The sequence below is a fragment of the Phaseolus vulgaris genome, chromosome 8 (assembly GCF_051622355.1).
Source record: "Phaseolus vulgaris cultivar YP4 chromosome 8, ASM5162235v1, whole genome shotgun sequence".
Lineage (NCBI taxonomy): Eukaryota > Viridiplantae > Streptophyta > Magnoliopsida > Fabales > Fabaceae > Phaseolus > Phaseolus vulgaris.
The window spans coordinates 55,566,445-55,637,691 of record NC_143505.1 but is presented as its reverse complement, the minus strand read 5'-3'; the positions used below and the strand labels follow the sequence as shown (position 1 = coordinate 55,637,691).

The window sequence follows — 71,247 nt, the reverse complement described above, 5'->3', positions numbered from 1 at the left end:
AGTTAGGAATTTTGCAGAAGAATATTTATTTAGTAAAATATAAAGTTGAATTGTTATGAATGAAAATAGAATACAATTTCAGTTTTAATAAAAAAGTTAGTTCGTAAAAAAAAAAATCTCTCTCTATATATATAGCACTAGTTATTTTGAGATTTTTAATTCGTGACGTCGAGATTAAATAATTAGTTTCAATAACAAGTATTTCAAATAGAGTTTTCAAGATGGTTTTTTTAATGATATATCATTATCAAAATTCCCTCAAACAAATTAGGTCATGTAAAAAAAATTGTGATATAAACTGAATATGTTTTATTTGTTTGACTCATTTAATTTGTGGTCTAAATTGACTTAAATTTTATTTTATAAAATAATAATTATATTTTAGAAAATAAGAGTAATATTATTTTCTTAAAACATATATATTATAAGAAAATGATTTTTAATGGGGTTTATTTTTGGCGCAATTGGCGGTTTTAACCTTCACTAATGTCTTATATGTGATTTGTTTTTTTTTCTATAAGATTTAGCGTCGCTAACTGATTACCGACAATTTTTACTAATTCCTGGAATGACAAATACTTTCCAACGGTTTTCAAATTCCTATTATTTCCAACTATTTCCAAACTCTCGTTATTTCTAACGATTCCCAAACCCACATTATTTTCAGCTGTTCCAAACTTCCATTGTTTTTGGTGATTTTCAAACCTCGTTATTTATGACGATTTTCAACCGTTATTCTCGAGTAAACCCATTTATTTCGTGTGATTTCTGAAATTCGTGACTTTCAATAATCTCATAAAATATCTTCCTTAAAATATATCTCTAAAAGAAATATCAAATTAAATATTTTTTCAAAAATAAACTAAGCCTATAGTGCACAATTTTTAAAATAATTTATTCAATTTTATTCTAAAAAGTAACATTTATTATTTAAATCTTAATCTCATACTTTTTAGTGTTTAAGATATGACACATTATTTTATAATTTTTTAGTGTTTGATATGACACATTATTTTATAACTATTCTAATAAGGAATGACTACTTAAGTATAACTGTTCTTATAAAAAATGAATACTAATATACTTATAAGTTGCCTACAAATTTGGCTAATGCAAATATCTTTCTTTTACAGTATTCCAGTAATCTAAAAACTAAAGCAACTTAAAAAAAAAGTTCACTTATGCATGTGATTTACATGAAATCCTAAAATAAGTTGAATTCAAAGAACTTGGTAATATGAATTTATAACTAATTATTTTAAAATTATATTGTCTTCACGTTTGAGTTGTCTTAGGCTTCCATGCATCTTAATTTTAGTGTGTACATGACATAATTGACTACTATTTAATTGGAAAGGAAAGAAAAACTAAATATACACTTTGCTAGTCTTTCTTCCTAGCCAAAATTACTTACTCATATTTGCTGTTGAAAACATTCACCAGGTGCTTAACAAGAGTAAAAACATTAGGTCAAATTCTAAGCTATGTTAACCCCCAAAGGGTGTATGTGCCAGCAGTCTAGTCGGAGAGAAAATGTGTTTCCAATGTAATGTTATAAACTCAATCACATATTCACAACTCTAAAACTAGGCTGGAAAAACTACAAAGGTTGCCTTGAAATATTCAGCAACTTAAGACAATTTTGGTTGGTGCAAAATTTTACCTAATGGCTCAGTTATGTATACAATTCTACTCATTCCCATGTTTCAGCTTTTTCTTCTGCTTTCTATGCTGATCACGCAAACTTGGAAAAATATGTTAGAGCTTTTAGTTTTTCACTATCGTGAAGCATAAACGTTAACAAGTTAAATTAATTACTAAAATTGTAAGGAAAAGACATTGAAGATTAAAGCTCATGTTTTTCCTCTTTGCTTTCTTTTTAAATTCTCCATATTTCTCTGTTTTCCTACCAAATCCTTGATATCCATTCAAACAAAGATTAGTGACCTTTGCTTATCAGTCATCTTCCTCAAATTTAGTACTTCCTCAATCGGTTTTTTGACCATGATGAGGTTATTTTTTTTTTTGTTTTTATCAAAATGGGGGCCGTTTAAAAAAAATTACAAATTTAGGCAAGTCGTGCCTAATTGGGACGACTTCATATGTAGAAGTCGTCCCTATATGAAGTCGTCCCAATTAGGCACGACTTATGCCATGTCATACTAAAGTCGTGCCAACTTGGTACGACTTCTGTCCTGTCATACTAAAATCGTGCCAACTTGGCACGATTTCTGCCACATCATAATTTTTTATTTTATTTTTAATTTTATTGTTTATATATTGGGTAGTAAGTTATGTAATGTTAAAAATTAATTTCTTCTCATCATTACGTGTTCTGTAAAATCATTACTTCTCAAGCAATTTATTTTGCAAATTCACAACAATAATTCTCTATTTATTTTCCAAATATAATAATTTTTCATTTATCTATTTATTTCCAAATTCAATAACAATTTTCTTCATTTTTTAATTAATCAAATAATCAAGTTATTGTATTATATTACCGTCAAACATGATCCATACACGATTATCCAATTTTTTGTTCCTTAAAACTAACACTCTTAGAAAATTATGTATCAAATTAATTTTTAACATTACATAACTTACTACCCAATATATAAACAATAAAATTTTAAAAAAAACAAAATTTGACGTGTATGACAAGGCAGAAGTCGTGCCAACTTGGCACGACTTCAATATGACGAAGCAAAGTCGTGCCAAGTTGGCACGACTTCAGTATGACATGGCAGAAGTCGTACCAAGTTGGCACGACTTCAATATGACATGGCAGAAGTCGTGCCTAATTGGAATGATTTCTGCATATGAAGTCGTGCCGAATTGACACGACTTGCCTAAATTTGTAATTTTTTTTTAAACGGATCCCATTTTAGTAAAAAAAAAAAAAAAAAAAAAAAAAAAACCTCATCATGGTCAAAAACCTCCTCAATCTCTCCCCCGAATGCCAAAAAGTTGACAAGAGAATTATAAGATTTACTACCAGAAACAAAACATTTGGTCTTTATTTCATAACATAACTTTATGGTATTATTTGTTTTGTCCTGGGAAAACAAGTCGTAAACCAAGCAATCATCTGCGAACGCGTTGGGTTGGCAATCATAAACCACACCTATCCTCAATGAATCATTAACCTGAAGAGATAATACATAACTTTTGATTATAGAATTCAATGGAAAAATATCTAGCTTAATCCCATCATTCACCATTTGCCTAAATAGACGCCTAATTATTTTCATATAGAAATGGTTTATATAGGATTTGTTTCATCTTGTTGAACAAGATATTTTGATGTCTCCAAATTTGTGTGGTTGTTGTCAAAAGGGGAATTGTTGTTGAGGTTAAAATCCAGCATTGCAATGAGAGTTTTTAAGAATCTATTACGGAGATATTTGGAGGAAAGTAAAGTTAGTTAAAAGCGAAGATAGAGGAATGAGCTACGTATCACAGATACGGATACGGATACGGACACTGACACAACACGGATACGGACACAGAGATACGTATAATCTCTAAAATGTAGGATACGGGGACACGAATCTATATATTATATAATTTTGAATTATATAAATTAAAAATAAATATTTATGTGCAAAAGTATGTTTCAGGTTCTTTTGGGAGCAGGAAAATATTTTTCATGACTGGTTCAAAAGAATTTATTCTTATTTTTATAATCATAATAAAAATTTATACAATAAATTTGAGTTTTTAGAAAGTTATTATATTTATACTTTTTAAAATTGTATTAGAACCGTGCTAGAATTTTCAAAAATCCAACAAATATTTTTTTGAATTGAACATTTCACCGATAAGTATCATACGAGTGTCGACACAGATACGTGTATCCGACACGGATACGCCATTTAAGAAAAAGTTACCGAGCCTCATATTATCCTACGGTAACGCCTTCACATCACTGTGAAATAGGGGACTAACCCAACCGTACAACAATAGGAAGGAGTTTCATAAAGAAAAAAAGAGTGAAAAGTGATAAGTTAAGAGAAAAAAATAAAAAGCCTTTAAGAAAATACAATGAGTGTGTAAAAGTATTTTAGAAAAAAAAACCTCCACTTAAAAAAATTAAAATAATAAAATCTTTACTGAGGTTTTTTAGAAATCACTGAAATTTAAACCTCCACTACTATATAGATGTACTTAGATTTCCCTCTTCGACTATTTTCAATTCTTTTTCTATTTTATTCTTATATTAATATTTTATTTTATTTTATCATCATGGGTATTACGTTATTTTTTATTTTTTCTAAAACATTTTGTATATGGTTTTGAATTGAAAAGAGGTGTTTTTTTTTTATATTTCAGTTATTTTTTATTTTATAAATATTTACTAAATAACTAATTATTCTTCTAATTAATTGAAAATTGTTTTTTTTAAACTAATATACTATCAATTCGTAAAAAGCAATTATCAATTTTAAATTTTAGATGTGAAGTGTAAAACACAAAACACAAATTTTTTTAAATGTGGAATTGACGTGGAAACATAATGTTCTTACGCTAGGAAGAATTTTTTTTATATATATTCATCTCTCTTAAAAATATCTCTTCTTATTATTTAGTTTAGTTAACATTTTTTATTTAATTTTTAATATTAAATATAATTATATATAAATGATAAAAATAAAAAAGTGGATGCACACATAAAATTGTGTTAAATATTTGTGTTAAATATTTTAAAGCGGGTTAAAATTGTGTCAGTCAAACTAAAAGATTGATGTTTGTTTATTAAACGTGTTGAGAAGTACCTTAATCCCAAGTAAAAATAATTGATAAAAAAAAATATAATAGTATCTTAATATTTAATGTGAAATATAAAACACTTAATACTGAAATTATTATATTTTAAAAGAGAATCATTATTCTAAACTCGAATTAAATTGATATCACACTACACACACGCAAACGTTTATTTAAAGTATTATTAAAAATCAATTTAATTAATTAACAAGTTGAAATGAACATATGTAAACTTTGAACTAAATTAAAATTGAATATTTTCTATGATGGAATTAATGAGTCATTTGATTATGTATCTTGGCCCAGTTTTGAATGCATTTCCTGATTTGTCCATTGGTTCAATTTATGCTTCCCCTCCAAAATAATATTTTCTTACAAAAGACTCTCATAATTATATTAAGTCTTAATCATAAGGATAGTGATGGATTCCTGCAAATATAAACGTTAGAATCTACAAATCCATGTGCAGTTATATCCCATTGTTGACATTTCCCTGCATATCAATCCATTTCTTTTTCTCAAAAGCTATACTACTTTAAAAGCTTATACTGTTTGGAAATTTTGAATTAAATCTTAAGATTTTCCTGCTCCATTAACTGGTTTAATTTCTAATGCTGTTCTACCATGTATCGATAGAGATGCAAATCAATTTGAAATAAAAAAATATTAAACATTTAACACAATTTTATTTGAAAGAGATATAAACTTATCACAGGAATTTCAAATATCAACACTGTTAGAAATCTCACATCGACTAGAGATAAAAACATTTCATAATATATAAGTGTGTGCAAATATCACCTTATTAATCATTTTATAAGGTTAAGTTAAACTTAAAATTCACTTTTTAGTATCTATTATAGTCATTTAAATCCTATCATAACAAAAGTTTGTTCAACTTATTAAGTCATTCACTATTTGGTTGCTATCAAAACATCCATAATCTCTATCTCCATATATTTCCCCTACACCTCCATATTAATTGTTAAAAGTCAGTTTTAACCTTTTAAAAAAATTTAAATAACCCTACATGAAGTATACCTTCCCTTTTTAAATAACCTCAGATGCATCATTGCACCCTATACCTCCCTTGTAACCAGGACACTTTCATTCTTCTTCAGCGAAAGCATTTGAGAGAGCAATTTCATCATTTGAGCGTGTGTTAAATGGTTGGTGAGAAAACTCATTGTATTCGACATGCGAAGATTTTTTTTTTAGTTTTATACTCAATTTTTGCACATCGCTAGTTTTTCTATATTTTAGTTGTGTGGCTTTCAAAAAATGAAAATAAATAAGCGAACAAAAACACAGTCACCACCAATTAAAACACCACAAAACTTATCTCAACCACCAATATTCACCATCAGCCACCACAAGCAAGCACCACCATTTGAAAATTAAGAAGACACCATACTCTCCACCATATTCAAAAGAATATTCTTGAAATTAAAAAAAAATATGGAGATGCCGACAAAAGGTATGGAGGTGGAAGGAGAATTTACCAATATATAGTCACACACACAAGTTGACAGCCTCAATGTGAGGGGAGTGTGTTGGAGATCCCATATCAACTAAAGAAAAGAATATTTCATAGTATATAAGTGGATGCAAATCACACCTTATAAGTCAATTTTATAAGATTGAGTCAGACTTAAAGTTCACTTTTTAATAAACAATATTTAAGTGAGTTTTAATTACAATTCCCCTTGCAATATTTGAAACTTCTCTATAAAGTAGTCTACAAATTTAAAAATGTGCACATCAATACTTTAACAACATAAAAATAAACCTTTATAAAACAATTTTTTTTTCTAGTATAATTTTCTTTGCTTATTATGATATTACCACAAGTTCTCACCGAATTTTATACATGACTTGATTGTAAGTTGTTCCACTATTTTAATATTTTTTTTATTTAATATAATTCACCAATAGAAAGATATAATAATATATCATAAATATTCATATATTATTGTATCTCTTTTTCATTATATAATGTTTATATGGTTGAAAGGCATACGTCCATATAATATATCTCACAATCCAGTTGATCACGCCTTGACGTACATATACAATTTCATTTCTAATAACTAAATGAAAGTATCATTTAACGTCTTATGTCAGGCTAACACAAGATTAATAATGATAGTCGTACTAATCAGAAACAACACCTCAAAAGTTCAACCACACTCTATAAATAGATTGACCACACTCAAGTCAAGGTATGCATTTAATATCATTAACTATCATCAATCTCTGAATATCGAAATCTAACTTGAACGTCAAATGACCTTTTGTTGGTACCCCTCCTCATGTGCCAACTGTTGAGATCGAAGATTGCCAAAGACTAAAGACTGTAGACCAATGCTTAAAACAGTGAATTAAGGACATATCAAGACCTTCTCGACTTATACAATAACATATAAAAAAACATATCTTCAACATCAAACCCAAGAAGAAAATTAATTTCTTAACTTTATGAAATATAAGATGTTGAAATGTCAATCACATATGAATGTGTAATACATATTTAGAATTTTTTAAAATATTTATATTAAATATGTCTAACTAAAAAGTTAAGATTAACACATGAACCATTAGAAATATTATTCGTAAAAATCAATCTCGATTTCTTATATGAAGGTAGTTATATACAAGAATCTTATTCAACTTCTTACCATCTAAAGTAATACTTATGTGATTAAATCAATAATAAAACACATACAATATCTCATTTTCTTAATGAGTTTCATACTTAATACTAAAACCTTAGGATCCAATATTATGTTAAATATTCTCACCATAATTTATAAAGGGGGTCATATCTATGAAGGATAACATGGAATACAAACATCATAATATATGTTTTTATATATAGTCGGCATCTCTTCATTAATACACTATCAAACATGTATCTTCTACATTAATCATATGTTTGTAAATACATAAAATTAAGTCATCAACATCATCATCGCCATCAGCTAAACAATGCTTAAGCAAACGCATTTCGTTTGAGTGACATTACTTCCTGCAACTAAGGAAGACTTGTTCACTTAAGTAGTGTCATATTGCTCAACAAACGACAAACTCCAAAGAGAAAAATCATTCTTGTCACCCTTACTCACTCCAGACTTGAGTATCCATCGCCTTGAGCATTTTTTAATTCTTGAACAATACACTCATTGTGTCACACACAACAAATTTCAAAAGCATTAAACTCATCGCTTCCTCTTTGAGCAATTACACTATCATTTGATGTTCACATATAGTTGCATGGTCTCACATGTTTTAGAAACTCATGGACCACTACCATAACAATCAAGTTGTCGCTTCTATGTTATCTATTTCGGAGAGAAATTTGTCTCAACCTCTCTCACTCAAACTACAAATTATCACTTAAACATTCATATTATCGTTCAAGTGATAGTGAATGGTATATGTAATCATGACTCACCTCATGGACATCACTTGAACAATATATTATTATTTGAATTATGCCAACCTATATAGGAACATTCAACCAAAGATAATAAAGCATACCAAAATTTTATTCAAAAGTACTAAGTTTAAAAATTTCACTACTACATGAGTTCTTACTTTGAATTCCTCACAATTATACATATAATCACATGTCATCATGTATAATTTCCAAATTATCATATATTCCTTAATTATATATCCTTCACGTAGCCAATATTCTATTAAGTAGACTCATGTAGCCAATATAGTATATTCTTTACTCATGTATCCAATATCCTATTAAGTAGACTCATGTAGCCAATATCCTAGATGTAATAATTATAAGCATAATCTTTTTCCTCAATACTTCCATAAATCTCATCTAAAGATTGATAATATCTAAATGTCAAATCTTACCCCAACATTATCTATCTTTTAAAAATATCCAAAAAAATACATAACCTTTAGTAAACAAATGAACTAATATGATCATTTATCTTTTTACTATTTTTTTTAATTATGACAGCACAACAATATTTTGGTTATTTTCTAAACTTAAAAGAGAATTTAGGCAATGTGATATTTAAAAGGATAAAATTCTAATAAAAAAATATTATAATTTATATAAAGATTTTTTATTTTTATGTTTATTTTTCTTACAAAAATTCACGTCTTATGACTACGTCAATTCATCGAGTTATAGAAAACAATAATTTCAATACTAAAATGATTAAATGTTAAGAGACAAACAGTATTTTTACATACTTAAAGGTGATTCTTTCTTCCACCCATTCTTTTAACTTTGCATCTTCTAAGTAAATGTTGAACGGGTTTATATAAATAAACCTTTTCACAAAGATTTATGAGAGAAAAAAGTTATTTAAAGAAATTAAAATTAACTTATATACAAATTAAGAAATAAAAAATTTAAAATCATAGGGAGAAATTGCTGTAGTATTAAATTCGTTATAGTTAGTTTTAATATAGTATTAAATTCCTTATTGTCAGTTCATATTGTTTAAATTATGATTTTTAAGAATATTTTAATTCTTTGAAAGAAAATGATGTTTTAAAACAAAATACTACATCAATTCCTTATCAGGTACTCAAATTCCAACCTTTTTTTGGTCCATACCATAAGTAATGTTGAGAATTCGACTCTTCCAAAGCTGAATTCTATAACCTAAAAAAAAAAACAGGTCCATTTTAGTAAATATTTTGGAGTAGGTTGGTTTGTGGAATTTTTATTATGAAATTATTTGGAGTGTTAATTTTTAAAAATAAATAAAAGAACAATTTATTCAAATTGATAAAAAAGTCAACAACAATCCCTTGACGTGTCCCTTTTATTCGTCGTCCTCTTTGTCTCCTGAAAGGCTTAAATAAAGGCATGGACAAGATTTATGACAACAATAAACATAACACCTTCTAGTAGCAAATTAGGGTTCATGGCCATTTAAGTAAACATATAATTTCACATTTTAAAATGTTAATAACCTTTTAAAAATGAACTTATATACAAAATTAAGCCTGTTTTTTTCTAATTAGTTTTTCAATAATCTTGTTTATATAGTAAGAATTAGGAGATATTAATTTATTTTGGTGCTTCCACATAAAACTCACACTTTAATTAATGTCTTATTTAATTATTAATTTTTTGAAAGAGAGAAAAAAAGGTTTATTTTATGTCCTTGGTGATTTAGAAGTTTAGTTAGGATAGATGCAGTTGGTGTGTGAGAAGAGAGAAAGCAAGGTGTGGTGCATTTATTGAGTAATGTATACATTAATTGTGTCACCTCTTTTATTGTTGGGTAGCATTTAATTAATACATATAACTTAAGTTGTTCATTCGACGGTTGCAACCACAACATGCTACTGTCTAATTAATACTCTCCTCTCTTCTATCTTCTATTCCACCTCTTTCGGTGGCACTTAGTTGGTGCCGGAATCGCTGAAACATATATAACTTTTATATCATTCATAAAATCAATTTATACTTAAGATTTTTCCTAGTTTATATAACTAACATATAGATCTAACAATTTTCTAAATCATTTGTAAAGTAAGAATTGTCGTTAGCGTGTGTGTGATAACATATTAACAGTCTGATACCATATTAAGAAATGAACTTTAAGTTTAATTCAACCTTGTAAAAGTGACTTATGAGGTGAGGTTTGCACCCACTTATAAAGTATGAAAGACTCTAATCTCTAGTCGATGTGTGATTTCCAACAAATATCAAAATCTATCTTAATGATATTTGTTTATCAACAATGCATGTTAAAAAATTTATATTAACTAAAAGTAAGATTAATTTATAATATATAAATGGAGGTAAAATCTCAGCTTAAAAATTGAATTAGACTTTATCTCACTCTTTAATATATATATATATATATATATATATATATATATAAACTGCCGTCAGATTTAAAGCAAACAGATCAAACGGATGGAGAGCGTATCTGAGAATGTTACATTGATTACTTTATAAGATGGCAAATACACCTATAATTGTGGTATTATTTCATTTTATAAAAAAAATATTTAAAGTGTCATTATACGAGTATGAATACGAGGAACTTATAATTTTTTAAATCAAGTATGACATAAAAATAAATATGTATATATATCTAGATATTAAAACACACTTAATTTATTTTAAAATTTATGTAATTATATTATTTTTATTATTATTTTATATTTAAAACAATATTTTCTTTTGACATTAAATTGTTAATAATATAATATATTTCTTTACTTTTATTTTTATTTTTTGTAAGAAAAGGAGTTTCTTTTTATAAAAGAAAGTGGTTTATTTTTTTTAAAAAGGTACAACTAATATAATTTCTAGTTTTTTAAATAAGGATATATTATTTGAAATTATTATATACGTGATTTAAGCGACTATATTATTTTAAATTTTTCATGTCAGAATATACGTTGTGAAGACAATTTATTTATTAAGAAATTTCATATTTAATCTTGGTCGTAAGTGAAAAAATGAAGTTCATGATAATTATATTGTCATAAATAGAATTAGTTTTTGATTTTGATGAAACTCACGAGGATCGTATAAGATGTTATTCTCTTGTTAATGCAGAAGAAAAAGTATGAAAAGTGGATGGTGTATGGTCATTTGATTTCAGTGATTTGCAAAGAAATGAAGAAACAACTGTGAGAGCCATGACTCAACTCTTTTCATCTAAAATAGTGTGAAAATCCTGGAAAACATATTGGCTCTGGAAAATGTCATCCTTCTCCTTGCATTGTTCAACCCATGCAGGTGAAGTCATTTCCTTATTTGTAGTGAATGGGTGAAGCTACCAATCTATAAAGCATTTCTTACACAACAATTAACACAACATGATGTCGGTTTTGTACATGGAGAAGGTTTTTTTTTATAAGGTGGTTGTCTTAGGTTGCTGGACTGAATGAGGTGTTTTAGTTGTTGACAAAGAGAGGTAAGGCTTACATACTTAGATGGTTGTAGCTTCTTTTTTTTATTTTTTATTTTTTATGAAGTGGTACATAGTTGAATATGAATGTGTGCTTGATTGTCACCATGCATAATCGGAACGTTGAAAAAAATTTATTACGCTTGTTGTCTATGCGGGATGGAGGAAGAGACTAATACTCATCTGTTTTTCGAGTTGGTTATTGCGGAATCATTGTTATGTATGGTTGGGCGTGTTTCATAATATTTCATTGTTAAACTTTTTCCAGCAATGCGTCGACTTCGGTGGATGAGGTTTGGAGAGAGATTTGGATCACAGTAGTTAATGAGGTCTAGAGGCACAAAAATAGGGTTATCTTTAAAGGGGGAGTAGTAGATGTACTAGAGGTTTTTGCATTGGTCCAATTAAAGACTTGGTCTTGGGTTTCATCTAAGTCACGATCTGCGTTTTTTTCCTTTTCTTATTGGTGCATAGACCCGATAATTTGTATTAGAATGATCTTATGAAATATTTACTTAGTATGTCAGTTGACTTTCTCTGAATTAAGTTAGGAGTGTCTTGTATAACCATACATGAGAGTATGTCTACTAGGAGTGATTAAGGTTGTCATTATATATAAGCGTTGAACCACCTCTAAAGTGATTCATATTTATTAATTTTTTTATTGTCGATAAAAAAGAAGTTTAAGGAAACTTAGTGATAATTTATATCATTTTGTTTGATAGAGAAATTATTAATGGTTAAGTATAAGAAAAATGTTGATGCATTAGTTACAAGAAATATGTTGGTTGAGAAGTTATTACATGTGACTAAATGTCAATATGGTATTATTGAAAAATAGATTATGATAATTGAAAAAAAAAAAACTTATGAAGAACAAATGAACACTAGGAGAAGTAACTCAAAGGTTCATTATTCAAAAAATTTGATATGTGAGAATGTTAGTTCTTTACAATATCAACAAATAACACTTCGATATTATATGTTACTTTACAATCATCGATCCCACGTGTAATGTTTTTTTTTCTTCTAACGTCCCTATCTTGATAATTTATTAAAACCTATATAAGTAGAAGTAGTTGTATTTTAGTTTTGAATTTAAGATTTGCAACATGATGTAAAATTTTGATGAAAATTATTCTTAACCCCTCATATTTAAGATTGATTGGTGCTGGTATATAGTTTTTTTAATGTTCATAAAAAAATAAACTATCATTTCACTTGTTTCTTATTTTCTAAAAATTTACTAATTTAATATAAATAAAATTTTATCTTCAGAATTTCTTTCTCGAAATAGAAAAAGATAAAATAAATGATACATTTATAATTATTCGAATACATTAAGCACTATTTATTTTTTATGTAAACCACCATTGACTGAATAAAAAAAAATGATGAATGCTGTTATCTAAGCAATTACGGTTTCCAACCGCGTAGGAGATTCAGTGTTGACTCCTCCCTTTTTTTGCTTTATTATATGTGAATAATATATAATATATGTTATTGTGATATTAAGATATTTATTTTTTATTTGAGACAATGTATTCAATGTATAACAATATTAACTGTCATTTTATTTTTAATTTATATAAATAACTACTCTTACAAAAGAAAATCATTCTAAAAGCAATGGTATTCCTCCTATTTTAGACAAATACTTGTGTATTTTGTTTCTAACTTCTCAAAATGTCACAAATTTTATCATTTTATATCTCTTTTAATAAATTCCAAATATCATATTTTTTAATATTCATGTCAACATCGTTATTTCGAAAATGTTTGGAGTTCAAAGAAACACATAAAAATGTGGTATGTTAACAACATACCATACATACCATTATGTTAACAACTATACTTTTATTAATGATGATTATAAAAAAATAAATGACTTTTTTCATCTGTTTCCTACTTTCCTTTTTCTTCTTTGATAGGAATTCACTAATAATGAAAGAATGAAAATAACAAGATTAAAGTGATTATTTTTATAATTATTGGCAGAAACACATTAACTTTGTATTTTTTTTCCTAAAAAAGAAAGCTAATGTATAATTTACCCCTCTAAAAGTTCTTGAATGCTGGTCACATCACATCCTTAGAACTGTGTTCTTGTCTAAGCAATTATGGTTCCCAACAACTTCTTCACCCAAACACCAAAAGATCAAAGTTCCATTAATAGTCCTAACCAATATTTATTTTATCACAAGTTCACTTCCCTACCACACTCCAAAGTCACCCTATACAACACACACATAATGGAAGGGCATGGAAGAAGAATAACAACATTACTATGCATCCACATTGTGCTCCTTCATTTAGTAGGAGACACTGTTGCCAAGGTGCCGGCCACCATAGTCTTCGGCGACTCTTCCGTTGATGCCGGCAACAACAACTTCATTCCCACCATTGCAAGGAGCAATTTCCAACCATATGGGCGTGACTTTGAAGGTGGAAAAGCCACTGGGAGGTTTTGCAACGGAAGGATACCAACGGATTTTATTTCTGAGGCTTTTGGCCTCAAACCTTATGTACCAGCGTACTTGGATCCTAGGTATAATATTTCAGATTTTGCGAGTGGGGTCACTTTTGCTTCTGCAGCAACTGGTTATGATAATGCAACTTCAGATGTTCTGGTAATTCATGTCTCTTTCAACCTATACATAGTGCAAAGTGCTTTCTTTTCTTTTCAACAAGCTCTCTTTTCTTTTTTCTTTCTAGGCCGTTGTTGGTTTTCTCAAATTTTCTATAATGATTTTTAGACACCCCATTTTCCTGAATCTTATTCTTGGTATTTTCTCATATCATGTCTATCCTTTGATTCCGTTTTATTAGCTAGCTAATATGTTTGAATAATCAATGTATACATATATGCATGTTTAGTTTGATATTGAAGAAATGAATATTGGTTGCAGTCTGTGATACCACTATGGAAGCAATTAGAGTACTACAAGGGATACCAAAAGAATTTGAGTGCCTATCTTGGTGAAAACAAGGCAAAAGAGACCATAACTGATGCATTACACCTTATCAGTCTTGGCACAAATGACTTCCTTGAGAACTACTATACCATGCCTGGTCGAGCATCCCAATTCACACCCGAACAGTACCAAACCTTTCTTGCTGGAATAGCTGAGAACTTCATACGGAGACTCTATGATCTTGGTGCTAGGAAGATATCCCTAGGAGGGTTACCTCCCATGGGATGCTTGCCACTAGAAAGAACCACAAATATTGCTGGTGGGAATGAATGTGTTGCCAGATTCAATAACATAGCTTTGGAGTTCAATGATAAGCTCAAGAATTTGACCACTAAGCTCAACCAAGAGCTTTCTGGAATCAAATTGGTGTTTTCAAATCCGTATTACATTATGTTGAGCATCATAAAAAAGCCTGAACTTTATGGTATGTTGTCACCCCCAAAACCATGTATCTTAAAAGTGACACCTATAACAATATTTTATATAAAATAATTATGATGCACAATAATTAATTCAACTTTTTTCTCTACAGGATTTGAGTCAACCTCAGTGGCATGTTGTGCTACTGGAATGTTTGAGATGGGTTACGCATGCAGCAGGGGCCAAATGTTCAGCTGCACAGATGCTACCAAATATGTGTTTTGGGACTCTTTCCATCCAACTGAGAAGACAAATAGTATCGTTGCAAAGTACATGGTGCTGCGTGTTTTATATCAATTTTTACAATAAATAACTTCTAGAGGAATTTTATTTATGTACTGCCGCCTCTTCATGTTTGCACATTCGCCATAAACTGCCATTTGGCCTTTCTATGAATGACTACATGTCGATGTGTACATATACAAGTATGTCTACTCAGCACATTCACCATATAATGTGCTGATAATTAGAAATAAGTCCTTTTGTTTTCAACAATATATAGTATTTATACTTCTCAGGCACTTTGCTATATTTGGTGTCCTCCATGTATGTTTTCCTTCACATATATATATCATGGCCCTATTGTGTTAATGGGTCTATAGTTTGTAATATCAATATATGGTTTGGAAAATTTTAAACCCCCGAAGTAGAGAACTTCCTGTTCTTTCTTTGGCTGGAATGATTTGTGGTCAAAATCAAATGCTTACCTCATTGCCAAATTCACTTTTGAGAAAGCATCTACTAAAGAAATCAATCCAAACTTGGATTCACAAATGCTTATCATATTAACTCTTGGTGGATAACTTGATATCAGCTCTTTATTAATTATCAGATCTTAATTTGACATCATTTCTAGGACATCTATTGCTTTTGAAAGGTAGATGTTCTTTAAAAACCAGACCGGTGCATGAACATTTCCTGAAAGTCAGTCACTTGTGATTGTCAAATTTATCATGAAATCACACAACTCTTGACTTTTAAGAAGGTACATTAGTACAACCAATACCAAATCATACAACTAATAAAGCCCATTTTTGGCGCTTTCAGAACAAAACTAAATAGAAAACTGCAAGCAAGCAAGTACAAAGGTGTCCTAAGAATAATATGCTGCATCAAGTTAAGTTGCTTCAATTGTGATGGATCATATACATGATTAAAAACTCACCTAGTTGCCTATCCCCCATGACTAACAAATTTGGCTCATAATTTGAATCAAGGAATATTTCTGGTGTGTGTAAACCCTAGGACTGAACTAACCATCCCCCCTCTCTCTCTGGTGCAAAAAAAAGGAATGAAAATGTTGTAACTAGATATCCAAGTATATTTCATATATTTATTAATATGTACACCAACCAAACCAATTTATGTTTCATAAGATAATTGTTTCTCTTTGCCTTAGTTAACAGGATCAATGTCTTGTAAATTCCTATATAATTCAGATATCTATGACTGATACAAAGGGAATAATCTCAATACCTTCGACTATCAATGGCCGGAAGTAAAAGTATATGCATATGATTTATAGTTTCACCTGTTAAACTACACCAAAATATTCTAAGTATTACAAGGAACAAACATAATATTAGGCCTAGAGGAGGACAAAACACGAAATGACATATACCGAGAGGCAGAATGCAAAGCACGTTATACAAAACAAGCAAATCAATTAAAATGACAATGAAGAGAATAATGACAAACGAATAAGTCAGTTCAATTTTTGGCAGCATATACTTCAAGTAGTAAAAGCATTAAAGGTAAGAAAGAAAGATTAAGGAAAATGGCTTGGTTCTGCCCCTGGCGAGCAAGAGTTGCGAGCTAACTTGCTGCATCACACTTTAGACCAAAGCAAATGCTTTTGTAAGAAGAAATCATGTCATGTTATATTGTTTACAGTGCAAGAAACAGACTTTTATGATAAAAGATTCAGTCAATTACTCAACTGTGAATATCATAGATCCATATATAAATAAGAAAGTTGCATTATCTTAAGAAGAAATTTTCTATAAACATTTCAGTATCAAAATATTTTCCCACTAGAGATATTAAAGCTTGTCCTCTTTCACTATTCATGTATTTTGTTTCTTCTTTTGGTTATTCATTTCATCATATATGAAGCTTGTTTTCCATTGATTAGTACAAATAGATTATCCTGGAATTTGGTACTTTTGATTGATACGCAAAAAGTAATATTTGGTACAAGAACTTTTTCATTACAAATAAACCATTTTCTTGGAAATTTCTTTCCCAGAAATCTTATTCCTAGAAGAAAAAAAAAATATAAAATTAGTTTGGTTATTATTTAACTTTCCAAGGAAAAATATATTTACTATCAATGACCAAGGAAAGTTTTAGTAACTTTTACAGTCAATAACCATAGTAAAGTTTTATTCTCACCTGTGAAGGTGGGAAGATTGTATTCTCGCTTATTCGTATATTAGCATCCCTATGAATCTTATATACCCAGGAAATATGTTGATTCTATTCTATTCTACTGAACATGGGAAACTTTTATTCCTAGGCCACATTTCCAGCCGTGATAAAACACTCTTTGCAGAAACATCACATAAAGAAATGGCAAAGAAGCCTTCTTAGAAGGAGATCATCTCAATTACCATGAAAACATTATATAGTTAATATAACAGTTTCTGCTGTCCTGACCAGATTTATCAGACATCTACTGTAAATGGATGCCTTTTTCACTGACACGTTCATTTAATGTTTAGTGATTGTCCAAAATAAATAAAACCAAGTCAAGTGTGGGGAAATTAAGCTATCACGTTCAGGCCTGGTTAGTACTAATATGAATGACCCCAGTCTAACATCAAAGAATAAAAAGAATAAAAATTCTTTATTAAAATATAATTTTATTGTGCATAAAAGAAAAACAGCCTATTCATTTGCAAAGACATTTCCTATATCAAAAGAAAAAAATTATATCGGCTAAAATGATTTAGTAATGAATATATTAACATAAATAGACACTTCACAAAACTTAAGGGAAGAGTTGGCTCTTATCTTTTAGCAATAACTTCTTTAGATCATCCCAGATGATTGGACCTTCAGGATGTGCATTCACAATGTATTTTACAAACTTTTCATCAGAGGATGCGAGGATAGTGCTCAAGGCCATCATAGGTTTTACTGCTTTCCTTTCTGCCACCCAAGCATACATTGAAAATCTGAGCATGATTCTCTCTAAATCATAGCACAAGTATGCTGGAAATGCAACGACGCAATCTAATGGGTAACCTAAAATGTTTCTTAAGAAATCAATCTTCTTTTGAATCACAACTTTGTTCTGGTTTAGAATCATAGGAGCACATTTTATCATTTTGATTGCAATGTTATAGTCCAAACCAGCTTCAACTAGGCAATCAAACCTCTCTTGTAATTGATCACCTCTCCCTCGGAATCTTTTTATTGCTTTTGTCATCTCCTCAGAGTTCTCAGAATATCCCAACTTCAGCAAGAATGTTGTCTTCCCCAAATGCTTACTTTGGTCATCACGCAATAACTGTAAATCAGTATTCTGTTTCAGTTTTGAAGCCAAACTAATTAGCTTCAGTGGATCATCCTTTATGATTTGGTATAGATCAGCTTTTCTAAGTTTTAACTGCAAACAAACAACTTTAGGGCCTTTCAAAGGATGTGAGCTCAGAAGATGCATGTGGTTAGACAAAATACGCGAAATTTCATCTACATCCATTCCAACATAACGCAAAAAGCCAATCACTCCCAAAAGATTTTTTGCACACTTGTTAGTCAAGATATGGGGATATTCTACAAAACAAGAATACATCACGTTCTTATTGAGACCTAACTTAAATGCTAGACCCAAAAATACAAAAAGCTTCTTCTCAAGACCTTCCAGTAATAATGCAGGGTTTTCCTTGAACAAATCGTGCATCTGTTCTTCAGAATAACCCACTTTATGAAGAAATTGCATAGCATCAAGCATTCTTCTTGGGTAATATGTTTTCAAAGAAGACATGTAATTTCCAATCCAATCATGCCCAATGCCAATTTTCTTCAACCAATCCAGAACCATGGCCAATTCAACACTTGTTTCACCAACCAAAAGTGAAGGGCAACAAACAACAAGCTTGATGACCATGGATCTACTCAAACCTAAATGTTCATAACCTCGAAATTTCGACAACAACAATCCATTAGGATACCCAAAAACCTCCTTTGCCTCTCGATAAATTTTCCCTATTCTATTCCTTGGAACTCCATAGTTACTCAAAGCGTGGAAATTGGCAAGCAAAACACGATCATCAGACAAATACATCATTCCACGTGGAAGAAACAAATGCAACTCACGAGAGCTAATCCCCAAACTCTCAAAGAATGGTTCAAACTCATTAATGGGATTGTACCACAACGACTTCCTTAAACACGTGGCAACATCATCATCTTGTCCATGAAACTCTGACACCAAACCTTGAACAAAACATGGTGAGTTTTTGCTAATGAACTCTGCATCCGCGAAGCTGTATCCCCTGCTCGAATGCAAGTAATCTAACAGCACATCCTGCACTTTCCCCTTTACCTGCCGAGATAACCGTTTCACGGAAAAGTGTGAGTGAATGGAATGCACCCTTGAAACTTGAAGAACAGGGATAGCTGTAGAACTAGGAAAGGTTGGAACTTTGGGAGAAAGGGGAAACGGGTTTTGTGTGGATAGGGGTTTTTTATATGAACCATGGAAGAAAAGAAAGGGATGGTTTTGATTGAGGTGGGAAATCATTGGGAAGAAATAACCCTTCGCAATGCAAGATGCTACATTTTATGAAACAACTTATAGTGGCAGCTATGGCTAAGGTCAATGCAATGGAAAGGGGGTGAAGAAGAGGGTAACCCTTGATTAATGGTGACAAATGACCTAATTTTTGTTCTATGTTAAAATTGATTTTACTTTACCTCTAGCAATTATTTTGAAAGGTTCATTCATACGTAAATGTGTATAATCTTTAATAATTATCATAAATGACAATAATTTTATGTTTATATATGATTGAACAATAAGATAAAAATTCTTTATCTTACTGATTAAATTCACTTAGTGGCAACCAATGTCCTTTTATATATATATTTCTTATTTTTTAAATTATATTTTTTATGAAAATAATAATGTTAGGTTTTGCATTTTGAAAACAACACATCTTTTCACAAATAAAATGAATAAATAATTTTAGTGTGCTTTCTTGTTAAGTGAGGATTTGAGAGGAAAGTGTGAAAAAAATTAGTATGTTTGGATAGAAATATATTAAAATGGATTTATGTGGAAAGTTTATTGAAGTTTATAAGAGATGTGATGATTTGTGAAACTATTTTTATTTTTTTTTAATGTGTAAAATGATTGTCTTTAAAAAATAGAATAATCAAATATTAAATGTTTTTATACAATTTTAAATTAATTAAAATTATTAATAGTATAATTCGATATAATTCAATAATTAATTTTTGAAAAAATATGAGTTATTTGAAAAAAATAATTTACATATAAAATTTTGAATTTTGTATTAAAATTTCATTTTATTATTAATTATTATTATTTCATTTTATTAAAATATTTGTGTTAGTTAAATTTATTTAATAAGGATAAATTCGAAAATAACTTCATATTAACGTGAGTTTCCTTTTATTTCTCTTCATTTCAAGAAGAGGGGATATTTACTCTTCACACTTATATCCCTCTTTCTCTCTTCCATAAAATCCTGGATCCAAATGACTAATATCATCTCATATCTTTGTCTATGAACAGTACATTCATAGAAGCAAACATACCCTAAGTGATGTATATCTCATGCATCTCATGCACTCCCTTTTTCTATGTATAAGTGTATCTATAACTTCAATAATGCAATACATCTTTAAGCCTTTCTCCCTTTCTCTTCTTTCCTACTGCATGCATTCAACATTTCAATCACACTCAAATTGGATTAAGATAGTAGAAACATGTTTTTAGCGACTATTTGTAGGCTCAAACGGTTACATTTCTTGGATGACACCTCTACACCTTTGAAATTTCTTCTTGTTGATCAACTTTCCAACATTATCAATCCAATGTTTCTTGATCATGAACAACAAGATCAACTTGTTATTACACGACTTCTTGCATCCATGACAACACTCATCCTAAGTAAGATGGTAGGTCTTAAATCTACTTGTCAAATTTGATTGCCTACGTGTTATGCTTCTCACACACGTGCCAAAATCAAAAGGCTGAAGCTTTAACTCAAAACTCCCAAAAAAGATCGATTGTAATTTATCTCTTAGATATCGAGAAGGTGATTGATACTAGGATTGTTGTAGGGGCTCCAATGTCTTATGAAGATCACATAAAGATAATTCTTGATGACTTATATAAAGAGTATCATACATTCGTAACATTTATTATATCTCACATTGATCCAAATGAGGACATTGAAGCATTGCTTTTGACACAAGAGGAAAGGTTAGATCGACACATGAATCTTAAACAAAATCTTATGCCAGCAAATATTCCTACTACATCATGAAATTTTAACAATCAACAAATTAGTAAGACTCATTATAACAATTCTTAAACTTGTTATAACATCTATTATATCTTTAAGATCTATCTTTTCTTAAACAAATTTGATCGAAATAAATTTTGCAAATATCTTTTATCATATTGTGAATATATCTAATTCTTTTCTAAACATAAACATTTTAAAAAAATTAAAATCTTTAACGCTTTGTTTTTAGTATCACAAAATATTTGGAATGAAAAGATTTTCAAATTGTATTTTGATTTTGTTTTTACTAATTCATATTGTGATTATTTTTTAAATAGTTTTGTAACAAATTTGAAGCAAAAATAAATTGAAAACTTGCAAAATTCAATCTTTTTGTTTTTTAGTGTCTAGTATTAATGAACATAATTTTATTCACACTTAATAACTTTAATCATAGATTGGTGGACTGCAATCATGACTAAATCCATTATTTTAATTAACATTATTCTAATTGGTTTATTTGAACCTTAAATTTTATTTCTATTAATTTTGCGTTTTTAACCTAAGTTGTTTTTTTTTAATCAAAATAGAAAACGAAACTTAAGATAAAGAATTAGATAATTAAATCTGTATATATCTCAGAAAAAAGAATTGAAAGCAAATTTTCTGCAGGGATATTCTCTTAAATCTTGAAATTAAAACTCCTCTACAAAACCTTTAAAAAACAGAACAAATATACTTTAAAGATATTATTCAAGAAAATTTTCTGCAATATCTCTCACAACAGTGCTAAAATCAATTACAATCAATGTGCTAATCTAAAGCAAAATTGGAAACAATATATATGAAAGAGGAACAATAATAAAAATCTAAGACTGTTTGGGAATGAAGATATCTGCTTAATAATTTAAAATAAGAAAGAAAAAATATGATAATTGTAAAACAATAACATAAGGCAAATTTTTAATCCCATTTTGTGTAAGGAAAAGAAGATTATAAAAGAGACTTTAGAGGAAGAAATGATGGAGCTTTTTGGGGATTGTGTTTTATAGTTGCACAACACACTTAAAACCTAGTTTTTATTTTTCTTTTTGTATTATTCTTGCTTTGTCTCCACATGGAAAGCTAAACCCTTTTTGTTTGATTTCTTTGTAATTCCCCATTGAGTTATGAGATTTTGATCGATACAAGTTTTATTTTTCAATTCTCTGTAGCAATTGTTTTACTATTTCAATCTCCTAAAAAATTAGTTTTTGTGAGATTTTGTACTTGAACGTATGATTGAGAGTCTTCCTTATCTTAAACCTTGGTTTCTTAGTCAATTTGTATTGTTCTGATTAATTTCTTGGACACATGATTCAAAAGAGAGGAGAGAAACATCTCATGAGTACACACATGAATACAAGTGGAGTATTGAATACACCAGCGGACATATGTTTCATTGATAAAATTCGATTGAATTAGATTGTCGTCTGATGTGCTCCTCCTTTTCTCGAGCTCGCCAATTTGGACAACAAATGGGCTCGAGAATTTTGCTCCTTGGAACATGTACAAGTTCAAAAATGGAAAACCTTTGCTACACATACGTAAGATACAAGACTAGTTGCGGGTCATTCGCCTAATATTTGCCAATTATTTGCCCTGTTATGAGTTGGGAGTTGCTATTCGCTAATAACTGACACACATCTAATTTTTTGGCTAACAACATTCCAACGATAAGGGCCTCATACTCAGCTTGATTATTACTGGCTTTGAAGGAGAATTATAGAGATTTTTCTAGAAGGACGCCATTAGGCCCCTTCAATATGACACCCGTACCGCTTCCCTTCAAGTTAGATAACCCATCAACCGAAAAAATCAATCTAAAGTCTTCATCGGTCACACTCGGCTTGTTCGAGGCGAGGTCAACAACAAAATCGGCATACACATGTCCTTTAATTGGTCTACATGGCTCATAGGAATATCAAACTCTGACAACTCGATGACCCACTTGACCATGCACCCTACCATATCAGGTTTTTGAAAAACCTGTTTGATGGGAAGATCGGTCCTGACGACTACGACGAAACTTTGAAAATAGTTTCGTAGACGTCGAGCTGTGAAGATAATGGCCATGGCAGCTTTTTCTATGTCGTGGTATCTCAACTCAACACCTTATAATACTTTGCTGATAAACTATACCAATCATTGGCCTTTTCCTTCATCCTGAATGATGACCGAACTTATGGCTCGATCTATGATGGAGAAATACAGACGAATGGGAATCCCTAACGATGGTTTACTGAGCACTAGTGGTTTAGCTAGGTATTCCTTAAGATCTAGAAAGGTATCATCATACTCGGTTGACCAAATAAATTGGTCATTCTTTCGAAAACATTGGAAATACGGGTACCCTCGTTCCCTGCTGGTCGAGAGGAATCGTGATATGGAAGCCATCCTCCTCGTTAATCGTTGCACTTCCTTCACGTTGGTAGGACTTCTCATGTTCATTATCGCGACGCACTTGTCGGGGTTTGTTTCTAAACCTCTTTCGGTGAGCAAGAACCTTAAGAATTTTCCAGTCTGAACACCGAAAACACATTTTTCTGGGTTGTGTTTTAGATGATGCTTCCCAATTGTTTTGAATAGTTTTTCTAAGTTGACGATGTGGGTTTCTGGCCCTTTAAACGTCACCACCATGTCATCAACGCATGCTTGTATGTTTCGCCCTAACATGGGTTGTAAGATCTTATCCATCAACCATTGGTATGTCGCTCTCGCATTCTTCAGTCCAAAAGGCATTACCTTGTGACAATAATTGGTGATTTTTTGCGATGAATGTTGTTTTCTCCTCGTCTTGAGGTTGCATCCTGATCTGATTATAACCTAAGAAGGCATCCATGAAACTAAGCAATCCACATCCCGACGCGCTGTCAACCAAAGAGTCTATGCTTGGTAATGGATATGAGTCTTTCGGGCATACATTGTTGAGGTCCATGAAGTCTATGCACATCCTTCATTTTCCACTCGGCTTTTTCACCATCACCACGTTTGCCAACCATTCGAGATATTGGATTTCCCTTATATGATTGGCTCCTAACAGCTTACGAGGTTCTTCTTTCATCGCTTGTTTTTTCTCCTTATTATACTTTTGTCATCTTTGTGCTATCGGTTTCACATCGACTTCCATGTTTAGGCGATGACATAGGAACTTGGGTCAATTTCGGGTGCATCAACAACCGACTAAGCAAACACGTTCATGTTCCTTAGTAGGATTTCCTTCAACATTTCCTCCAATGCTTCATGTATTGTTGCCCCCGGCTTGAAAATCTTCCCATTGATTTCGACTTCCCACACTTCTATTGGTTCAGAACATCCTTCATGGTTGGTTTTTTTACTCTTTCTTCACTCGAGTTGTAATGGTATATGTTATGCGTCAACTTCTCAGGCTATTTTTGTAACATTTTCAAGCTATTTGTTGGTCCACCTTCATTGTGATGACCCTTCCGTTAGGTGAAGGTAAATTTAATTTCAAATGTGATGTTGGCACCACTGCTCCCAACTTGTTCAACGACGAGCGTCCTAGAAGTAAATTGTAGGATGAAGGAGCATTAACCACTATGTACTTGATGGTTATGGTATTTGCTGCTTCTCCATCAAAGAAGGTGGGGCACACCTCCACGTATCCACGAACTTCTACCTGGTCTTCTGTAAAACCGACAAGGCATCCATCGAATGGCTTGAGTTGGTCGGAGGGAACCTGAAGTCCTAGGTAACTATCCTAAAACATCACGCCAGTCGAACTTCTTTGGTCAATAAATACTCGGTGCACATTGTGTCCCATCGTGATGACTGACAACACCATGGGGTCATCCTCATGTGGGCATACGTCTTCCAAATATGCAGGGGTAAAACAGAGAGAAGGGACAGTAGGAGATGCCCGAGTTTCCAAAGACAGAACTGACCTGGAATATCGCTTCCAACCGGACATCAAAGACCCCCCTCGTGAAAAACCACTGGTGATAGTGTTAAAATCGCCCAACAAAGGAGTTTTGTGGTTGTGTTCTCGCGCTTGGCTCTCATCCTTGTAGTCGGTTTTAGGATCGCGAAGATATTTCGCTAAAAACCCTTCTTTAACTAGCTTGGCGAGCTGATATTTCATGGTCAAGCACCTTTTGGTGTCATGGTCGTGAACCTGATAAAACTCACACCAGGCATCCTTTCTCGCCCCCAATGTGCGATTAGTCTTCTTCGAGAATTGTAGTTTGTTCACAACATCTTCCTCGGTCATCAGTGACCTAAATGTTGTGTTGAACCGTGTTCGGGGCAACTCATACTCGAGTTGTTCCTCTCTCACTTTGCTTCCTTTTGATACATATGGAACATATCTCTATTTTGATTGCCTCTTGAAAGATGTGTCAGTATTTTTAGAACGATGACCTCGCTTGTTCTCCTTATACTTTCTCTGCCTTTGTAGCTCGTGGACTCTTTTTCTTCTGATTGCCTCCTCCGCTTTGATGTGGGTTGTCACCTATTATTGTACCTCTGCCATTGATTCAGTTCGATTTTAGAGTGAGGAGTCACTAAAGGGGTTTGCCCGAAGTCTTTTCACAAATGCATTTACCACCATCCCCTCACTCGGATTCTGTAAGCATACCGAGACCGCATAAAACCAATTCATATCTTCTTTACAAGATTCTCCATCTCACTACCTCACGTTAAATAAACTGGCCAGCCGGGGGAGTTCAACTTTGTTGGCCAAGAACTGCTCCTTAAATACCCTAGAAAACTCTTGAAATGATGTGATGTAACTATCTAGAATTCCACTAAACTATTGAAGGGTCATTTCCATGAGGTTCCCACAAACATTTTGTAGTTCCCACAAACATTTTGCACTGGACCACATTCAACTCGCCTAAGATTATCATCTGGGTTTAGAAAGCCCCCTCAGGGTCCTCTACTCGGAGAAATGTGTGATATTTAGTGTGATAAAATGAGGCATTATTTTTTTGTATTTGTTTGTGAGTTTCCACAATCCATCCCCTCTTCTGAGAGTTCATTTTCTTTTTATAGTGTCATGCCCACTCTCCTCCTCTTTTTGTGTGGAGTTGCAACAGATTCGTCCGCCACTCCTCTTATGTTTAGTCACTTAGTCGTTTCTTTTTTGGTATATTTTAAATAGAATAATATCCGTATATCAAAAACCCTAAAATCTAGACGTTTTTGTAGACAATGATTATACACTACATGTTGGTAGTATTTTTTCCAAAAATACAACATACCTTGCAAAAAGCAATAATTTGGCCATAAACCGAATTAACCGAACAGTACAACTTCAATAATACAATTTTACATTTTTTTTTCATATCTTTCTTTCTACCTTTCTCCATTTCTCCTTTTCAATATCTCTTACACATGTAACTATACATGAGCCACACTCATGCTTGAGCAAACTTCCAGAACTATTGAAAAAAAATAACTTTCACATTTCCTAAAAATAATTTTATTTATTAACTTTCTTATTGTTCATTGAACTTCAATGTCAATATTGACTGTTTTTGTAAGTATATTCTTGTTGGTTCAAACCTGAGAGCATAACAGTTCTATCTCTTGTTGGCCAGTTCTCATTCATAATATTCAAAACTGCTTCTTGTGGCATTGACAAATTTGAGGGAAACAAGCTACATGTGGACTTGTTAATTCCTAGAACCATTTCATTCAGTTTCTGTGACTATTACCTGAACATATCACGCTTTTATTTATTTGAAAGAGAAACATGTTCTCATACTTGAAAATTCCAACTCCAGAAATAAAAGCATGTGTAACACTTGCATCATCTCCGACTGTACATTCAGATTTAGATTCTTTAGGCATCAACTTCAGCTGCACTTTTCCCATCAAGGACAGGAGGTGTATATGCAAAATTCTCAGGCAAACATGAAATCTCAGACAAAATTCTGCCAATGTTTCATCAAACTCAACAACTGATTCCATGTAAGATTGTGATAGAAACTAGTTTAGAGGGTCATACAAATTGTTTTCACCGTTAGATTTTGTAGGCAAAGACGATGTTCAAGTTTCGAAAAGATCATTTGGGATTTCAATTGCTTCTCCTATTGATAGGCTCTCCTTTTCTTCCTCGCAGCAAAAAGAAACCATGTCTTCCAGCATAAATATTAGCATTTTGGACTCTAAAAGCCATCAAAATTATCAACAAGCCTTAAAACAATTGGATGAAAATTGAGTTCAAGGGAACCATCGTGCTGGAAATCCAATTACAATATATGAAAGTGTATGGAGTTATGTGTGTACATACATGTAGTATGTAATATTTTACAATCAGGTTTAGAAGCAAATGATGTGAAAAGGAAATTCCATAAAACAAAAAAATAACATTTTGAAAAGCCTTAGGCTTAAAGCATAACATGTTATATAAAACAATCAAATCAATTAATATAATAATAAAAAATTATAAGTGTTCAAGATCTCAACTAGAAATATAATTAAATTCTAATATATAAACCTGGTTTTATAAGACTCAGTTAAACTTAAAATTCACTTTCTCATGTGATTGAGAAATGTTTGAAGGGTCTATAGCATAAGTTGATATCAACTCATTCGAGATGTGTCATGTGATTGAGAAATATTTGAAGGGGGTCTATAGCATCGGTTGATATCAACTCATTCGAGATGTTCAGTTTTTGGTGTGAGGAGGTATTTTGAACATCCTATATTAACTAAATATATAACCAAATTATAGTATATAAGTTCGAGTAAACCTCAACTCAGACTGATTTTGAAAGGTTAAATGAAGTTTATAGTCAAATTTATAAGAATAAGTAAACTATTCATACTAAAAAAATAAAAAATTATAACATAGAACATGGCAACAAAAGTAAAAGTAGTATCTATCTCACCCAACTGAACATAACATAATAGCACATAAGCCAAGCCTTTTCAACATAATGGATGTTTTGAACGAAATCGTAGTCAAAACAGTGAATACTATTACGCAAATTTCAGCAGAAGATAACTAATACAACTTAGAGCTGTAAAAGTGTTGATTGCTTGCATGATACCATTTGATTAAAGTTACGAAACAATAAAAAGAGAGGGATGAGAACAAAATAGGACAATACAATGTGGGAAAACATGGGATGATTTAGTAGAAAATGGTGCAAGAAGTAAATTGAACAAAAAAGTGAAAAGAAGATTAAGAAAAATGGCAAGTGTATGTACATTAATGTGACGAGGTACTTCTCAAAGTGACGAAAGGGCAGAAAAAATTAATGTTTATGTACATAAGCAATTGCTTCCAAATAGCATTAAAACAAGACATCTCAGCAAAACAAAACTTGGATACATTACAAGGAGCTATTAGTTCTTATCTTTATTAGATAACCTTTTCAAACCCTTCCAGACGGCTGGACCTTGAGGATGCACATTCACAAAGTACTTTACAAAGCGTTTATCATTGGATGCAACAATGGTACTCAAGGTTAATGTAGGATTTATGGCATTCCTCTCCTTCAGCCATGCATACATTGAAAGTCTTTCAACAATTTTGTCCAAATCATGGCAAAAGTATGTCGGGAATCCCACGAGACATTCTAGTGGGTAATCTAAAACATTTCTTAAGAAATTAATCTTCCTTTTAATTACAGCTTTGTTCTGGCTTAGAATCATAGGAGCTCGTTTTATCATTTCAATCACACTATTATAGTCCAAACCAGCTTCTACCAGGCAATCAAACCTTTCTTGTAATTGATCACCTCTCCCTCGGAACATTCTTAATGCTCTTGCCATCTCTTCAGAGTTTTCGGTATATCCCAATTTCAGTAAGAAAGTTGTTTTTTCTAAATAATTCCGTGGGTCATGACTATCTACCTTTCCATCGCTCTTCTGTTGCTGCTTCGATGAAAAACTAATTAGTTTCAATGGATCATCCCTTATGATTTGGCACAAATCAGCTTTTCCAACTTTTAACTCCTGACAAACAGTTTTATGACCTTTCAAGGAACATGTACTCAAGAGATGCACGTACTTAGAGAAAATGTGAGCAATGTCATCTTTTCCCATTCCAATAGCACACAAAAAGCCAATCACTCTCAACATATTATTCGCACACTTATATGACAAGACGTTGGGATACTCCACAAAATAAGAATGAATCACATTCATCTCAACACCCACTTTGACCAATCGACCAAAAAATAAGTACACCTTCTTCCCAATACCTTCCAACAACAGTTTAGGATTTCCCCTAAACAAATTGTGGATTTGTTCCTCGGAATAACCCACTTTATTAAGAAACTGCAAGGTATCAAGCATTCTTTTCCAACTATATGTCCTTGAACAAGACAAGTAATTCACCATCCAATCACTTTCAATCCCAATTCTTTTCAGCCAATCAAGCACAACAACTAATTCACAATTGACATCACCAACCAAAAGCAAAGGACAGCAAACAACAAGCTTCACAACAGTTGATCTACTCAAACCTAAATTCCCATAACCTTCCAACTTTGACTCCAACAACCCACCAGCATACCCAAAAATTTCTTTTGCTTCTCTATAAAACCTGCCCATTCTATTCCTTGGCACCCCATAGTTACACAAAACATGGAAATTATAAAGTAACAGGTGATCATCAGCCAAGAAAATCATGCCATGGGGGAGAAACAAATGCAACTCAGAAGGGTCAATTCCCAAACTCTCGAAAAACGGTTCAAACTCGTTAATGGGGTTGTACCTGAAGAACTTCCGCAACGATCGGGGAACGTCGTCTTTGTCGTCAATCATTGACACCAATGATTCAACAAAACGAGGCGAGTTCATGCTGACGTACTCGGCGTCGGAGAAGGTGTAGCCGCGCGTGAAATGCAGGTAATCCATTAGAGCGCGTTGAAGTTCGGTCTTCAAGAGGCGAGGGACCCGTTTGAGGGAACGTGGCGAGAGAACGGAACTCGGAGGAGGAAAATCGTGAACTGGGTTTGGCTCAGAAGCACGAAAGCATCGAACTTTGAGGGAAATGAAAGATGGGGTTGGTTGTGGAGGGGGTTTTGGAGGCATGGCGCGGTGGGAAAGAAAGAAGCCATTTGAAAACAACAGGGAAATCATTTGGAAGAACTAAGTTATGAGTTAAAACAGTGAAGAAGCAAGAACAAGAACATTAAAGAATGGTATGTCACTATAATTTTAATTATTATTAATTATTATAACTAAAGATTTTGAAATGTCTACAACTGCAGTAGTCGTCCATCTATTTACATTTGTCTACAATCTTTCTTATTTTATAATCTGAGACTAAATACAAAATGTCAATTAAAACATTTCAATAATTGTTTATTAAATTAATTTTAAATAAAATAAATCCAAATTCGATTAAAATTAATTTTGAAGTGAGGTGATATATGTTTAAGTGTTTTTTTTTATCTAAAATCAAGTCGATAGTAAAAATTGTTACAAATTTTCGCAAAAATGATTTAATTTCTTCAATTAAAGTCAAATGTAGACTCATAATTAATTATTTAACATAACAGTAACCTTTTGGACAATATATTATAAGAGAGTATTTTACAAAGATTTTGAATTATTTTGTGTTAAACTATACTATTTTGATAGAAATTTAGGGAAAAGAGTGTAATTCTATAAATTTATAAAAATAAATATAATTGTTTAAAATGATAGAATTTTAAAATTCTCAAAACAATAAATTTTAAATTTTTCATACTTTTTTTCCTTTAATCTCTCTCTTCTTTATATTAAATAATATTAATATAAAAGATAAAATTTAAAATTATTAAATTTTTAAATTTTTACTAATACTTATTTTATTAAAAAATAGCTTTTAAATATATTTAAAATATAAATCTAGCACATGCAAAAAGTAATTACTCTATTTGAATTAAAATTAAATTTTATTTATCTTAAATGAATATTAAATTTTTTTAAATCAAATAAAAAATTCTCTGCCCCCAACACATGTAAAGTGTCAACATTTTCTTAAATATTTCAATCTAATTTTGAATGATACACAACCGTAGTATAAAAACAATACGAGGGATTTAAATTAATGTTCTACCAAATGCGATATTTGGGCTTATCTTGAAGTTTTGCTCCATTAACTGGGCCGGTCGCGGTTGGGTCACAACGAGTGGGCAATTGCTTCCTGCACCATATCACTACACCGAATCATAGGAAAAAAAACGAAAATATCCTTAAAAAAATGAATACATATAAAATTATTTTCATAACACAATAATTTTTTCCGGATAATTTTTTATAGAATGTATTATTTTCAATTCTGAATTTTTTTATCCAGAATGAGATTTTGATTTTTTTTCTCCGGATTTTTTATCCAAAACTCAAAAATCTCTTCGGATCTATTTTTTTTAATACATTATTTTCAATTTCGAATTTTTATTTCCGAAATAAAGGGTATTTTTGAAATTTTGAAATTATATTGGGGCAGGTTTAAAAGTGTTGGTGCAGGGAGCATTTGCCCAACGAGTGACGAAGAGCCCAAACCAAAAGTCCATCAAGTCCAAACGATCCCATCACGCCAACACCCCCACACAAACAGACACTCCAAAGCGTACGTTAGCAGTCACCGCCGTGTTCGCTGCCGTGCGATCGCCGTCGATGGAGTCTCTGTTCGACACGATCAACGTCCGCGACCTTCTCTCGGCGCAGGACCTCTCGGACCCAACCTCCCCTCTATCGGCGCCCGATCTGCACCTCCTGATCCAGCGCCTCGAGTCGCAGTCCTTCCAGATCCGCTCACAGGTTCAGTCCTACCTCGTCTCACACCGCGAAGACTTTGCACACCTCTTCTCTCTCTGCAGTGATGCCGTTTCGCAGACGCGCGAGGTATCCGACGACGTCGCCGCCATCATCCGACTCCTTTCCGATCGGCCTATCGATGCCGAGGTGCGCGAGGTTGTGTCGGAGATGAAGGCAAAGAAAGAGGAGCTAAAGGTGAAGAAGGAGCTGTTAGGTTTGGTTGGAACCGTTGTTGCGTTGAACCAGAGGTTAGAGAGTGTGAGGGAGGCGTTGAGGAGTGGAAGGTTCGAATTCGCTGCAGAAGGGTTAAAGGAGTTGAAAGTGGCGCTGAGGATTGGTGATGAGGATGATAGGGAGCCTTTGGTGTATGGCTTGTTGAGGAAGGAGTGGTCTCAGTGCTTTGAAGAGGTACTACTCTGCTTTCTCCTTGCAATTTTTTGTGGCTTGGTTTGGTACATTATGTTTATTGTTATGTGTTAATACGTCAATTTGGTGGTTTCAATGTATTTGTGTGTGCCAATTGAGTTGAAGCCTTTCAGTACTTGGAAAATGAAATTGGTTTTTGTAAGTGGTGATTTGAATTGCATTGACAATCTAGTGTGAAAACAATGGAAATCAGGGTTGGTCTAGGGGAATGTCCAATAAACAAATACCTGATTCTTGGCTTTATACATTATTTGCTCTCTATACTGCCTCCCAAATAAAGGCTAAGTACCCAGTTATATGGAAACAAGATATAGTATGACTACCATTGGTCTGGGAATTCAGTTATGAAGTTCTGAGTTATGCCACGTATATTTTACTAGGAATTTTTCAACTAAACACAATGATGGTGATATTTAATGCATTTTCCCCTGATAACAAGCTCATTTTCTTTCAAGATGATGGCTGAGTTATATTTTCATTGATATATTTCACAATACAGTCAAATTGTGTGATTTGTGCCATAGTAATGATGTTTGGTTTGTGATTTTTATTGAGTTTGTGATTGTTTTTAGAGGAATTCGATTTGGGTTTGTAGATTCAAGAGGTCCTTGTGAAATATATGGAAAAAGCTGTACGATTTGATGGGGATTTGAATCAAGTTGAGGTCAAGTATCAGTTAGAAGTTGAGAATGTGAACGGGATTCAGTTACAAACAGTTCTGGAGGCAATGGATGTAAGTTAATTCATTATAATTTTCACTCTATATTTGGGATGTTCTATTGTGTTCCGATTGTGCGATTTGTTCTTTTTCTAATTTATTTCGTTTTCAGGTTGTTGGTATTCTAGAGTATGGGCTTGCTAAAGTTGCTGATTTGATGATCAAGTATGTTATTATTCCATTTGTTAATCATGGAAGACCTCTTTCATTTCTAGAGGAATTGCATCAAGAATCAGCTGTCCTGAAGATAGTTGCATCACCAGATATTAAGGTTAGTGTGATGTGTTAGGGTCATAGAATCTCACTCTTTGCCATTCCATGCTAGAGATACCCGCCTGCACCTTTGGCAGGGGATGTTGTTGCTTTGTTTCCTGTGTTATTGGTTTATTCATGGACAACATTCACCATTTTTTAGTTGAACCTATATTGATCAAATCAGGAAGCATTGTCATTTAACTGCTAATTCTAATATCTTATTTTCATTTTGCAGTTTGAATTTTTAGATGGAGAGTTTCTCTATTCAGGGATTCTGCTATTTATCAAATTTATTTACAGAAGTGTTTGCCTTCAGAAAAGTTCTTGGATGCGATGTTTTGGAAGGTTGACATGGCCAAGGATATCAGAGCTAATAATATCTAGTTTTCTCTCAAAGGTTTGCCCTTCAGCCCTAAGCTGTTAGAAACTTGATTGACTGAAGAACATATTTTCTGATCTAGAATGATTATTTGGTGGTTAGTTGTAGTGTCTAAAAGCCAGGGAGGAAGTGCGTCTTTAATAATTTGCAGATAGTAACTCAGGATGTCTGATTTCAGGTTGTCCCAACAGATGCATCAAAACTTCCTGACTTTCAGAAGATCATCATACGTACATCTGAATTTGAGGCGGCTTTGAAAGAGCTTATGTACATTTCATCATCAGATGACAATGATAACAGGCTGAGCAATTTTGCTGAAAATGTTGAGGTTCACTTTGCATTTAAGAAAAAGACTGAGATCTTGGCTAAAGCTAGAAATCTACTTCTAGAATGTGACTTTTCAATTCCTCAAGTGAGTTTCCAGACTGGGTAAATTCTTCTTTTGCTATTTTGATCTGTAATTATTTATGAGGAATGTTGCTGCAGGAGTATACAAGGGATGGTTCTATTTGGAAGAATGATGAAACATCTGTCCAGTCATCCAGCCATGTGGTAAATTTACTTTTCTTATCAGAGAGGTGTCTAGTATCCAAAGCAGCCAAACAATTAATGGGGCTAATTCATCAGACACTGCAGGTATACCATCCATAAAAATAAAAGTATCTAATAAGGAGTCTGTGCAGCATATTTTATTTGAAATATAAACTCTGGACTTTTGTTATGTATATACTATTTCAATCACTAGACGTACACTGGTTTTCACCATCTCTATCATGACTGAGTTATTTCCTGTAGAGGTCATTCAATATCTCCCAACTTTAACATTGTTATACAGCTGATAAATTGAAGGCATAGTAAACAAAACGATAAACTCCTCCTTTCTCCCATAGTTCTAACGTGTTTTAGAATACTTAGAGAACAGGGATCTACAATTGATCCCATCCCTCTGACAAAAACCTGTGGAATAGTTAAGGGTGATGGTGGACCTTTTTCTTCACAATTGGTTCAGCAAAAATGTTCTAACCAGTTAATTTAGTGAAGGTTCATTCTGTTTTTCCAGTAGCTTGAAACTAGCGCCTCTGCTGATCATATTATTCACCTCAATAACTAATCTATTAGCCTGCAATGATGTCATATTTGAATGTAGTCGCTCTGGGGAATTCTTTAAAGCGTTAATTTTTGTGGAGGTACAGATTTGATTTTATTGGTTAAATGATACATAATCACACTGGTTGGCCTAGGATTTATACTTAATGTGTAATGCGTATATTGTATATAGTTTTTCAAAAACAGTAACTTATGATGGTTGAGTGAAGTATAAATATAAAATAAACCAATTGAATGGAGGCACTGAACAGAAAAAAAATGGAGACTGGAGATACTTATGTATGGAGTGTTGTAGAAAGGAAAGGGGAAAAATGATAACACGTCTTTCTCTGGTTAGATTAGCACATTGCTGTCTTAAGTGAGGATATTTAAATATCACAAGTTTGCTCACTATAGATGTACAAAATTTCTAAGTACAAGTTTTTTTGTTGATAATATAGTTGATGAAGGAATTAAAGGAAAAGATTAACTCAATTTGAGCTTTGAAGTCAAATATTGGAATCAAAGTGTTTTTTTGCTTGAGTAAGATTAAGATGAAATATATGTATTGCAGTTTTAGTAAGAAACAAGGAAAATAATTTGGCGGTAAAAGTTGGAGAGATGATGTCATATCACTGGTTTCTATTATAACATAATTATAGAAATAAGGAGCAGGTGCTATATATTCAGGAACATCTAGATTACACATGTATTATTAGCAACTTTCTTATTTATTCCCATATCATATCTTTATTACTAGAGGATATCAAATCTCCTCTATCTATTGTGTTGATTCAGTTTTCTCATTATAAATAAACCATCCATGTTGTTTCAGAAACACACGGTTATAGATCAATGTCTCTCTCTTTACTATAATTTAGCAGATTCTAAATTGAAGTATATGGGAGCAATATTACAAAATGGTGGGGATATCACTGAAGATGTCACACTATACTGACTACGTTCTTAAAATGGGGGGTGGGGGTTATTTGTGACTATAGAGAGGAAATGAATTGGATGTATTAATCGAAGATGTTATACCATTGGTTTGTAAGATTAAGTATGTGTGATGAAATGATGGGGAAATTACTAAAAGATGTTACATACAAGATTCAAGTTGAGTGGTTAAAATGAAGAAAGATGTGGGGTGGTTTTATTGGTGAAAATACCTATCAAGCTCAAAGGAAAGTTTGCGTCATACTGCTGACCAAATATATTGTATGAGTGTTTGACTTTAAAGGGATAACTATAAAAAGTGGGAGAAAAAATTAAAATGTTAAGAAAATACCGATCAAGCTCAAAGGGAAGTTTTGTTATACTGCTGACCAACTATAATCGGAGTGTTTGGCTTTAAAGAGATAACTACAAAAAGTGGGAGTAACAAAAATAAGAATGTTAAGATGAATGTATGATCACATAGAAAAGGACAAGAATGATTATATAAGGAGATATTGGTGTGACTTATGTCTAAAAGATGGCAGAAAAATGGTTAAAGTACACATGGAAAGAATAGATAGCGTGCATTTAGTCCTGTGAAATAGGTAGAGGGAGACCAAAAAAGACTTTGGGAAAAGTTATTAAATGCAATGGATGAATAACATTCTTGAGAATTTAGTTTTTAACCAAGCCAATTGGCATAGCGTAATCTATAAGCCAAACTCACCTAGTGAGATAAAGCTTTTGTTGATGTTGTCTGTAGCATTGAAGTTACTCTGTCTAGGCTAAAAATGATTTTATTTTTGAACATGTTGATCAAAGTGCATTGTTTTTTCCTTCTTTCATGTTACTAATACTGCAGTGATAATTGTTTGATTATTGAACTGTACTGATTCCCTTAATTTAGTTAACATTCTCTTAATTTTTTTGTTTATTTGCTTGCCAGAATTTTTATATTAGTAGTGAAGCTGATATTTGCAATTGAAAATTGTCCAGGATGTTTGCCTATCATCTACAAGAGTTGCTTTGGAATTTTATCAGACAGCTAGAGATGCTATACTTCTTTATGAAGTAGTTGTCCCTGTCAAGGTTAGTCCATTTATAGCAGTGACACTACATTTTAGTATTTCTTTCATGGAGTAAATTTATGAGTGAATCTGATTAATGAATGCCAGTTTATTGCCAACAATAACACTATTAATTCTAGAGTAATGCCCTTTGTACTAATATGTATACCTTTCTTTAGCTGAGAAAACCTATAATTGGCTTCCTGTACTTATGTGGAGAATTTATCTTCTTTATGCAGTTGCTGTCCCTGTCAAGGTTACCCACTGTATTTGGGTGTTAGTTGTTGTCTGTGTATACTTTCATCTTACAGTAATAGCTTCTGTTTTTTATTTGTGAAGCTAGAGAGGCAGCTCAGTGGCATTAATCAAGTAGCTGTTCTGTTGCATAATGACTGTCTTTATATCTCCCAGGAGATACTTGGTTTTGCATTTGAGGTAAACACCTTTAATAGCTAAAGATGAAGTAAATTCCCATTATTTAAGTAATTTATCTTTTAACAAAAAAATCAGTTTTTATTTTAACTTAAGTTTGTAGTATTTGCTTAAAACATAAGTGTAATGCCTCAGATGAAAATTTTAAGGCAAACATACCATGTAAACCTTCTCAATTTTATATGTTTTTTGTTTTTTCTTGGCTCCTCATGCATTTGGATGCTTTTCTCAGTATCGAACAGACTTTCCAAGTTCCATTAAGGAGCATGCTGTGTTTGTTGATTTGGCTCCAAGGTTTCAGCTGTTGGCAGAAGAAATACTGCAGAGACAAGTTCAGCTAGTTATTTATAATTTGAAGGAGGTACTATTGCTATTAAAATGCTTGAAGCATGTAGTGATATAATTGGCACTTGCCTTACTGACCTGGTGCTTCCCCATATTTGCCTATAGGCTATAGATGGCGCTGATGGATTTCAGAATACTCATCAGATGAAACAATTTGAGTCAGCTAAATTTAGCATAGACCAGGTAATTTCCTTGTATTCCTAATGTGTCTGTATACAATACTTTACCATTTGTTATACCTTATTTCCTTTGTTCCCCTTTTCCCTCCACTGTATCCAACACATGGGGTGGATTTGTTACCATGGTTTTCTAGTATTAGTGTATGTCTTTTTTAGTTTCACGAATGACATGAAACTGAGTGTACTTGATTAGGTTGTTTTCATTCTTGAAAAAGTACATATCATATGGGAGCCACTATTGCTGCCTTCAACCTACAGGAAAAGCATGTGTTCTGTCTTAGAATCAGTTTTCTCAAGAATTGCTAGAGATATACTTCTGTTAGACGACATAGCTGCAGAGGAGACTTTACAGGTAGAATTTATACCATAAGTCAACTAATTAATGCTTGTAGTTGCACCACTGTAATTCATTAGTGGGTCTTAAGCATTATTTAACTCATTTTCAGCTACAAAGACTTGTTCATTTAATGCTGGAAAACTTATCATCATTATTCGAGTCTTTGGCCCCTGGAGAGCAGACTTTGCAAGAGTTCCCTGCACAGTCTCCTGAAGATTTAATCCCATCCTTGCGTAAAATCTGGAAACTATCAGGTATGATGTAGAATGTTCTCAGTTATTTCCTTAAAAGACAGATTGAATTGTCATCGACTCACTATATGCTGATAGCTAATCTCCTCAACTTTCATTTGCCTCAGAATTGTTAGATATGCCTTTAAAATCCATTACAGCATCTTGGGAGAATAAAGAATTGCTCTCTTGTGGCTTTACAATAAATGAGGTATTATTTGATTTTTGATGTCTTAATTGTTGGCCTTCTTGGGGCAATATATTTTATTTCCTTCATTTCTTTTAATTATTTTTAAAAACTGATCTTGGATTATGATTTTACGTCAGTGTTTCTTCAATCAAAATGTAGAATGCTGAAAGAAGTTTTTGGTTCCAAATTAAACTTCAAACCTCGTTTTGTTTGGACGAGGCGCCTCTGAAGTTCTAATATTCATTTAATTTAAAGTGAGTCGCGATGTTGACTTACTAAAATTAAAGGACGAATACAACCTTGCTTGCTTTAAATACATTCTCATTTTTTATAAGCTTTATCCCATTTGTCACTCAGAGATCATTGTGTATATGCATTTGATGAGACTCGTTATTTTACCAATTCTTTCTTTAATTTCCTCTAGTTGAATTTTTTTTCCTCCTCTTTCCATATCAATTCCTTCTGTTTTCAAAGAGAAAAAATTGTGGATCAAATTGCTACTATAGGAAATTAGAACATGTTTGAGTGGGTTGTTTCATATGACTCACGATTATGTTTTTGTTCCAAAAAAATTTATGTTAAATGGCCTGATCTGATATCTTTTCTTTGTCTTGTTCATGTTATATGCAATTTTAGAAGTATTGTATAAGAACCGTATTTGATTGAGCTTGTAAGGTCTCTTACACGTTGATTGTTGACCTTTTTGGTAGGTGGGAGATTTCATAAAAGCTATATTTACAGATTCACCTTTAAGAAAAGCTTGTTTATGGAGGATACAAAATGCGAGTTTTTAGGATTCATCTAACTTCGTACTGAATTTATAAATCACGAAGAAAACACACCGGAGTTTGAGATTTAGAGATGATCAAACACCTCGGCAAAAGGCATGCGAGAGTTTGAGCTGCCACTCCAAATACTACGGGTAGCAGAAAGTGCATTTGAAGCAGATTTGTGCTGATAAATTCTGATGAGGAAGCTTCCCGATGAAGATTTTGTTTACATAAGTTATTTTTTACATTTTTCTTCCTTTTCCGTTTAAAGCAATGTGGGGAGGGGCTGTGCAGACTTGGGCCTGTTTCTATTGTAGAGAATCCTAATTGGTTATCAATAGGAATGACTGATATGCTTCTACTGCAAGATAGATTTAGTGAGATCGTTTTTAGATGCATATAGGTAAACGATTATCGGTCAAATGTTGGAAATAGAATTTTTTTTTCAGGTTTTGTGATTCGCATTTTTACGTCATAAATATTGTGCAATTACCTACATGGCGGTCATGCCACTACTGGATTGTATCGACCTTGGATGTAATAGAAATGATTTTATTTCATTTAAATTTAATCCGAAGCTCTATAAATTACTCGCAAGTTGAATTTGGCTTCTTTTTTTTTTGTATCAATGCTCTAATGTTGAGATTTAGGAAATCAAACGGAACCTAGGGATGGAGGTTTTAACTATGAGTATTTTCGTCAGCTTAAAAGCTACACATTTGATCAATGAGAAGACAATTATTCATTATAATTAGCCTTGGTTAAAAAGGTTAAATCCTAATCATAGAACTATGTGAAACATTAATTGTATCCGCGACTGTAGCAAGAAAGCAGGGAGAAACTGAGGAAAATTGTACTGAAATCTGAAAATGTCTGGGAGATACCTATTATATAGGCTACTGGAGAATGTAACTGTTACTGCTAAAGTGATGGATAGTTCTAATTAGTACTAACTGTATACTAACAGCTGATTTCCACATACAACTATAGACAAAGTTCCATTTAAACTCTTCATTTTTATTTTATTCATACAAACTCAACAGATTAAGAAATTTACAGCAACACGTATACATTGCTCAGTCACAACATATACACACTTGATTAATAAAACTGAACTAGATCCTCAGACACAAACTCAAGCCTTTTCAACATATGTATTTAATAGTAATTTATCTGCGTATCTTAAAAATTGTTAACCAGATTCAATACCGTGTAAGTGTCTTACATTTTTGTTTCTCTTATTATTTATGTTATATTATATTTAATTGATATTTTTTATATCACAATGACCCACCACAAACCCAAGAATTATACCTCAATGACATCACTCCATTAATAGCTAATGATTTTGATGAGAATATAAATATTGAGTCTTTAAAACAATTGTTCAAACCCCTCTTTATAATAAATATTTTCTCCTTCTAGAATATATTTCCTAAACATAGCCAATAGATTAACATAATGCATATCATCAAAGATCCTTTCTTATGAACCTTGTACCAGTTAGGTGAATGCTCGTTGATAGGGAAAATAAAAACACATCGAAAAGATCAAAGATTTTCCTAGATAAATATCAGTACCACTGAATGAGATTTCAAAATCCTCATAAGATCATCACTAGACTCACTAGTTTTTAACTCGTAACATCGAAAAACAGAACAGTGATCACAATCATCATGAGAAACATATTGCCTGTAACGTAAAAATCGGTGGTTGAAACTTTAATTTGCTATAATTTCCTTCTCACTTGATCATAGCTCATCCTTGCTTGAAGCATCTTCCCCCATTAGTTCTTCAAGAGAAAATTCATCCTCCTCAATTATTTCTCCATCTTTTCCATCCCATGGTTCTGTCTTCACAATGGTCGGAGTGCTTTGCAGGGGCAAATTCCCTTTGCCTCCACGTCCAGCATCTTTCACAAATTGTCTGTGGAAAATAGATAGCTATGTTGAAGAGCTTGTTCATCTCAGTAGTTTGTTTAGTATTTAGAATAAAGTTAGAAGGAATAAACTTACATAATTTGGTCAAGTTCAAATGCACTCTTGAGAGGAGCATAAACAGCTTTCTTAAGGTTAAGGGCTACTAAAGCTGGATAACCATATCCACCAACACCCACATGCTTCTCAAGATCCAGCTGCTTCCCTGCAGCTACCCAGACATAACTGTGCTCAAAGACACAAAAATTCAATTCAAACGATGTTAAAGAATTCGCAACAAAGATTTATTAAAAATACACATAAATAAAGTATTTGCAACACTGAGAGAATCAAATAATTTTAGATATGTAGAGATTGACGTGTAAAGTGATATTAGAGTATGGAATCTAAGCAAAATAACTTGCCTGTATGGACTTCTTTTAAACTTTTCTGCAACTGATAATAGCTGCTGAAGATATCTGTTTCTCCCCTCAGCCTTGGAATCCAAAATGTCAGGAAGGAAGGCAACAAAACAGATTGCGGCAGTACCACATTTCTCTTCCAAAACATCCTATACGGAAGGTTCTTGTTAATTATCATTTAATACATGGTTTTGTGAATAATTGAAATCATTTAATACACACACACGTTATATCAAATGTTTCACAATCTGTGCCCTTAGGGCACTCTTCCTTAGCAAGATCCATTATCATATTATCCTCTCTTCCAAACCAAAGCACAACTAAGTAGGTGGGAGAGAAAATTCTTACTGGACTGTGTAGCTCTGTCACTTCTGGAGGAACAACATTTGTTTCCAGCTGCTCTAATGCAAATGACTCAATAGCTGCGGCTGTTCTTGCACCTTCATAAGGAATAGGACTATCTTTATCAGCACCAAATACCAAGATTGTTGGGAATCCTTGGACTTTGAACCTACTCATTAGAGACTGGTAACATTTTTTTACTGTCAGAACAATATAAACTAAAGGGCATAATAAAACATTATAAAGCAAGACAGTAATAAGCGTCTTACCCTTAACAAGAATAAATAAATAAATAACGATGCAGTGACCATCTTGATCACAGGCATTGTAGTTTTGTCAAGTTCTTATAAACTATTTAGAAGTATAAGATTACCTTTTCGGCATCACAGTCAACATGGCCCAGTTTAACCTTCCCTTTCAAATTATTGGATGCTTTCTTCCACTCAGGAGCTAACTTTTTACAATGGCCACACCTTTGGGAAATAAAAGAGGATAAATGTTATTAGAGCAACACATCTGGAATGGTAATACTTTAGGTTCAGTCAGTTAATAACAGATCATATTATCCAAAATTAGATTTCAGGACATAGGCGACACTTACCAAGGTGCGAAAAACTCCACAATCCAGAGTTCTTTGCTTTTGAGGACCAACTCATCAAAGTTTCCAGAGTTTAATTCTACTGAAGAACTGGTTTCTGTCTTTTCATTTGAACCCCCTGTTGCTTTTCCATTTAACCGCTCCTTCAAAAGAGCCTTTACCTGTACATGAGATATAAAATAAGGAGGCAGTACTTTCAGTAAAGCCATACTATTTGCTGATTTTTCTTTTTAAAAAAATACTGCATATTTGAAACACGACAAAATGACTTAGCATTGTGTAACAAGTCACAAATTAATTGGTGAATTTGCTTGTGATAGTCTGCCAATTATGACTTAATTAATTATTTATCAAACACCAGTCAATAAATCATGCAAATCATGAATTAAAACAAAACTGAATGAGTTTTTTTTTATAGACCTGTACTTACAAGTTGTCAGATAACGCTCACCCAATATACATTCCAATCCTTTCTCTGCTTAGGTTTTCTACACTACAAAAGTGGTGTGTAAAATGATTTTTGCTGTTAATTTTTTAATCAGAATCTCATTTACTTTGCAGTCATTTAATTTTTAACAGAAATTCAAGAAATTATTTTGTTTGTTACAGATCTTCACTCTATACATGACACAAGCAATAACACTTCTCATACAACACCAGAAATATTACATTTAAAAACTGATGGGGGGAAAAAGGCTAAAAATAACCGACACAAGATTCCAAAATAACCTGTTGAAGTGCAAATTCAGCAATTGGTTTGACATCTCTGGCTCCTTGGTAATCAGCCGGTGGTTTTCCGGGAGCAAACACTTTTATAGTTGGAAATCCTTTGATTCCATATTCCTGTGGGGAATCCAGAAAAAAACCAAGCACACACACATGTGCGCAAATGTAAAGGTTTTTTAAGTTCCAATATAAGTTATAATAACAAATTAAGAAACAGGTAAACATGTAAATCATAACTCAAAATCTACGAGTAAACGAAATCTCATGCATAGAAGACTGATGCTATGAAGCAACAAGAAAAGGAAGAATCTCCAAGGAGATATTCTATCTTGTACAGGTACTATATTATTTGGTTGCTTTACACAAAAAGAGAGTGGTGATAGATCCAATAGCAAGGAAAAACTTTACACATACAATGGTACTGGCATGTTGATATTCTATAAAACAAACAAGCCATCTAAAATGGTTCAAATGATTAGGTCCAATTCAATTAATAACATTCGATTTTCTAAACAGACAGTTCCAAGAGCTCAAATAAGTATGCATAACAAGCCGTCCTTCGCATCATGCCTGATCCACATAAAGGCAATTCCAGTGTATATTACACGTAAAAGTCAAACATATAATAAAGCATCTTCATATTTCAGAAAGGCTGATGGCAAGAACCAAAGAACATATGTAGCATAGTCTTCATTTAACAGATTTCAATATTTCATTACGTATAAAAATGCCATCATTAATAAAGAAATGAACAATACACAACCTGAGCCAAAGACGAGTGAGCATCAGCATCAAGTGCTGCCACAGTAACCACACCCTTCAACACAGTAGCTGCCTTCTCCCATATAGGAGTCAGAGCCTTACAGTGTCCACACCATGGGGCAAAGAATTCAACAAGAACAACTCCATTTGCATTCAGAACCTGCCATGAACCTTGATTTCAGCCATCAAAACTACAGCCACATCACAACGCCACAAATATCTATCTACATGCCCAGAAGGATTTCAAGAGCAAAGATACAAAATTTAACGTTTCTACAAAATACCAATTTGGAAAAAGTGGCAAATACAGTGAGATCACGAAATGGGACACTGGGGAAAGGGTTCCAGATTTAAACATGAGTCACCTTGGACTTGAAGTTGGAGGCAGTGAGTTGAAGCACGGGCGAGGATGCTCCATAGAGTGCGTAGGAAGGGGCGAGGTTGAAGATGATTACCAAAAGAGTAAATGAAACGAAAAAGGATGTTCGAAATTCAGACATTGGTATTGTCTTTCTGTCACTCTATGCACTCTGAATCTGCGCAGGGAAGAAAGAACCCTTCTTCGTTTGTTTTGTCTGTTCCAGTACTTTCTATTGCTACGTGTGTCATCCAATTATATACTTACACGTCAGACACTCGTGTTGGCAAATCATTTTTCTTTCTTCATTTGAAACTCAAAATAAAGAATTTTATTTATGTTAACAAAAACGTTTCTTTCTTATGATAAAACTAAATTTCTTTTAGACCGAAATTCTTGCATAATTATACTATAGAATTAAATAATCTTTGAAATCAGGAAGTGTATTCAATTTGAATTTTAAGATATTTTAAATTATTTTTTATAAAACAATGTGATGGTATTGCATCAAGATTTTTAAAAATTGAAAAAAATCTTAAAGTATTTCATCAATACTATAATTTTATAAAATAACAAAAAAATTAAATATTATTAAATTAAAAATATTTAATATTCAAAGGACTATTTTGTTAATTAAATTTATATAACATGAATAAGTAATAAATTCAGTTTCATCCATGAGCTTAGCTTCGTCATTTGAGAATTTCCTTTCTTTTTTGCAATTTTGTTGAAAATAGTTTATTAACATAATATTATTGATGTAATAGGTATGAATCAAAGGATATTTAAGTAAGAAAATATATAATTTAATTAAAATAAAATTAATAACATAAATTTTTTGAGACTTAAAAAATAAAAAATAAAAATTTAATTTAATTCAAATTGAAAAAATAATAATTCAAAATATTATATATATATATATCATAACTATTTATAAATTCAATAAATTGTAATTTTTTTGGCATTGTGATAAAATCTTAATAAAATAATTTATTTATAAATTTTCCAATTAATTTATTGATGTAATATATAAGTCCCAACCTATACACTAAAATATATGTAATTTAATTAAATAAATAACTTAAGTTAACATTAAATTAACTACTCTAGCAAGAACAATGTTTAAGACAATGACTACTATAGAAAGAAGAGAAAAGAATGATCCAACCATCATCAACGTAGAACTAGCAGAGGTTAATTTTGTTATTAGTAGTTTCAATTTGAAGCACTAATCACATTTTCTATATCATGACATATTTTCAAATGACATGAGAGAATGAATGTGGAGACTAACTTTTTTTTTCATATATTACAAATATCAATTCATAATGGGCAATGCTAATAGCATAGAGATGATTACAAATACCATTGTAATTATAATGTATTTATTGAGTTACAAAACATTTGTCATACAATTTGAAGGAATAAATAACGACATTTTTTTGAATAAAATGTGATATGACAAAAAAAATATGATATTGATTATAAATATGTTGTTTTGCTACATAAAATACACATATTGTATAATATATATTCAACTCCAAACACATCATATATTCAAACACCAATATGTGTCAAGTATTCAACCAAGCGAGTCTATTTTCATAAAAAGATTGGAAGCTAATCATTGAGCACCTCACTAAAACAACTAGTAACTCTCTATCTACGGAAAAAACTAAGTCACTAATCAAATTTACCACAATAATAATCATCAAGTCATCCTATTAGGTATGAGACACAAAAGACTTCGAGCACAAATCCACATATAAAAAAATCATCTCAAACTAATATACATGTTACACAACCCCACAGATAAGAATACACATTTATTGCACAATTAGTACTCATTTATTACTGAAACTATCATAATCTATCTTGAGTATTTGAGTGTCTTTGTAAACTATCTACCAGCCAAAATGAACTAAGATCTCCGAGAAAGAATAAGCGAAAGACTAGAGTAGTCTTAGATTTTAAAAGATTCTATCAATCCTTGTAAGAACATGCAATATTCATATCACTTTTGAACTCATTCTCTGTATAAATTGTAAACTAAGGAAATGTAGAATGTTTGGTGTAATATCGATCACCTAAGAGATAATCTTGGCTTATAGTTGATATACCGATCCAAGGTCTATTATTAATCATCAGTTATGACATGTATATACAAAAGAATAATACATTATATACATTAATGTGATCTAGAGTAAGATTTTTAATCTCCCCTCCCCTATCCGCGCATTATGAACAATAATGAGATGTATCTTGAACTAGGACCAAGTGCACTTTAGAATTTGTGTTTTCTTTGATATCTTTCTTAGTAGTAGTTTTGGGTAGATTCAATTCAAGTAAGTCATTATAACACATTTTATATTCTATCTCAGGGCTGAGACAAGTACCACATCAAAGAGGTTCTTACACAAATCATTCTTTATAATCCTCTGACAATGGGATATGCTTGATTGGGATAACGAATGCACAATATGCGGCCCGTCCATCTCTAAAACAGAGCCTTCAAAAGGCCGAATAATGCATAATATGCCTAGCCTATCCATCTGTTACACAGAGAACAGCGTACATGCCTGCATCATTCTCCTCCCAAAAATAATAAGTTCAAGCTCAAACCATTATATATTTTTTTATATCAACTGTGGACAAGTCTAATGGAATCCATAAACAAAGTGAAACACCACATGGCTGGCCATGTATTTCACGAGGGAAATGAGCCATGAATCAAAACATCAGAAAACAGACTCATCAAATAAAGCTGTTTTGCTGGTATGAATGAGTATGTATGCCTTGAGCATAATTACATGACTCGTTCTTCTTGAACCTTTTTATGGTCATACGAGAAAAAGTAACAAGTTTTTAATACCAGAAAATGTGTAGTCTTAACTAAATTATGCTAGTAATAGCATATGAGAAATTCATTCTCAAAGAGTCTCCCTCTGATGACATAAAAAAAGTTTAATGATGATGAGTCAACCTCAAAGAATGTTGTAGAATCTTGATGATACGAAGCCATGGATTTGTGGTTGTAACAAGCCTATAGTCTGGTTGTATCTTGTTATTTTAACAATACCAAGAGAGAGAATCTGCACCACAAGAAATACTGTAAAATCATATTTATATGTATATATTATAAAAAACCATCCCTTTTTTATAACATACTGAATATTATAGGAATTTCCTTTAATAATATCATCTTCTGTAAAATTACATTGACATTTCTGTGCTATTCAATTCTATGATATAGAGACAAGGAATGATAAAATTCTATACGATGTATTATTCACTAAATATCACTGAAGCCTAAAGAAAGATATAAGAGGTTCATAGACATCTCGATAAGCATTTTCACCCATAACATAATCTGCATGCGCATAATCATTTCTGTACTGCACTACAAGCTTATCTGCTTGATGATCTTTAAGAATTTCTAACAGACGTTGCACATCCTTAACATCAGAAAGAGCATCAGCGCCTCCATAACTCAGGAAGAGAGGAAGGTCATTTGGAATTCTTGTCATGTCGTATTCTGGAGGACTGGGTTGTCCATAGTGTTTTATGTTCTCATCTTCATTCTGGTAATCAAACATTGAAGTGGTTCCTTCTCTGATCACTGATATTCATATATAATTAAGATTCATAACCCCTCACATGAAAGAAAAAATTATTCTAATTAACAGCTGAATCCAGTTAAATTTTCAAAATCTATGCTAATAATATATGCTTCCTTTTTATCATGAAGTATAGGGTATATTGGTGTCTGAATGATATTTAAATTAGGAAAATAGAACCACTTACTCTGAGATAGATGGATCATGTTCTTTGTTGCTGTTGACTGAGGCTCGTGATCCAAAAAAACATTTACAATGGAAGGGTTAAGGCAGCAATTTGGACCTGAAAGCATAACAGTGTTGCCAATGAAGGAAACTAAGTGTTAGTTTTGGTGGTTGAATAACAGCTGAATATGAACATGAATGCTACCTGTGAAAGAGGTCAACAAGTTGGTGCAGTCAATGCCTGTGTTATTGCACAAGTCCTTTAGCAACTTTATAACAGAGACCCTATTCAAACATGAGAAAAATAGTGATAAAAATCTTCATACGATTGGAGTCGCAAGATTAGTCATAAACTAGCTTACTTATCAATTTCATTCTCCAAAGTTACATGTATTATCAATCATGTCTTACAAAAAAATTTGGTTACCAAATTTGTTCCTCAAAAATTACAAACATTGCTGAATTAGTCCTGCAAAGATTTTGTTACTAAACTAAATCTCTAAAGATTTGATGTCACCAAATTAATCTATCAGTGATTTAAAACATCAGCATATTGATCCTTTTGAAGAATTAAAGTGGTGGAAGAAACCTCTTTAGGGTCAAATTTGGTGATCGATTAAACATTTGAAGGAATATTTAAGAGATAAAATCTTTGAAGGGCTAAAGTGGTGACACAAAGACTAATGTGAGGATGCATATAACTTTGGAGGATCAAATTCGTGCTTTCTTAGATTATAGTTAAACTTTACATTCAATGGAAAACGCAGTTTCACATCAGCATGACTTCTGGATCCAATCTTATTCTACCTACTAAGAATTTGAGAAATGTCTGCATACTTTCTTACAACATTAAAGTTTGAACAACATTGCAGCCTTTCCACAATGCAAAGAAATGAATGATATAGATAATGATTTACTTACCCTCTCATATTAAATTCAAAGACTCCAAAATTGTATAGCGACTGTAAAGAAGAAAATACAGATTTTCAGTGTTAATCTTTTGAATTTTTAGAAAGAATTTTTTCTTTTGGCAAACAATCAAAGCATTTTTATAACTAATACCTCCGCAATGAAGTTTTCAGCTGCATTTTTAGCTAGGGGTGAAGTCATCTGACCAACATAAGCAATGGGGCTAAGCAAGGCAGCTGATCTCAATATGTTCAGTAACTGGTCTTGGGAAAAAGCAGCCAATGCAACCAAAGTTCCCTACAAAGGTATTCAGCACTCTGCAGTGAGCATCACATTGAAGAAGTCAAAAACAAGAATGGGAAGTGTAGAATGTGAAATTCACCTGTGAGTGACCAACATAGTGCAGTTTTTGTCCAGTTAGATCATGCACATACTTGACTGTGACTGGAAGATCATATGCAACTAGTTCATCCCATGACCAATTCCAGTAATCCTAAAGAATAAAACTGATATAATCAATAGAACCAAACAAATTGATGACCATAGAAATACATTAACATTTTAGTAGACAAAACTAACCGAGCTATTAGGTGGTAAAGTTGTATGTTGCCGGCTATATTTGGTTCCACGTGTGTTAGCAACCCAAACATCAAACCCATTATCCGCCAAAAGAAATGCAAGAGACTGCTTTGAAGGTAGTAATAACCATGTTATGCCATCCTACAACCACAACATCACATTAATTACCAACATCAACAACAAAATCCATAACATATAGTTGCTTATGAAACTTTTAGTAACCATGAAAAGCCCATGCTGTAGAAGAACAGGTGGCCCCCTTAACTCTCCCACTCTAATTCTTGGCAAGTTAAGAATATAACCATCTTGTGTTGTCACCTAAAAGAATACATAATGAGCCAGTTAGTAGCTACTAGCTGCTCTAAATCTTGTTGATTTCTGACCAGAAACAGAAACAGATGCAAGCACAGTACATACCAAGTGTTCTTCGCAAGTATAGCCTTGTGTCTTCACCATAGATGAGCAAATACCATCCGTGGGGGATGATGACAATGTTGTAGTGGTAGTGCTAAGTGGTGAGAGTTTCCTCCCAGTTGCAAGAGTTAAACCCCAGAAGAGAATCACAAGGATTGTTGAGAGTGATGTGTTGGCCATGTTCTGTGTTCCTGGTACATTAATCTTTCCAATCCAGACATTATTTATACACGCAGAAAACAGGAAAAAATAATAGTTGTAAGGTATTCACATGAGGGGTTTTAAACCACCTTTTTGTCAACAGTGGTTTAAACAAAGCATATGTGGGGTCTACCAAGGAGCCACTGTTAAATTACAGGGATTTTTGGACTTTGTTGCCACGCTTCTTTAAGCAAGAAATGTGTGGATGGTTTTTCACTGCAGAGGTCACTCCTGACCAGACCGATGTGGTGCACACAAAATGCCAAAACATGTGCTTAGAACGAAATATTATGTAATACTTACTCATGTTTTGTACCACAAAGCAAACCACTCCGAAACATGTATTCACACTTAGGCCAAATCAAAATATTAACTTAATTAATAAGTATCCAATATTTTCCAAATTAGAAGAAAAATATTTAAAATTTAGTTGAAATATAAATGAATAAGTATATAATACTGTTATACAAACTTTCAGATGTGCAATTAGTAATAAGATAATGTGGGATGGTGAGAACTGAATAATTGTTACTCATTCCTTTCAAGTAAACATCTGAAGTTATGATGATAGATATACTACCTAATTCTCATGTTCTTTTAGATGTTTTAACTCTCTCTTTTTTATCTTAAAGCAATTGATATTTTAGAATTTCTAACAACTTAATTAATGTTTTTCTCAATACATCTTTATTATTGTTCACTACAAATAATATAGACATAAAAAATCAATTCATTAAGTAAGGAGGTTATGCTAAGCAACCAAAGTATATTAATGTCTTATTTTTATTAGCATTAAACTAACCATAGTTATCGTATGGTTTAAAAAAATTATAAAAAATTAAGAATTTAAAACTATCAAATATTTTTCAGATACTAAAAGTATTAAAAATTGTTTAATCCTAAAATAGATAAAATTAAAGGTATCTATACTGGTGGTGACGGTTAACTAAGTTAAAATATGATAAAAAAAAACATTGAATATAAGAGGAAGATCATAAACAAATTGGTTATGCGGCGAAAATACTAAAGATTCAAGCTATCGAAATTATATTTTCACTGTTTGCACTTCAAGTTGTTTGAGTTCTTTTTCTCAACTAAAACTAAATACAAAGAATAATCTAACAGAAGAGTAAGAGAAATTAAGATATATTTGAGTGTACTTAGAGTATTCCAAATGAAAGAGAAAAACTAATTTTTAAAATACTGATTTATTTAAAAAAAATTAAGTCTCTCTGAGCAATTATTTTATCATACAGATTTGTAGCTAACATAACAATTAACAATAAAACTAAAACAAAATATATAAAACAGCATCCGTGTACTTTTTTCTTCGGTTTAAGCATCTTGGGGGGTGCTTTCTTACTCTTAGTCTAAGAAATTAACAGCAAATGCATAATCTGTAATCATCTGAATCTTAAAAAGGTTGTTTATATGGGTGTACTATTTAAGCATTGAAAGAAAGGTTTTGAAGTGAAAACGTTGATCCTTGAAAATTTCCATCTGTCAAAAAATGTCCTCTTCAATAGTGCATCACTTTTTATAGTGTCCAACAATTACTTTACCACGCATAAAACACCTCAAATTAATTACATAAGTTTACAAAAACAACTCGGTATCACACGCTAACCATTAGATTATTTTAATAACTTAGAGTTACCCTTTCTCCCTTCTCACTAAATATTTAGATATCTTATCTCATCTGGTGAGTCCATTCCCAAACTAGTGGAATCTTCATGTATTCAACTAAATAGGAAAGGAAAAAATGGAAACCAAGTGTTAGAGAATATGTTATATCACTCTTGAATTATATTATATTGGTAAAAAATTGTCAGTAAAATTACACTATTAAGAACTTGTTCATTCCCTACACAACACAAATTTAATCTGTATTTCCTCCAATATAGAGAGTTCTATTTGCCAGCCACAAAAACTAAAGTATGTGTATTTCCTCCTTTATAAATTCAACAATCAAAATAGAACACAAGTTTCTAAAGCACTTCTCACATGAAGGATGAAGAATTTATGAAGCTAAAGGATGAGCAGCTGCTGCCCAAAATAAAACATCAGTGCAAAATTTGATGATAATTGGTTATAAACCACGTTGCTACTCCTTTTATCTAATTGAATGCGTAATCCGGTATCTGCAGCCATCTCAACAATATTGTTTCTTAAAGAATCATTTTATAGTAGTATACTAATTGGATTTTCCAGTAACATGTGTGATAGCTGCATCCTTTATACTTGATTCAGATGTTTGTAGTACAGTATCAGACACTTTGAATCTTGTAAGGTTTCTTCTAAGGAATTGGAATTGCAACCCTTTAGGTTTTATCTTCCCAAGCAATTGCCATCTTCTAGGTGTAATCTGTCCTAGCATTTTCATTTGCTCCTTTCTGAACTTCTTAGTTGCATACCAGATTCCACCTCTCCATCCTAAGGCATACCTGTATATCAGCTAAAGTGAGAACTCATAGCTAAAAGGAAATTAGAATGTTTAAATCCACTGATTGCAAAATATCAAAAGAAAATAAAAGTCAATACGCATGGGTTAAGAAACAAGCAACAACACATCAAGAGAGGAAACATGTTCACGTCAAACATGTATACCAACACCTACAATCAATCAACGGGTCAAATTCAATACTCTTACATCTAAGATCTTGTCAGCATGATTAAACAGATGCCATATAATATGGTACTATTTCCTTTTACTGATTAAAACATTTTTAAGTGATTTTAACTGAGGCATCTTGTTCATATCAAACGTGCACACCAACCCAAGATGTAAACAAATAAACTTGACATCATACAAGAACTATATTCCAAATTCAGAAGCAAACCGATTGGAGTAATGATTTGAGTTTGAGAAAAAAAAAACCCAGACATAATAAATAGGATGCTAAAGAGTTGAGAGTGACACCTCCCTGTTTTCCTCCCACTCCCCCCTTCCCTGTTTTCCTCCCACTCCCAATGTCCTTCCCGATATGCAAAACTGCACCTAATTATTTTTGTCATCAGCAAATTTTAGAAGCCTTGAGACCTTGAAGCTAAGAAGCATCAAATTTATATGTAGGGAGATGTTGGTATATGGAATTAAAAATTGTAATTCGTGAAATCATTCATGTAGCCTTTTAGTTTTGTCATCCAAATTCCTCCTCACAGTGCCTCTATCTCTAAAGCAAAAATCAATGTCCTGTCCCATTTTCCCCAGTACATAAAAGAGAAATCCAAGCAAAATCAAAAATAGATAAATTGGTACGGGAGCATGGTGTGTAAAGTGAACTTGCAGAATGCGTAGGCATAGATTTAATTGTAGGTGTGAAGAACCCACACAATAATAGATTTTGAGCCAGCAGAATAATATGTGCAATGCCAGAATCAGAATGGTAGATTCATCCTCTTAAAAAAATCTAAAGTTTAGTTTTTTTTACTAACATCTTAAGTTTTACATCATAATTTTTCCAACTTTCCTTTAAATTATTTTATCTCTCTCTTTTCTTTCTGCAATTTTTTTTCTCAGGTGCTAGTTGGAAAATTTACTGTGCATACTAGTCTTCTAGAATAGCCAGTCCCAAGCCCAGCTAAAACAGGAGAGTTGTATTCACTATTAAGCCTTTCTCAGTCAATGTAAAACTTGTTAAAACCCCACTCATGTTGCTAGTTGGAAAATTGAACCACATCACTGTATTATTAGGAAAATTAAGTACTGTTCAACAGTAAGTATTAAGTCACCTAAATTAATCCATGCAAACTGCGAGGGACAAAAAGATTCACAGTGATCTGAACAACAGATCAAGAGCCGAGACTGAAAGGGTGGGAATTTGTAGTATAACAAGAACATACAGGTACACAAAATTAAACTTCTGTAATTATTAATTTTTCTTAATCTCTGCAGTTTGTAATTAATTAAAACATTACAATTATACAGCAACCACAGACCTTTTCCAACAGAATGAGATTGGTTGCATTACATGCAACAAACAATTTTTGGCGATCCTCGTAATATATAATAACCATCATGACACTGCAATCATTCATGTTTGGTGAACTAACCATAAAAATTTCTCAACCCCCAATATTCACAACTTCGTTTGTGTTCCACAATGATTGCACTAATGAAATAATGTCAAGTTGCTAATAAGGACGAAACAATGTTGCAGTGGAAATGTTAAGGAGCATGTTAATGTTTGCGAGTGAGGGAGATAGTGAACAAACCCGATAACCAGGGAGGTTCCAGCAGTGGCAACACAAGCAGGAATGCTACAACCTCCGGAACCTGCGACAATGTCTTTGATTTCGGCATGTTGGAGATTGGAATTGCTTTTGACCTGACAGAAACACAACGAACCCCATGATACAAAGATGAAGCAAAAGAAAGGAAAAAAAAAGAATAGAAGCAAAGAGATTTATGTACATACAGCATTTTCAATGGATTGAAGCCTTTGATCTACTTTGGTGTCATGTAAATGGCGCAAGGAGTAACCTATGAAATTTTTAATAAAAGGTGAGTGTGATTAATGGGCAAAGAATAGAAGAGAAGAGAAGAGAAGAGAAGAGAAGAGGGGAAAGACAGACCGAACCAAGCAGTGGCAACGGAAGCAATGGAAGTTCCAACAGTGAACACCACACGATGTCTCTCAAATGTATCCTAAAACACATAAACATGTGAGAAGAGATGAGAAAAGAGAATGGAGAGAGAGAGAGAGAGAGAGAGAGAGAGAGAGAGAGAAAAACCTTGGTAGAAAAAAAAGTGTCTTGAATGGCAGCCCGTGAATTGAGATACTTTTTCTTAAGGTTGGTGGCCGAAAACACAGAACTCCTTAATCGCTGCATATGCAATTGTATCAGAAGAAGCGTTCTTCCCACGCCGAAACACAAAAACCTGTGCCGCTTCCTCAAACGGACAAGGAAAACCGTTTTCTTCTACTTCTTCCTCAAACAACTATTCACCTTTCTCATTCACTTCATCTGCACCCAATTATCAATAATATTCTTTTATTTAATCAAACCTCACACCCTCATTCTTCTTCCTCCGACGTAGCTTCTCCTGTAGGTCAAAAAATCACCTCCTTAAACAAATACATTCCGGTCTACAATAATATTAAGAATTATATAATTTAAAAGGTATATTTTTTAATTTGCATATTTTGAGTTGTAGAATTCTTGGAAATACTTTTAGATTTTATAATTGAAATGTATTTTTTGAAAGAGATATATTCTTATTTATAGATTTCAGCTTCAGAATTTTATAATTCATAATTTTTTTAGATTATTCATTCTAAAATAAATAAATAAAATATCAATACAAGGTATTTTTAGCATTTTAAGAAGTATGGAGGTGTCTGGAGTGCAGGAAAAAACAGCCACCTCCACATAACTTAAATGACAAATTCTACTTTATCACTTTTCAAAATTATTCTTTATTTTGGATTTGAAAATTCGAAATTCAAAAAATATAATTTAAAAATCAAAATCTTAAATAAATTTAAAACGAAAAAAACACATTTCAGAAAAAAAAATCCTAAATATAAAATCTGAAAATATATTTTTTTTAAAAATAAATTTTCAAATTTGTAATTAACTTAAGGATTACATAGAAGTCATTTTTTATATGCATGATTAGTTTATGGATTACATAATTCAAAAATCTTTTTTAGTTTATGAATTAATTCGGAATTCTTTTTTCAAATGCGGTTCGAATTAGATAATCCAAAAATACTCAACGGGGTGACACAAGAAGAATTGAAATGTGTTTTCATGTTTTATATGGAGGTGAGAGAAGATATGAAGGTCCAGAAAGAAACAGTCTTCAAATTAATATGGGGCAAATGTTTCCTACACCCAATCATTTTTAACCTGCATCTAACATATTTTTTAATTTCCAAAAATGCCCTTAATTATGGAAATAAAAATCCAGAATTGAAAATAATATATGCTGAAAAAATAAATCTGGAAGTGGTTATTGAGTTTCGGAAATAAAAATTAAAATTCTATTTCGGACAAAAAAAAATCTGGAATTAAAAATAATACATTCCGAAAAAAAAATCTGAAAAAGAGATTATTGTGTTTCGGAAATGAAAATCTGAAAACAAAAATGAAAAACTCATTCCAGATAAAAAATCCGTAATATAAAATTTCGTTCCAGAAAAAAAAATCTGGAACACATATTTTGGAAATTTTTTTTAAGAACAGTTTCGTCTTTTTTGTTTTCGCTGGAATCGGTGCAGTGATATGGTGCAGGAAGCAATTGCCTTAATATGGTGGAGGAGAATTTGCCTACTTAAGTACATACTACAGCTTCGGGCTTTGGCCCAAAAACTTATTAATATGTTTTTTTTACCTTGATAAATATGATTAAGTAGTAGTGATATTCTATTATAGTAAAACAAATAAGTTGTGATTCGAGATAGAGAATAGTTATAAGCTAAAGACTTTGACTTTTAATATAATATCTAATTTGTTGATATATCCAAGATATGTGTATGTAAATAGATACAAATCTAAAATATTAAAAGGCTCGCTGATTGCACGTTTTAAAAGTATTTTATAAAAGTTTATTATACTAATATATAATGAAATTTTCCATTTTGGTATAACATTTCATATTTTATTTTATCTTTAATTATATTTTAAAATTAAAAAATATATATACTATTTAAATACTAAAAGTGACTACGATATAATCACTCGATAATAGATATTACTTCAAGGGCAATGAAGTAATGATACACATATATTCATTGCTCATGAGGTAGGAATGCTTGTTTGAAGCTGTATAATCAAGGTAATAAGGAGAAACAGTAGTGAAGAAGGAACCAAAAAATTAAAATGAACCCCTACTAGGTATCTTAACATCTGTCTCATATCTTTACAAAACGAACATCACTCTGTCCAAATGCTGTTCCACATGCAGGACATTTGCGGTGCCGAAGCTCTAGATTTCTCTGAATGCATTGATTGCAGAACAAGTGATAGCATTTCACAATCACAACCTGCCAAATACACACACCAAACTTTTATTTGTTGCTGTTACAATAAATTCTAATTTAGATATTACATATATGCAGTTGCAAGTACAAGAAAAAATGTCAAATCAGCTTGGGGTGTTATCCCTATTTCAAAACAATCATGATACTGCATATAATTTGGTATGTTGTTACCTCCTTGGGACGATCAGTGCAGACAGTACACTTGATCATGTTCTTGCATATCCTTATTTCTTTTTCAAGTTTTTGTATTGTGGTTTCTCCAGTTTCAGAAGTCAGCTCAGCAATTTGGCTGTTCAATTCCTTTAATTCCTCCTCGAGCTTCTTCCTTGAACTCCTGCACGACATATACCAAGATTCTTAAGATCCAAGACTACTTCTGCGAGCATGTTTATTCAGCCCCTAACCAACCTTATTAATCCATCAATTTCATAAAACTTGGAATTTTGAGTCTCTAGGTTCATTATTAGAATTAAAATTGTATCTGCAAGTAGTGGCAATGTAAAAACTTTCTTTGAAAATCTATCCCTGATCCAGTCTTGATGCATAATCAACCTCCTTAAAAAGAAAAAATACCTTTCACTCTCCAATTCCATTTCAATAGCTTCCGTGTCTTTCTGAATTTGATCGTACTCTTTCTCTGAAGAGGAGACAGAAGACTTGAGCAGCTTCAATTCCTTCTCCGCATCTGCCAATTCCCACCTTGCAAATTCCAGGGTCACCGCAAGGTGTTTTTCTTCTTGATTACACTTAATGGCTTCAGATAAAATGGCTTTCATCTGCAGGATTCAAAATATTGTTTACAACAGTAAGCAGCCGCTGCTACAGCAAATTTGTTCGGCATAATATCCAAATATATCAGAAAATTAAGGGGCCAGTAGAGGGAGAGGGGACAGGCAGCGGGAAAAGTTGGACCTGTTCTTCACTGTGTGCAATCCTCGCCTTTGAATTTTCTATTGAAGTATTCAGTTGTTGAAGTTGTTTAGCTAAGGCCTGCTTCTGGGACAATAGAGTGTTGTAGACCTGTTTTGCCTTTACGCTATCTGATACAAGCTGCATTAGAATCGAATATTATAAAAACATGATCTCGCTAACCAAAAGTTGAATTATTTGAGCAAATATCACTAGGATTTAGTAAATTGAACGAATTTGTGTTTAAAAAGTTATTGTTTGAGTGACATTTATCCCTGCCAAAATCAACTCTCATACAGCAAAATTTCATGATGTTTGAGAAAATTGATTGTCAAGATTTTTTCCAAAATCGATTATCCCAAATTTCTAGGTTGATCCAGAGTTGATTCTAGGATATGCTGCCCACAAGTTCTCCAAAAAACCTTCCTAATGATTCCATCTTATAAGATTCACCATAATCTATAAAATCCTCTTTAGTAGTATGACACTTCTAAAATTATTTTTTTCTATAAATTAACCAGATGCTAATTTTTTCATGTGGATTCATGCATAATCAGTTCTTGAAAATATTGACATATGTTTCTACACATAATAGCAAAACTTAATACATAAGCTACAAAGATGAAACATATATCTTTCATCAACCAGAATAGCAAAAGCCAGGAAAATAACCTAAGCATTGCTGTTGTTCATGGAAAAATAGTGAAGATCATAGTGAGATAATGTTTACTGAAGATAAAAAATAAGATATACCTTAATATTATAGTCATCCCTCTCAATCACTTGGTCCAACAGATTTTGGTTCTGTGTCTGCATATCTTCATATGCTTGACCAATAGTCTTCATGACAGCAATCAAATAATTATATTACAAGAAATGAGAGTTAGAGTAAACCAATCCACATTTATTTCTGTTCATCTAGTATGAAGGGGGAGAAGAAAGTCAGATAGCAAACCTCAATTTCAGATATATATGCCTCTGCCTCAGCATCTTTAACTTTAATAGCCTCAGTCAGCTCCAAAATGCCCCTGAACATGAAAATGGCATGGATCAACATATTAATAGACAAGCTAGTTTGTAAACATTGACTCCATTCATATGACAACAGTCAACGTAAAAAATTGAAAATGCTAAAACCACACATTTGACTTCTATCTGATAAAGAAAATTTTATCAAACAACTGATAACAACAAATAAATAAAACTATCAAGACATTTTTTTTGAGTTAAACATGTTGCAAAATAGATTTCTGATTTCTCTCCCAGAGTAAACAAGCACAAATAGGGTTTGTAAGGGAAGAAAAAGCGATAGACAAGTTTGTCGATTAAACAAAACCATACTCAATGTAGAAGTACACCTAAAGACCAACCTCTCAGATGCATCCAGCTTCGCCCTCAAGTCCTCTATTTCAGCTTCAGCAGCCGAAAGCCTTTGTTCACAAGCAGCTTCAGCTTCATTAGCAGCTTTTACTCTCAACTCTAGGCTATGCTCATCTAAAGCATTTTTTAGTATTTCAGCTTGAGAGTGAGCTTTACTTTCGGATTCTCTAACTTCTGAATAACTGATATCCAAGTTTTACAGCAAATCAAGATCAAATATCCAAGTATACATAATTTTGATTTGAATGCAAAATAAATTCTGTAATAAGCTACCAAAACAACTAAATGCTTACCTTAAGTTAAATTTAACACTAAAAATTACGGACTTATTGGGATAAAGCATATATTCTGATTGATTAAACTGTACATAGGATACATGAATAATGAATATAGTGATAGATAGATAGATACACAGAAGATTCAGGGCTTATTTGAGATCCCCGATGTTAAGATCCAATTGCAAGGTATGGGGTCCCACGTTGGAAGTATGGGAATCTAGTTTGGGATTCTAGAGGGCGGCTAAACCAAAAGAATAATATCATAGAGTCATTGGATATCATTAGAATAATACAGACACTTATGAACCGTCTTCCAAATATCATAGCATGTAGTGGAGGACAGATATTAAGGAGATTCAATGAACTGCCATAAAAGAGTCCATTGGTAGTTTCTCTGTACCCAATCATCACATAACTTGGTATATGAAATAATTGGAGACTTAGTTCATGGGATGATAATGAGTGCAATTTGCAAATCATCAGACTAATACCTGTGAACACTAATTGTATTTTATTAAGCAATACATGAACATACTGGTTCCTAAGTGCATTAACAAATATTATTTCCAACAATATGTGCAAAAAAAAATCACATGTGTTATGTATCAGCAATTCAGCATGTTTTTTATAAGAAATTCTACCTCAAATTAACTGCAAGAAACTCGTGCCACCATTTTAATAATTCAAATCAACATACCTTTTATCATAATTCTCCTGGCCATACATATCCAAAACAAATTCTAACTCCTGATTCTCTTTCTGTAACTTTTCAGTCTGCACCAAAATATCACAATCAATTATTTGAAAATTAGTTTAGAAAATACAGAATCCCCCAAAATCACAGCCAAATAATGCTGGAGAATCTTTGAAAGCAAAGATGCCTATGCACATGCATGATACAAGTCAAAGGAAAGGAAAAGATCTGCAATCATATCTGATTCAGACACAGGAATACTCAATATTCAGAAAGTAATATATAAGTGGCATCAATCAACTTAAACCCAAACAAGAAAACTGAGAAGTGTCACTGCTGTACAACAAAGCCATTAAAGAAGAAAATACCTATAGATCGAGAGAGACAATGTTAAAGGCCAAGGCAGACTTACCAGCATTTTTAAAGACTTGATTTCCAAAACCTGTTCAGCACATTTGTTTGCAAGGCTCTTTAGTTCGCTTGTCTGCATCACAAGTAATTTTAGCCAACCTTAATGCTAAAAATGTATATTTTGTGTGTATTTGAAGAAGGTACAAAAACTAAGCTGAAAGAGAGTGATTTATTTAAACTGAAAGTACGGGCATCTATATAGAACCAATAACTTGATATGGAAGCTATGCTGAGTAGTCTTCAGCTCAGCATAAGTGGATACTGTCTGTTTTTGAAGAAAGTAGAACTAAGCCAAAGGAGAAAGAAATTTATGTAAACTAATAGTTCAGGTATGTGCAGGCTATCTGACTAGACTACAGCTCAACATAACTACTGCAGTTAGTAGTTAAACAGGTACTAAACTGATTACAACTGTAAACTATTCTATACACTACCAGTCTTCAGTGGCAAACACTTCCACCCATATGATCTTGCTGCATGCATTTTCCAACTAACAATTTTTGTCATTAAATTCAAGGTGGTTTGTCTAGAAATATATTTTCATTTTGATTTATAACCACAAACTATCATGATTTATTACAATGGATGTTGATTGTTGTTGTTAACTTGCATCAATTTAGAAGTTTTTCATTGACTTGCTATAATTTAACATGCATACAGAACTGTATTCATTAAATAAAGAAATGGACACTTGGAATTCAATGTCTATAGGAGCAATTAACAATTTTGAAGGATATATTTATTTATTGAATTCAATAATGTCACTTTATACTGCCCACAAAGTTGAAAGGCCTCTTTTACTTGTTCCGGTATGCTAGAAATATATTTCAAAACAACCCTTGCCTTTTTCCCAACAGGTTAGCATTTGATTGAATCATTTCTTTACATTTAACAACAAAAATTAATACAGCTATAAGACACGCTAATTCCTTATAAAAAGTGACAATGTAGAGAACATTGCAGATTCAATCTAACTAGATAAATTTCTCTGGAAGACTTATGACAGAGTGGGTGGGAAAGAAAATGAAATGGCAAATTATATCAGATCAGTTTGTGACAACAACCTTCATGTTCAACACTTCTCTTAGTGAATGTGCTTTCTCCCGTAATGATACAGCCTCGTGAGCTGCATCTTTCCATCGCTTCAATTGAGCTTCCATCATTCCCATTTCTTTAGATAAAGCTGAAGCCATAACATGAAACTCAGATTTGATATCTTTTCTCCCTGAAATGTATAATATTGTAAGAAACTGAGAGATCAAATCACATCCAGCACAAGTCTAACACAAAACAAGTTAAATGCTGACCAGTATCCTGTTTAGCTTCTTCCATTTTAATTTCAATATCATTCTTTTCAATAATACACTTCTGTAACTGGAGCTCTAGTTCATCAATCCTATGGTCAGAATTGTCAAGGACCTGCCTTGCAGAATCAGCAGACTCCAATTTCAAATTTAATTCATTCTCCCATTTTGCAATATGAACACTGCCAGCCTAAAATAACATTTAAAAGAAATTGTAAAAGAGGAAATCACAAATATGAATTTAAAACCAAACTGTAATAGAACTATAGGGAAAAAAGGAAATCACTGTTAACCTGAAGGGATTCTACCAATGTTTTATACCGGCCCAATTCAGATGTCCAATGTTGAAGTTGATCATTAGCTAAAGAGTATATTCGCGAACAGCGTATATACTTATCATCTTTCAGTTCATTCTGGAAATAAACATAGATGAAAATAAATTTTTACATGGGATGGGACTCTATAATGAGTGCATCTCAACAATTCAAGAAAATATTATCATACTAGATAATCCAAACTTACAAACCTGAAGATCTTGGAATTGCTTTGTCAAGGTCTGATTGTCTTCCTGTGCCTCTTGGAGCTCAGAAAAACGATCAGCATCTACTATCTATGACATTAAGCAATCATATATCTTCATTAGATAGAGAACAAGAACAAAGGAATTTTCAGATTCAGAGGGAAAGAAAATCATGCTACAAAAACCTTTGCTTCCTCAATTGAATCCTTCAACTCACGCAAACCCATGGTCCTGTCCGCAATGTTTTCAGGAGACAGATTTCCATTCACTGCATCTGCATTGGGGGAATTCATCCCTATTGCTGTATCCTTTTGCATTTCTAGATTGACTAGTTTTCTTCTACTCTCTTCAAGTTCAGCCACAATCTCATCAAGCTCACCTTTACATGCAACAAGAAAATACTCTAGTGATAATTATGAAAAGCAATCACAGTTCTCCTTCTATGATTTCCAAATCTACACAAAAAATCTCTGCATAAATCTAAGGATATTAATTCTGGTCATATTGATTCCTAATTAATTCTAACCAGACCAATTAAAATCACTGTTACTTAACTCAAAATTTCCTAAATTAATGAATTATGCAGCTCCAAAATTAAAATACTCTCCCTTCTAAGCACATGACAAAAGAACCATCATCCTCTACTGAAGCTGTTGTTGTTAGTTCTAAATTATATTAGAATTTCAGAAAAGCTTTCAAGCAAGCCTTGGCACAATAGTAAGGTTTCTGCCTTGTGATCAGTCATAGGTTCAAATTCAAGAACTAGCCTATCGACTAGTAGGGCCAGGGCTAACTACATAACCCCCTAAGCCTCAATTGGTGGGAGCTCATGACCTAAGCCACCTTTTTTAAGTAGCTTACCTATTCACTAACCTTAAAACGTTCACATGAATTGGCATATCCAAAAATTAAAACTGAAATCAAAACATATCCACTCAAATCAACCAAATTGTATGGAGGATTTATACAAATCTAAAATCAATAGGATTTCAAAATCAAATCAATACCCATTCTGTAATTTTCCAAAAAAAGAAATTTCAATATTTTAATTCTCCAATCAAATAATCCAACTATAAATCATATTAATTTCTTAAAATGTTTCATTCCACACTAACAAACTTTCTTCAATTTTCAATGTGATACAAATGTGTGGACCAAATGGGAGATTTATTCATACAACATATATAGTATTACCACTTTAACAGAAAAAAAAAAAAAAAAAACACCATTAAAAATACGAGTAAAACATTCTATTGAACCATGTTGCAAACCACTTAAACCATATCAGATGATAATCAAGATCATTATATTTCGCATTTTTTTAATTCTAAACTTCATAATAACTAGTTAGAAAAAACAAAAAGGAACATTTTGCAGACCTGCAAGGTGTTTAATGTCAGATTTTTCTTGTAAGCACTCATTGATAGAAGTTTGAATACCAACAGTATACTCATTATGCTTTGCATGGAGAGTATCAATCACTTCCTGTAAATTATTTGCCTCCTCTTTAATCATATCATCAATCTTAGTCATTAGGGTTATAGCATCTGCAAACCAGAGTGAGTAAAACAGGTCATTTGTATAAATTTTCTCTAACTATTCTACTACACCAATATATGATATAAAAAAATTGTAAACAAAAACTGGATAGCATATCATATTTTGTTACCTTCTGAAGATAAATCTCCGTGTAAAGTCTGAGCTATACCACCTGATCTTTCCATCTGATCATCAATAATAACTTTCAGAAGTTTCAACAACTCCATTGTAGATGATTGACGCAAAGCAAGGGCCTCCTCAACATAACTAGTGAGCTCGTCATCACTGATTCCTTTAATGGAATCTTTCTGGATTAATCTACATAGAAATATATCCTCAGCGGGACATAAAGGAAGTGAACCTAGAGAGTAAGTCAAGTCAGTCTCTTGATTACCTTTACACAGAGAAAAAACTACTTGTGGGTGTGTATACCTTTAGGTTTTTCAATGTCAGTCAAATATTGCAATGTGTCTTTGCCTTTGCCTCTCCCAGCTTGTATTCCAAGAAGAATCATGTCGTCAACCAACTAGAAAGACATATAAGAAAATTAAGCCAGATAGCATATTATCCTACAGGAATACGACAAAAAGTGCATCGCCTGCCACCCAATGACATCCCAAGGGGTCACCAGAGCATACTCTGTATATGGTAGTACTACTTTCAAGAGAGGAAAATACAAAACTCAACAAAGGGTGACAGGAACCAGAGCATGATGACAAAGAATAACCTGAGTCCAAAGTTGGTTCAAAGCAATTAACATGTCATCATAAGAACTTTGCTTTCCTTTTAGTTCTCTAATTTTTCCTTCAAGGCCGTGCAAAGCATGTTTCTGGACGTCTATCTGTTGAACAAGTTGCTGATTCTGGAACTGTAAGACTCCTGCATCAGCCTGGAGGGAGCATACCATTCCCGTTACACAAGTAAAACTAATAAACAAGTAACATTGAAAAAAAAAACCTTGATGCCACACAGAAAGAGTCATTGAATGATAAACAAGAAACCATACAGTTTTTTACCTCAATCTAGTCAAGCATCTCAATGCTCATTAAAAAACCTTGCCTTACTCTTTTAAATGAAAGACTCTCAATGACATGAAAACATCTTGTTCAGAAACAATATTGTGTCAAAAATCACAAGACATCAAAACCAACCTTGCTACTTGCTACTCTTAGCAGCACACACACACTGCTCAATGAAGTGAGCTAAACCCCCTTAGTAACCAAACCAATTTTGTTTGTTTGCAATTTTTTTAGAATGATACATTTATAAATTAGAATTATCAACTGTCTCGAGATTAGATTAAAACTTAATATAGGTATTTTGATTCTCTTTCTCACTACTTTTCTCTTCTTTGTTTGAAGGCCTGTACCATGTACTTTTCCTATAACTAGTAAAAAAAATATCACCAATAATTATCTTAAGAAGCTAAGTTAGTTAATGGAGTTTAGTAAGTTCGAAATAAGCACAATCTAACTGTCACCCCCTTGTCACAAAAATCAAAACTTTATCCAAAATTTCATTCACCCAGATTAAAAGAGACAATTCATTTTGTGCCCACAATACCAAGCAATTCAAAGAATGCAATTATACACCCAATTCAAAGCAAACGGAAAAAAAATCAGAACCGGATCATCAACAGACCACAAGAGTACAATGAAAGTGGTGAAAACAGCACATATATGAACATAAGAATACACAACAAAACCATATAGTGAGAGAAAAAGGGGTTACGGTTTTGTTGGTGGTAGGAGAGTTGATGGAGTTTCGAGACGTGCGAGAAGAAACAGAGGTGAGATGAGGCCTCTTCTTCTCGGGTTCGTCGTGGTCTGAGTTTTCCATTAAAATTCTGAAATTTTGAACAAAACGCACGACAGCATTTGTAATCGAGATCAAAACTTGCTCAATTCTTCAGAGTTCTGAAGGAATAATAAACAACAACAAAAAATGAAGTAGTCACATAGCACAACAGAGAAAACACGTTTACTCAAGTTTAGGGTGATGTACAGTGTAACCACTGTCTGCATTTTTATATTTATAGAAAAAAAAATAGTATTTGGCCATTTTCATTCATAAATATTTATTTTTATGTAGTTATAATTTAATTAAAAAAATATTATAAATTAAGCACAAATATATTTTTAATACTGAAGTTTTTTTATTTTAGTGACAGTAAAAAATTATTTTTAATTACTCTAAAATTAAAATTCATTGTTTTTTTTCTTAATACTACATGACCCTAGTTATTGAGGTACAAAAATATTTTTTACTTCAAATAAATATTAAATATTAAAAATAGTAATTTAGAATTATTATTATTATTATATATATATATATATATTTTGTACCTAAAAGAAAAATTAAAGCTTCTATCAACAATTTTAAAGTAACTTCATATTTTAATTTTGTTTGGATAATGATAACAAAAATTATCAATAAGACCAATGTTTGAAAATAATAATAATAATATAGATGTAAGTTTGAGATGATAAGTTGAGACTCGAATGACCATTTGTTGGGGACTCATGCATTTTGTGGAGGATATTTTTTCTAAAATTATTGGACACTGGGAGGAACAGTTGGTGTCGAAAAACAACATCCCATTGCAGACTGATAACAAATTGGGGTGTTGTTGATCGTGAGTGCAAGATTGGATTAACTGGGCACCTTTCGAGGTTTTGAAGAACTATTGTAACTCTTAAAACAATAATGCAAGCGGTAATGAAGGGGTTGGTGTTCCTTGGTGGGACAAAGCATCGACAACTACATTTATTTTTCATATCGGTATAATATTTGAAGCTCATACCCTTGTAACTTTGATGTCCATTTTTGTTGTTCTAGCGTTACAATTGTCTGTAAAAGTAATGTATGCAAACTTTTTATATCTGTGAATATTTTGAAGTGTTGGCCTAATAAGTATTGACGTCATTTCTTTACTGCTTATGTTATTACATACATCTCCCTCACATACACGAATGACACTTGGAGTCGTGAACACATCTTCTTACTGAAGAGTGGGTGGTTTTTCTGGTTAAGCAGTGCCCCTACGACCACTAACGATGCATTTGTCTCCACTACAAAGGGTTAACTGAAATCTGGAAGGTGTAGTGTAGGAACCTTTGTAATTTTAATTCGGTGAAAGCTTGATGAATTGCCACAGGCCACATAAATTTCTAGTTATGTAATAAGTCGGTGAGAGGAGTGGCGAGAGTGGCGAACAAATTTCTTGTAAAAGCTGGTGAGACCGAGAAAGCCCCTTAGTTCCGTGAGTGATCGTGGCTGAGGCCCGTTACATATGGCAAGGAATCTTTCTGGGTCAGGGGCAACACCATTGGGACAAATGATATGACCTACGTAACCAACTTGAGTAGTTGCAAAACTGCACTTAGTTAACTTCACAAAGAATTGCTTAGTTTCTAAGAGATCCAGAATAATCTATAAGTGAGTAATACGATTTTGCAATGTAGTACTATAAATTAAAATATAATAAGGACAAATCGCCTTAAATAGGATCGAAGAAGATCATTCATAACTGCTTGAAATGTATAGGGCACATTAGTCAAGCCGAATGGCATGATTAAAAATTTGTAATGCCCATCAGTGGTCTGAAAAGTTGTCTTGTGGGTGTCTTTTGGGTGACTCGAATTTGGTGATACCCTGAGTATAAATCGATCTTAGTGAAAATTGTAGTTGAACCTAGTTCATCAAGCAATTCATCGATGGTTGGTATTGAAAAGCGGTTATGAATAATGGTTGCATTTAAGGCTCTATAGTCAACACAAAAATGCCAAGTACCGTCTTTCTTTTTTATAAGGAGGACAGGGGAGGAAACAGGGTTGTTGTTGGGTTTAATGAAATCATCTTGCAACATGTCATGAATGAGGTTGGTGATAGTTTCCTTGTGGGAGTGTGGATAGCGATATGGTTTAACAATGACCGGAGGGGTGTGTGGGAAGAGGGGTATGTGATGATCATGTGGTCTTGGTGGGGGTAACCTGTGGGGTATTTGAAAAATTGTGTGATGTTGTATGAGAATGGCTTGGACTGGGGAAAGGTAAGAAATACAATGGAGAAGATGGGGTTTGTAGGTTGCTTTCTAACGGGCTTAGGGATGATGTTGGGCTATCAATTGATAGTAGGTGGAGGGATGCATTGGAGTTGGTAAAGAGATATTGACAAAACTGGTGGTAGGATGTTTGGGTGGGTATGGATGTGGTTGCGGCCTGTAGAGTGACGGGTTGATTTTGGTGGTTGAAGGCGATGCTAGGGATGGAGAAATTTGCCTTAATAGGTCCTAGGGTACGCAACCATTCAATACCCAACATTACGTCCCTTCCCTCAATGGGTAAGAGGTAAAAAGGAATGGTAAAAGTCAAAGTTTGTAGTGAAATGTCAACTGAGGGGCAAATGCCTTAATATTGGATAAACGCGCCATTGCTGACCATCACAGATAGGGGTGGGATAGGTTTAATGGGTAAGTGGAGGTGGTGAGCAATACAGGGTTATAATATATTATGGGAGCTTCCAGAGTCAATAAGAACAATTACCGGAAGGTTGTGAATTTCAGGGTTTGGGGAGATGTATTACCAGAAAGGGCAAGTGGTGATAAATGAAAATGTATGGTCTCTGGATACTCGATAGTGGTGGATGGTTCCTCCAAAGGTTCTGGGGTGGTTATGGATCATCCAAAAGCAACAAGAATCGAGAAGGTGTGCATTTGTGTCTGGGGATAAACTTCTCATCACAATTATAACATAAACCTTGTGAGTGACGTTCTTGTAGTTGAGTTGGTGTGAGACATTTAATGGGTAGGGGATTCTGTGAGTGGTGGTTTGGATTGGTTTTGGTGGTTAATGATTGGAAAAAATTTATGGTGAGGTTGGAGTTGTGAGCTTGAAAAGGGCGTGGGATTCTGGGTTTGGAATCACGGTATTTATCTTCAATGAGTTTAGTGAGGCCAATGGCTTGAGATATTGAGTATGGGTTAAGAATGGACAATTCTCTACGAATATCTGGGTGAAGACCCGAGATAAAGCAATTGAGAATAATATTTGGGGTGAGACCCAACGTGCAATTACAAAGTTTTTGAGTTGTTGTAGTTTGAAGAGTGATGCTTGATGGTTGGTGTATGTTGAACGCCTAAAGCGAAGTTCAAGGGCATGGATGAAGGATACCCAGTCCGTGAGAAGGTTGTTCTGGTGCAACCATTTAAACCAACTGAGTGTTTCACCCTTCATGTGAAAAGCGACCATAAATATCCTTTGTTTCAGAGGAATCTGATAAAATGAAAAATATTGTTTGGCTTGAAATAACCAGTCCAAGGGATTCGAGCCCTCAAAGAATGCAATTTGCAACTTAGGTGGTCTAATATTGGGGGTGGTGGTTGGTATTGCTAATGAATGTTAGGGTTAGGAATGGCTTCTTCAATAGGGATGTGTGAATTGGTAGTGAGAGGTGTTGTGGTTGCGGTTGTTGGGATAAAAGAGATTTCTCTGGTTGGGGAAATTTGGTGGTTTGGGTGAGGTATAGTATGTTCTAAGAGGAGGGTGAGGGTGGATTGGATGGAGTCGTGTTTGGCAGTTTTGGTGTTCATCCAACTTGAATTGAATGGCAGAGAGACGTTCCTGTATGGAGTTTAATGTGTCTTCTAGGTCTTTTGTTTTAGGGTATAATTACCTTATTCATCCCTACATTTAGGGTCAATATTCAATTTAGTATAGTGGTTTTAAAAAAAATCATTTTGGTCTCTGTGTTTTTTAAAATCATTTAGGGTATAATGTTTTTTGGTCTCATTGTGGTTAAAAAAAAATAATAAAAAAAATAAATATAAATATATATATATATATATATAAAAGCATTCCAATCACGTATATGATGATCATGTAACTCATTCATGTAATAAAATTACTATTATACAAATTAGTATAAGAATGATAAGTAATTCAACAGAATTCAACTAAAAAATCAGTATAAAAACCAATAAATTAATTTAGTAAAAGCCAATCAAAATCATTAATTTCATACAACAAGGTCAATATAATTTGAGACGAAAACTAGGAAAAATCTGGAAACAACAGGAGAAAAAAGTCATCAATTTTTATAATAAAAATAGTATATACTATTTTTCTTTTTTTATTCTCTTTCTCCTTTCTTTTTTTTTTCTCTGTTCTCGTTGTGTTGAGATTGTGACTCATGTCCCTTTTTATAATCATTACTTATAGTTTCTACTTCAACTATATAATTGAAATATAAATATATTTTGTTTGTTGATTTTTATTATCTAATTCATAAGAGGTAAGGTGACATAAGTAAGGAATAGAGTGATGTGATAAAGAACATATATGTATATAATGTGTTGACCAACTTAATTTGATTTAATATGTTAAAAACAAGTGGCATGGTAAAATTAAGGTGGTACAGTGAGATGATAAGCAAGTTTGTCTTATCTTTAACATTAAATACTTGAAGATATTTACTTTCTTAAGTTTATCTCCCATATTTTAAAAGGTAAGTCATTTTTATCCTTATCACTCACG

The 71,247-nt window shown here is 32.6% G+C and overlaps 8 protein-coding genes across 12 annotated transcripts; 2 read left to right on the top strand and 6 right to left on the bottom strand.

Moving 5' to 3' along the window:
• Positions 1-13,885: 13,885 nt before the first annotated feature.
• Positions 13,886-15,697, top strand: LOC137823634 (GDSL esterase/lipase At2g04570). The gene is made up of 3 exons (XM_068628846.2): positions 13,886-14,317; positions 14,597-15,086; positions 15,195-15,697. The coding sequence occupies exons 1-3, from the start codon at positions 13,940-13,942 to the stop codon at positions 15,389-15,391; spliced, it is 1,065 nt and encodes a 354-aa protein (XP_068484947.1). The 5' UTR covers positions 13,886-13,939; the 3' UTR covers positions 15,392-15,697.
• Positions 15,698-17,911: 2,214 nt separating this feature from the next.
• On the bottom strand, positions 17,912-19,931 carry LOC137823633 (transcription termination factor MTEF18, mitochondrial). The gene has a single exon (XM_068628845.2). It carries the CDS (start codon positions 19,830-19,832, stop codon positions 18,075-18,077), a length of 1,758 nt encoding a protein of 585 aa, XP_068484946.1. The 5' UTR covers positions 19,833-19,931; the 3' UTR covers positions 17,912-18,074.
• An 8,853-nt stretch (positions 19,932-28,784) lies between these two features.
• Positions 28,785-30,666, bottom strand: LOC137826787 (transcription termination factor MTEF18, mitochondrial). Its single transcript, XM_068632925.2, has one exon. It carries the CDS (start codon positions 30,664-30,666, stop codon positions 28,924-28,926), a length of 1,743 nt encoding a protein of 580 aa, XP_068489026.1. The 3' UTR covers positions 28,785-28,923.
• On the top strand, positions 30,594-40,252 carry ATZW10 (centromere/kinetochore protein, putative (ZW10)). Of its 4 annotated transcripts, none has more exons than XM_068632924.2 (15): positions 30,594-30,728; positions 32,021-32,739; positions 33,353-33,490; positions 33,588-33,746; positions 33,966-34,127; positions 34,288-34,521; positions 34,596-34,745; positions 37,128-37,220; positions 37,538-37,633; positions 37,863-37,991; positions 38,081-38,158; positions 38,348-38,506; positions 38,601-38,745; positions 38,850-38,932; positions 39,622-40,252. In XM_068632924.2, the coding sequence occupies exons 2-15, from the start codon at positions 32,191-32,193 to the stop codon at positions 39,703-39,705; spliced, it is 2,259 nt and encodes a 752-aa protein (XP_068489025.1). In that variant the 5' UTR covers positions 30,594-30,728; positions 32,021-32,190; the 3' UTR covers positions 39,706-40,252. The 4 variants fall into 4 exon arrangements, 2 of the variants coding, with proteins under 2 accessions (XP_068489025.1, XP_090150498.1); XM_090294372.1 differs by having other exon boundaries at positions 33,330-33,490; XR_016515075.1 differs by having other exon boundaries at positions 30,608-30,728; positions 37,542-37,633.
• A 976-nt stretch (positions 40,253-41,228) lies between these two features.
• PDIL2-2 (PDI-like 2-2) lies at positions 41,229-45,038 on the bottom strand. Its single transcript, XM_068632926.2, has 9 exons — positions 44,813-45,038; positions 44,449-44,607; positions 43,689-43,802; positions 42,963-43,120; positions 42,735-42,834; positions 42,368-42,544; positions 42,023-42,168; positions 41,697-41,843; positions 41,229-41,607 (listed from the first exon to the last, which is right to left on the bottom strand). Exons 1-9 carry the CDS (start codon positions 44,945-44,947, stop codon positions 41,433-41,435), a joined length of 1,311 nt encoding a protein of 436 aa, XP_068489027.1. The 5' UTR covers positions 44,948-45,038; the 3' UTR covers positions 41,229-41,432.
• A 2,880-nt stretch (positions 45,039-47,918) lies between these two features.
• LOC137823632 (triacylglycerol lipase 2) lies at positions 47,919-50,741 on the bottom strand. Its single transcript, XM_068628843.2, has 9 exons — positions 50,493-50,741; positions 50,298-50,393; positions 50,076-50,216; positions 49,879-49,989; positions 49,650-49,793; positions 49,509-49,549; positions 48,793-48,872; positions 48,610-48,705; positions 47,919-48,424 (listed from the first exon to the last, which is right to left on the bottom strand). Exons 1-9 carry the CDS (start codon positions 50,667-50,669, stop codon positions 48,105-48,107), a joined length of 1,206 nt encoding a protein of 401 aa, XP_068484944.1. The 5' UTR covers positions 50,670-50,741; the 3' UTR covers positions 47,919-48,104.
• A 1,862-nt stretch (positions 50,742-52,603) lies between these two features.
• LOC150025670 (triacylglycerol lipase-like protein) lies at positions 52,604-55,782 on the bottom strand. 2 transcript variants are annotated; one of them, XM_090294371.1, is made up of 5 exons: positions 55,425-55,782; positions 55,266-55,338; positions 55,109-55,173; positions 54,906-55,018; positions 52,604-53,688 (listed from the first exon to the last, which is right to left on the bottom strand). In XM_090294371.1, the coding sequence occupies exons 1-5, from the start codon at positions 55,521-55,523 to the stop codon at positions 53,445-53,447; spliced, it is 594 nt and encodes a 197-aa protein (XP_090150497.1). In that variant the 5' UTR covers positions 55,524-55,782; the 3' UTR covers positions 52,604-53,444. The 2 variants fall into 2 exon arrangements, with proteins under 2 accessions (XP_090150497.1, XP_090150496.1); XM_090294370.1 differs by having other exon boundaries at positions 52,604-53,134.
• A 1,623-nt stretch (positions 55,783-57,405) lies between these two features.
• HUB2 (histone mono-ubiquitination 2) lies at positions 57,406-66,761 on the bottom strand. The gene is made up of 19 exons (XM_068629426.1): positions 66,446-66,761; positions 65,442-65,603; positions 65,147-65,240; positions 64,845-65,075; positions 64,555-64,722; positions 63,361-63,554; positions 63,182-63,265; positions 62,949-63,068; positions 62,659-62,845; positions 62,416-62,576; positions 61,353-61,424; positions 60,944-61,020; positions 59,959-60,150; positions 59,544-59,616; positions 59,342-59,428; positions 58,592-58,729; positions 58,253-58,455; positions 57,851-58,013; positions 57,406-57,682 (listed from the first exon to the last, which is right to left on the bottom strand). The coding sequence occupies exons 1-19, from the start codon at positions 66,551-66,553 to the stop codon at positions 57,551-57,553; spliced, it is 2,646 nt and encodes an 881-aa protein (XP_068485527.1). The 5' UTR covers positions 66,554-66,761; the 3' UTR covers positions 57,406-57,550.
• Between the last annotated feature and the right edge of the window lie 4,486 nt (positions 66,762-71,247).

Coding starts and splice junctions, on each gene's coding strand:
- PDIL2-2 (XM_068632926.2), bottom strand. CDS start 44,947: ATGTCTGAATTTCGAACATCCTTTTTCGTTTCATTTACTCTTTTGGTA. Junction 43,121..43,688: donor CTGAATTTGCACTTCAACAG/GTTATTTTGGAA, acceptor TCTCATGTACAG/GTAAAGGCTCTTTTGAAGGA. Junction 42,545..42,734: donor TTGACTGTGATGCCGAAAAG/GTAATCTTATAC, acceptor AAATGTTACCAG/TCTCTAATGAGTAGGTTCAA.
- LOC137826787 (XM_068632925.2), bottom strand. CDS start 30,666: ATGATTTCCCTGTTGTTTTCAAATGGCTTCTTTCTTTCCCACCGCGCC.
- LOC137823633 (XM_068628845.2), bottom strand. CDS start 19,832: ATGATTTCCCACCTCAATCAAAACCATCCCTTTCTTTTCTTCCATGGT.
- LOC137823634 (XM_068628846.2), top strand. CDS start 13,940: ATGGAAGGGCATGGAAGAAGAATAACAACATTACTATGCATCCACATT. Junction 14,318..14,596: donor ATGCAACTTCAGATGTTCTG/GTAATTCATGTC, acceptor TATTGGTTGCAG/TCTGTGATACCACTATGGAA. Junction 15,087..15,194: donor AAAAAAGCCTGAACTTTATG/GTATGTTGTCAC, acceptor TTTTCTCTACAG/GATTTGAGTCAACCTCAGTG.
- LOC150025670 (XM_090294370.1), bottom strand. CDS start 55,523: ATGCAGCGATTAAGGAGTTCTGTGTTTTCGGCCACCAACCTTAAGAAA. Junction 55,339..55,424: donor ACACTTTTTTTTCTACCAAG/GTTTTTCTCTCT, acceptor TATGTGTTTTAG/GATACATTTGAGAGACATCG. Junction 55,019..55,108: donor TTCAATCCATTGAAAATGCT/GTATGTACATAA, acceptor TGTTTCTGTCAG/GTCAAAAGCAATTCCAATCT.
- LOC137823632 (XM_068628843.2), bottom strand. CDS start 50,669: ATGGCCAACACATCACTCTCAACAATCCTTGTGATTCTCTTCTGGGGT. Junction 50,394..50,492: donor ATACTTGCGAAGAACACTTG/GTATGTACTGTG, acceptor GTATTCTTTTAG/GTGACAACACAAGATGGTTA. Junction 49,794..49,878: donor ACTATGTTGGTCACTCACAG/GTGAATTTCACA, acceptor ATACCTTTGTAG/GGAACTTTGGTTGCATTGGC.
- HUB2 (XM_068629426.1), bottom strand. CDS start 66,553: ATGGAAAACTCAGACCACGACGAACCCGAGAAGAAGAGGCCTCATCTC. Junction 59,429..59,543: donor CATATATATCTGAAATTGAG/GTTTGCTATCTG, acceptor GCTGTCATGAAG/ACTATTGGTCAAGCATATGA. Junction 58,456..58,591: donor TTGCACACAGTGAAGAACAG/GTCCAACTTTTC, acceptor TGAATCCTGCAG/ATGAAAGCCATTTTATCTGA.
- ATZW10 (XM_068632924.2), top strand. CDS start 32,191: ATGGAGTCTCTGTTCGACACGATCAACGTCCGCGACCTTCTCTCGGCG. Junction 33,491..33,587: donor CAGTTCTGGAGGCAATGGAT/GTAAGTTAATTC, acceptor TTTCGTTTTCAG/GTTGTTGGTATTCTAGAGTA. Junction 38,507..38,600: donor CTGCAGAGGAGACTTTACAG/GTAGAATTTATA, acceptor ACTCATTTTCAG/CTACAAAGACTTGTTCATTT.